The 72,089-nt window shown below is 47.9% G+C and overlaps 1 protein-coding gene across 1 annotated transcript; it reads left to right on the top strand.

Annotated features, from left to right (window-relative positions):
- Positions 1-13,449: 13,449 nt before the first annotated feature.
- KIAA0232 (KIAA0232 ortholog) lies at positions 13,450-62,555 on the top strand. Its single transcript, XM_075333313.1, has 8 exons — positions 13,450-13,885; positions 16,020-16,157; positions 36,146-36,236; positions 38,888-38,963; positions 40,617-43,770; positions 48,344-48,452; positions 48,797-48,891; positions 62,286-62,555. Exons 1-8 carry the CDS (start codon positions 13,658-13,660, stop codon positions 62,457-62,459), a joined length of 4,065 nt encoding a protein of 1,354 aa, XP_075189428.1. The 5' UTR covers positions 13,450-13,657; the 3' UTR covers positions 62,460-62,555.
- The last annotated feature ends 9,534 nt before the right edge of the window (positions 62,556-72,089 follow it).

Here is a 72,089-nt window from a genome sequence, read left to right as displayed (position 1 = left end):
ATAGCCTCCTCTTTTTCAAGGGACCAAAAGTAATTGGACAAGGAACTCTAAGGGCTGCAATTAACTCTGAAGGCGTCTCCCTCGTTAACCTGTAATCAATGAAGTAGTTAAAAGGTCTGGGGTTGATTACAGGTGTGTGGTTTTGCATTTGGAAGCTGTTGCTGTGACCAGACAACATGCGGTCTAAGGAACTCTCAATTGAGGTGAAGCAGAACATCCTGAGGCTGAAAAAAAAGAAAAAATCCATCAGAGAGATAGCAGACATGCTTGGAGTAGCAAAATCAACAGTCGGGTACATTCCGAGAAAAAAGGAATTGACTGGTGAGCTTGGGAACTCAAAAAGGCCTGGGCGTCCACGGATGACAGCAGTGGTGGATGATCGCCGCATACTTTCTTTGGTGAAGAAGAGCCCGTTCACAACATCAACTGAAGTCCAGAGCACTCTCAGTGAAGTAGGTGTATCTGTCTCTAAGTCAACAGTAAAGAGAAGACTCCATGAAAGTAAATACAAAGGGTTCACATCTAGATGCAAACCATTCATCAATTCCAAAAATAGACAGGCCAGAGTTAAATTTGCTGAAAAACACCTCATGAAGCCAGCTCAGTTCTGGAAAAGTATTCTATGGACAGATGAGACCAAGATCAACTTGTACCAGAATGATGGGAAGAAAAACGTTTGGAGAAGAAAGGGAACGGCACATGATCCAAGGCACACCCCATCCTCTGTAAAACATGGTGGAGGCAACGTGATGGCATGTGCATGCATGGCTTTCAATGGCACTGGGTCACTTGTGTTTATTGATGACATAACAGCAGACAAGAGTAGCCGGATGAATTCTGAAGTGTACCGGGATATACTTTCAGCCCAGATTCAGCCAAATGCCGCAAAGTTGATCGGACGGCGCTTCATAGTACAGATGGACAATGACCCCAAGCATACAGCCAAAGCTACCCAGGAGTTCATGAGTGCAAAAAAGTGGAACATTCTGCAATGGCCAAGTCAATCACCAGATCTTAACCCAATTGAGCATGCATTTCACTTGCTCAAATCCAGACTTAAGATGGAAAGACCCACAAACAAGCAAGACCTGAAGGCTGTGGCTGTAAAGGCCTGGCAAAGCATTAAGAAGGAGGAAACCCAGCGTTTGGTGATGTCCATGGGTTCTAGACTTAAGGCAGTGATTGCCTCCAAAGGATTCGCAACAAAATATTGAAAATAAAAATATTTTGTTTGGGTTTGGTTTATTTGTCCAATTACTTTTGACCTTCTAAAATGTGGAGTGTTTGTAAAGAAATGTGTACAATTCCTACAATTTCTATCAGATATGTTTGTTCAAACCTTCAAATTAAACGTTACAATCTGCCCTTGAATTCTGTTGTAGAGGTTTCATTTCAAATCCAATGTGGTGGCATGCAGAGCCCAACTCGCGAAAATTGTGTCACTGTCCAAATATTTCTGGACCTAACTGTATGTCTAATCTTATTGGTTACTCGTACATCTGATTATAATAATACAAAATTCCTGACTGTCTGCAAGTGTACCTAGAAGAACTGATGCTGTTTTGAAGGCAAAAGGAGGTCACATCAAATATTGATGAGTAAGATTTATTCTTTCTTCATTCATTTTTCAATTTGTTCATTGATAAAAATAAACTTCTAGTTTTGAAAGCATTCTTACTATGCAGCAATTTTTTTCCCAGCAGCTGCCTAAAACTTTTGCACACTATTGTAAAATCCAGCCCTCTACATGCTATTTGACTTTAAACTGGTGGTCTTGTAATAGGACGCCACTGTGACGCCCTGGACTAGCCAGGTAGTCACAGACATAACATCACACACACCCCTTCTCCGGACAGGTGACAACAGTCAAACAGAAACCCTTGTTGCCACCCTCCAGGGTCTGATGTCCACACCAAGTTGGGCGGAGCCAGGCAGTTGACTCCACCCACTGAGGAGTTCACAGGCCTGGAGGCGGGAAAAACAAGCAGTCAGTCAGTCAGTCAGATAGTAGTGAGTAGAGAGTGGAGGAGTGAGGAGAGAAGTCAAGGGCAAACATGGGACCAGGCCTGCCACGGACTGTCTAGGTCGGAGCCCAGGCACCTCCAGCAAGGTCGGCAGACGGTGGTGGCCATCTGCAGGAGTTGGCGCACGGTCGGTGGAACCGTAGGACCGGAGTCGGGCGGTGGTCGGGGGAGCCGACTGGAGCAAGCACCAGGCAGGGTACTCAGACCCCGACTAGGCTAGAAGCCGCCCTGATAGTCGAATTTACTGATTTCGGTCTGGACTTCAAGGGTTCATTCCCACCCAAGTCCCGATTGACGGCAACAGCCCAACTATCCAATAAGTAAGTGCCACCGCCAGAGATCCAACGAGCCAGCGCCTGCAGGCAAATGGGCTCCTATGACACTTACAAGCCGGGGAGCAGACTACCGGTGCCCAGGCATAGGAGTCATTCACAACATAACAGAGGTGCAGGGAAACGACAGCCATCACCAACCTGTCCAGGAGAACACCGAAGCCGGCTGTGGGCCCCGTCCATTTTACCGTTTGGTTTACCAGAGACTCCGTTATCTTGTGTCAGAGTGAGTACACCAGTGCCGTCAGGAACCGCACCACGCTGCACCGCGACCCTGCGCCCTGCACCCCGGCCTTCATCCTCCCCGCAGGCCCCCGGGACCATCGCCCCTGCCCACGGAGGGGTTAACACCAAGCTGCATAACACCGTCACCGGGAGGCCTAGTCAACGGCAGCGGTGGTGTCCATCCTACGATCACCACAACCCGTGGGTGGCGTCACGAACTTTACCAAACAACCACCCCAAACCCCTGCGTGCACCGCCACTACATCCTTCCAGAGCGACGTGACCCCCGGAGTCCGGAGGCGCTCGAGCCACTGACACGCGAGCCCGGACCCGAGCGGCTCGGTGGCCGCAGCCGAGGCCGCAGGGTGGTACACCACCATCTGTAATCAGCTTGGTACAACCACTGGAACATTTTTTGGATTATTTTTAAATCTCCCAAAAAATATAAACATTGAGTGAATGCAAAATACAACGAATGCCGTGAGGATACCATCCATATAGCATCCGATTTTTATGGATCCATCCCAAAGAGTACCGTATATAGGAATCAGTATTAGGGCGGATGTCAAAAATGGACCAACGTAAGGGCCAAAAAATGAAGGATAGTTCACATGCCTGGGGCTAAATTCACACTGGCGTGTTGTCAGTCCAGGTGGAAAATGGGAAAATGGACCCCACACAAACTGATGTTAATCAATGTGCTAGTTCACAACAACGGTTTTCCACACAGACCAACATTTTGTGTGGAAAAAAAAATTAGAGCAGACGATAGTCTCATCCATTTCTCCCATTTAGGCTCTTATCTTAAAGAAATAATTATATCCATTTGGACCACACTTCCTTCTGTATGCCCCAAAACTACAGGATTCAGACGTGGCCCTAAACGGGAGCCAATCGCTGTAATGAGGAAGAAGGAGTCATTTAGTACTCCATTAGGCTTCCATTTTGACGATGTCCGCCTTTATTTATTTAGGTCTTTTGTGGGCTTTTTTACACGCAATATGGAGGCCAGGCAGATTACAGTACACATCTGCCTCACTACAGCGAATGGCTTCGGAGGGGCCCGTTTTAAGCCCAACTTTTGGGTGTGATATTATGAACTTGTGTTCTAAACGTGATGTGAACAGGCCCTTGCATCGACACAGTCGTCAGAGTGCGTCATTATTACATATATACCAGGGCGAACATATCGCTGGTGCAGCCTGTGCAGCTGCACAATGGCTCGGGAGGTTAGGGAGCCCATTTCTACCTTCAAAGTAGGTGGAATTGTGCATTTTGATGAACTCTTGGGCAGCAAAGAGCCCATATTCTGTTCTTGCACAATATATACTAGCTGTAGTACCCAGCGTTGTCCGGGATAGTAACTAGGTTTCTCTCTCTCTTCCACGCTCTGTATCTCTCTCCCCCTCTTCGTATCTCTCACTCTCCCACTATCCCTCTCTCCTACTCTACCTTTCTGTTTTTCTCCCACTCTCTCTCCCACTCCCTCCATCTCCCACTTTCCCTCTCTGTCTCTCCTACTCTCCCACTATACTTCTCTGTCTCTCTCTCCCACTTTCCCTCTCTCCCACTCTCGCTCCCTGTCTCTCTTGTACTCTCCCTCTCTCTCTCCTTCCCTCTCACCCCCGAAATTATATTAACTGACACATAAGCTTCTTATACTAAAAATGTCCTTTGTTGCCTATAGAAACCAATCAGAGCTTGTATTAATGACCTGTAGCAAAATAGAAGCAGGGTTGTGATTGGTTGCTATAGGCCACATGATAAATATCCAGGCTAATTGTCAAAAAAGCCAATATATTACCTCAAACATCCAGTCTCTGTGTGTGTCTCGTTTTGTGTATCTTTCTGTGTGTATCTATCTCTGTGTGCACCTCTTTCTGTGTGTCTGTTTCTGTGTATGAGTCTGTTTCTGTGTTTCTGTCTGCGTCTTTCTGTGTGTGTCTGGGTATCTCTCTGTGTGTGTATCTTTCAGTGTGTCTGTTTCTGTGTTTCTTTCTGTCTGTGTGTCTTTGAGTATGTCTCTTTCTGTGTATCTTTCTGTGTGTATCTCTCTGTGTGTCTGTTTCTGTGTTTCTTTGTGTGTGTGTGTGTGTGTGTGTGTGTGTGCGTGTGTGTGTGTGTGTGCATGTGTGTGTGTGTGTGTGTGTGTATGTGGGTCGCTCTGTGTCTTTCTCTGTCCATAATAGTAGTCTACAATAACAGATCCGTTCCGAGCTCTATTGACTATAATGTAGCAGGTTTTTTGGAGAGTAACTGTTAGGCTATGTGTCCACGGTAGAATGTACCTGCGGATTTTTCTGCCTGAAAATCCGCGACTTTCGCGGCAAATCCGCACCCGCGGATTTGCCGCGGATTTTGATGCGGATTTTTTTTTTTTTCTTTTCCCCATTCAAAACCAAAAATCCGCACCAAATCTGCACCAAACAATTGACATGCTGCAGATTTTTCCGGATCAAAATCCGCGGCAAATCCGCAGCGGAAAAATCCGCAGCATGGGCACAGCATTTCCAAAATGCCATTGAAATGGCTTGGAAGTGCCGCTGCTGCAGATTTTCGGGAAATCCGCGGCAAATCCGCGGCAAAATCAGCGGTAAATCCGCAGCGTGGGCACATAGCCTAAAGTGCAGGGTTACATTTTCCCCTCAATAGCCTATGACGTTCCCTGAGTCAAAAGAGGTATCTGTGCAAAATTTTGTGATTGTAAATGCGACAGATTCCTTTAGCGGACATACACTCAGCTATATTACACTCAGCTATATATATATACGTACATATAGCTGAGTGTATGTATATATATACACTCAGCTATATTTCACTCAGCTATATATATATATATATATATATATATATATAGCGGAGTGTGTGTATATATATATATATATATATATATATATATATATATATATATATATATATATATATATCCATCCCAGTGTAGGTAGATATCTATGATGTGTTTCCTACATAACATAAATAATGAGGTAATTCTGTGGTAATGTTATAGAGCAGCTTCTTACAGACACAGTGAGACCAATAATGTTTGGAAGTTTATTCCTTGTTTATTTTTGGTGATATTATCACAGGCACGGTCCTTGACCCTTCCTGGACACTTTATCATCATCTCCCCCCCAGGGCAGAAGACACAATCGTGTGTGTGGAGATTACGAGCGGTTAGATAAGCGCCACCACTTCCCGCCTCTTTAGTGTCTGCAGTGCGCAGGCGCGGGAACGGCCACCCAGTCGTGAGGCGCCGAGTGACGTCAGGCCGGCGGGGGATGGGCGTGTCTTCGGAGGTAGGCGTATCTTCGGAGGTGGTATTCTCCGTCACTCCCGGAGTGTCCGCAGAGCACTGGAGGTTGCTGTACCGGGGAGGACGGGGCCGACCTGCCTTCCCTGCCTCCTCCTACATCACCTGACGGGACACTCCGTGTCGCCACGGCCGAGCTTTGCCGGGTAAGCCGCCTCTGCGTGTCACGGACCGGGCTGTGTCGCTAGTTCCTCTTTCTCTGGGGCCTGCACAACATGGCTCCCGGTACCGGCTCGTGATGGGGGCAGGGATCTCCGGAGACTTTCCCTTCTCTGCCTGTAGGACGTGACCTGTCGCCTGGCCTCCTGCATTCCTGCGGCCGCTGTCTGCCGACCCGGCGGTTGCGTTAGTAATGATCGGTCGTCGCATTTAAAGGGGAGGTGGGCCCTGCACAGAGATATAGCGTTATGTCGGGGCGAACATTAATCGGAAGGGGTGGCCCCTTTTGTACCGTGATTGGGGCCCAATAATAGATATTTAGAGGGGTATAAATATAAGGATGGTGTTTCCTGGTCCCTGCAGGATTGGGGTCGGGTATGGGTGCAGGTCATTGGGGGGGGGGGGGGGGGGGGGGGTGGGTGAGGTGTTACTGTAGCCCCCTCCCCCACCCACAGGGCATTGCGTCGACTGTTAGCGGAAGTGAGGAATCTACTGTCCAGTTCTTGTGAAATGGGCGCTTTGGCCTCGGTGTAAACCACTGGTTGCCATTGGTTACGTTGTCCATCTGTCCGCAGCTATGGAGTGTGGAGCCTATACTGCAAGATGCCTGTCTGTGATATACAGGGGTCCCTGATCATTGTGTCACCCAGATCCTCTGCTTGCTGTCAGTAAATGGAAACTTTCATTGTTTGCATGCAGAGGCTGAAGCATCATCAGAGCTACTCAGGTGCCTGGGTCTCCCCATAATCCTCTTTCGTATCACATGCGACCCATGGCTATAGTCAGAATCTGCTCCATTCACTGACAGCAAGCAGACACCAGGAGAGAGAAACTGAAAGTAACCTCCACTGTACTGTGACCCCGCCTGTTTTCCATGTAATGGAATAAATGGAGCTATAATAGAGGGCCCCTTTAAGTCTGTGTCCATCCATTCATTGTATCTGAGATGGATAGGGGGGCTTAGATTTGACTACTAGTGTTTGGCAAGTGAGGGGTTAATGGGTATACCCCCTCTGCTGTGTCTGTATATTGTGGTCACCGTAAATAAATGTGTATGTATTTATGTGAGTACCCTGACCTACCTCACCACTTAGTCAGTGCATGGAGGAGGGCGTAGATTGGAAAGTGAGGGGTTAATGTCTATACACCTCGGCTGTGTCTGATGTATATTGTGGTCACTGAGAATAAATTTATGTGTGACCATGCTGTAGAGGATCCTGTCCTGCCTCACCTTTTGCAGACCATGCATGGGTGAAGGGGGGGGTCTTAGATTTGACCAGTAGTGTTTGGCAAGTAAGGGGTTAATGGCTATACCCCCTCGGCTGTGTCTAATGTATATTGTATACATCGAGAATAAATGTGTATATATGTATTGGTGTGACCATGCTGTAGAGGATTCTGTCCTGTCTCACCTTTTTGCAGCCAGTGCACTTGCCCCCTGAAGGGTTAATGAAGGACATATCTCCCCTCCCCCCACACTGGTGTACACACATTGTTTGTGGATGGTCAGGTTTAGGCTGGTGTGTGGGGGAACTTGCTGTGCATTGATTTACTGATGGTGTCCCCTCCCCCCATAAGGACAAGGGGCTGATGCAATCTGACAGTGTGAACGGGGATCTTCATCTCATCATCATAGGAGACAGTCCGCCTCCTCCTGCATGTCATCATCGGAGACAGTCCGCCTCCTCCTATAGGGTCATCTGTGCGCTCCGCCTCCTCCTGCGGGTCACCCCCGCCCGCCCTCCTCTCCCTGTCCCTGGTGTACAGGAGGAGGGGCGGCTCTGCCATCAGACATTTTGTGTAGCATGTTGAGTTCACGTGAGGTGAGCTGCTGGGGGAAGAGGTACAGCAGAGGGGCTGATAACCCACTGCCGAGCCATCATGCTTCTCCTGACATGTAGCAGAGCTGAGTCTTTTTCCTGTCTCTCCTCGTTGCATAGGACTGCAGATAAATCCACACCATAACCTGTGTATGGCTGCAGCTTGTGAGGGGACCGTGAGAATTTCGGCTCCGCTATATCTGTAGTGGCATCACATGGTGCCAGAATAGTGTGATATACAAGGGAATAAACGCAGTATCCCAGCGATACATACGTACAGATCATCTGGATTATGGAAACGTAGATTGTCTCTATTGTGTAATGGTTTGAAGATCGATTTCCTAAAACGTTGCCCTATTGACCCAAACTGGGAACAGCAGCACTTCTTGGATTACATGATTGATATGCGGAGCATATATCCCCAGTATTATTGTGGCATGTATCCACCTCCACAAAAGATTCCAGTATGTTTCCACTAACTACTCTGACATGCTCCCGTATGTATCCACTAACCTAAGAGCAGTCAGTTTTGATCCAAATATTATGGCATGTATCCACCTCCAAGGTTGCTACTTGGAAATTGCGCCCCTCCAGCTCGCCAGAATTTTGGAAACCGCATTGTTGATCCATTGTGGTGTGGAAGCATGCAAATGGCGAGCAAGAATTGCGCATGTTTAACGTCCTTCGCCGTAACAAAGCAACGTTGAGTTGGTGTAAGGTAGTGTTCAGAGTTTGCTCCTGTGTTTTTCGTGACAGATATAAAAAAGTAAATAGAATGTGAAAACATATGTCGGAGCATCTTTTTTGAAGGTGGATACATACCACAATAATACCTTTACCTCTGGGATGCGGCGTGTGTATAGTGGTGGGATCTAGTGATGAGCAAGCACTACCATGCTCGGGTACTTGGTGATGAGTGAGCACTGCCATGATTGGTACTCGTAACTAGTGATGAGCGGGTACTACCATGCTCAGGGGCTCAGTACTTGCAACTAGTGATGAGCGACCATTGCCATTCTTGGGTGCTCTGTATTTGTAACAAGCAGTTGGATGCTCCTGATTGGCATGACTATTGTACAAAGTATAATGGAAGTCAATGGGGACTCGAGTATTTTTTGATCTCTGTATTGACTGCCATTATACTCTGTACATGAGTCGCACCCGTCCGAGTGTCCGATCTGTTAGTTTCCGATACAGCGCATGGCAGTGCTCGCTCATCACTAGTGGGATACTCAGTATATAGGTGGTAAAACACCCCCCCCCCCCCCCCAAGATGGCTTGTTTGTACTGCACTTCAATTAAAAGGTCTCTCTAGAATCCTTTGGGTGTGTTTACATTTATTTAATATGTATGCCCAGATTTAGGACCCCCTTTTGTGCTCCATTTGGCCTCTGATAGGGTGTGAATATGTCCTAAGGCTCTGGCTGTGAGAATCTTGCACATTCCTTTTGTATTTGGGGAGGTGGGGTCTTGCACTTTAGTGGTAAGTACTATGTCTATTGGACACTATGCTAACGCCTCTCTACACTATAAGGGGTTATTGTGATGTACATGGAATACCCTTTTGCACTGCCACAAAACTAGTTAAGGATGTTTTATTACCTAGAAATTTAACAGAAAAAAAAACCCCATGTCAAATTACACCCTCCTGCCACATAGCCTAAAAGATTACAATAAGGAATAAAATGGACAGATCTGTTTAAAATGCATGAAGGTATCTGATACAGAATATAAGAACCTGCAGCTGTTAATCACAAAAACATACTGTGAGGTGCAAGAATCCCACCCACATAGCAATTTTGGGGGGGGGCAGTCATAAGTATGACCATGGCAATGCTCGGATCGGCCGATCGTGGTGGTTGTATAGAAATACCTGCTGTTGAAAGAGCTGCTGGACAACGCGAGCATTGCAATGGTCGTCTGTTATACAGCCGTGTCACTGCACCCTTAAAGGGGTATCAGTATCCGATCGGGAACAGCTGCAAGTTGCCCCCAAACTGGTGCGGTTCACTGTCCTGTGGTTACAGCCAGAGCTGCAGCTCAGCTCAGGTCACGTTCAGTCAAATAAGATCTGAGCTGCAGCTCTCAGGATCTACAGTCATATTGCTGGAGCGGAGAACAGATTAGAGGAGATGCCAAGTATGGGACGATCTGAGATTAATGACCTCTTGTAGGGACAGGGTATCAGTATCAAGTCGGGTACGTGTAAATTGACGAGTGCTGCAGACGTGAATGCTCCAAGTGACACGCATGACTAAGGGTACCACATGCAATGCAAAGACCACAGATCTGACCCCATTCTCTTATGTCTGAGGGTGTTAAATTCAGGACAGGAGACCTGTGGCCGGCCCATGCCTGGTCTTTTGAAAGTGGCCTTAAAGGGATTGTCTATGACCACCTATCGCTCCCAATGCTTCATTCATTCTCTAAGGGGTAAGCGGAGAGCAGTAATTGACTATTTTTGCCACTCTCCTACTGTGAATGGAATGGCTGTCAGGTATGCACACCTTTCCTAGATCCCTAGCGTTTTTTTAGGAATTAACACTTTAAAAAAACAAAAAAAAACTCATCCAAACCTTTTGTGGAAAATCCATAATTTTGTGCACTTTTGTCACTTTGAAGTGCTGAAATAAAATGGCATGTGAATGCGGGAGCTCTATGGGGGATACTAGTCGGCAGCAGCTGCTGTGGGTGATTGTGGGGATTGGTTGCTACGTTACCTCTGATAATAATGCAGCTCCTCCTACAGGCTGAAAGGAGTCACTGCGAGACATCTGTTACTGCCATTATTCTCGCCTTGTTCCTGCTAACATAATAAGTTTCTATCCTTGTGGCAAAAAATTGGAACACTTGTGAGTAATTGATACATTTATTGTTACTGTTATAAACAAAAGAATGTCATGACTGAGTCGTCTGTTCCATTTTTAGTCCTGTGGGTTTTAATTAGCTTTTATATTGATTTTATCCTGCAGCTCGGAGTAGAGGTCACTCTCACAAGTGCCAATGCTGTGGTGTTGCATTCACTTACTATTGGGATCGATTAAACGTGTGAATTGTTTGCATGTTTTTCACTAATAATGGGATATATTAGCTTCACAAGACCTGGAAGCCGCTGAGTGCAGATCCTATTTTCTGGCAGGCAGATCTCATTGTGACCCACATACAGGTTACTTGTGCTATTTTTAAATCTATAATTACGTGTAAGCTTTCTTTAGCTTGGCCCATACCCTTGTATAGTGTCGGCTGACTGTTTTCCCACATACACTGCTTTATAGAGAGATTGCAAAGCAACAAGTGCATCGCATCAATGATCTATACTTGCAGAAGGTCATCATGTAGCTTGCTGTGTATGGAAAATAGTTTCCTAAAGTCTAATTTTGAAGTCATTCTGGACTGATTGATCGGACCTTGGGCGCACATTGTCACTGGCCGATCTAAGGGTACAGTCTCACTAAACGACGTACCAGCGATTCCGACCACGATATGACCTGGTCAGGATCGCTGGTGAGCTGTCAGTCAGGCAGATCTCACCAGTGACCAGCCCTCAGCAACTCATTTAAACAATGCTGCACTTAGTTACCCGATATTTACCTTAGTTACCAAGCAAAATGCTTTGCTTGGTTACCCGATATTTACCCTGGTTAACAGCACACACCATCTAGCGCTGGCTCCCTGCACTCGTAGCCAGGGTACATATCGGGTTACTAAGCAAAGCGCTTCACTTAGCCAGAGTACACATCAGGTAATTATGTGTGCAGGGAGCCAGCACTGGCAGCCTGAGAGCAGTGTAAGCTAGTAACCAAGCTAAATATTGGGTAACCAAGCAAAGCGCTTCGCTTAGTTACCCGATTTGTACCTTTTGTTACCAGCGTCCGCAGCTTCCAGACGCCGGCTTCCTGCACATTGAGATCGTTGCTCTCTCGCTGTCAAACACAGCGATGTGTGCGTCACAGCAGGAGAGCAACGACGAAAAAATGAACCAGCACTGTGTGTAACGATCAGCGATTTCACAGCAGTGGCCAGATCACTGTTCAGTGTCACACACAGCGAGATCGCTGATTAGGTCACTGCTGCGTCACAAAAAACGTGACTCGGCAGCGATCTTGCTAGCTATCTCGCTATGTGAGAAGTATCCCTAAGCCCCAAGCATGTGCCCTGCCTTTTGAATGAAATGGTCCCTGCTCCATCAGTGGACTGTGCCCGTACGGTCAGGCTCCTTATGATAGCTCTGCCAATGGGATGTCAATCAAGCCAGAACAAATGTTAGTGGGGAATGGTCTGACTTTTCACCTGAGCAGCTCCGCCCCTGTGACTATTGACCACTCATTTGCATGTGCATCTCAGCATGAATACAGGTACTGATTGTACATAAGGAGACTTTTGTATGCAGACATTTGTTTTGCAATGGTGGTATAAGTGCCTGAATTCTGGCAGGTTCCCTTTTCTGGAGTTGTGGCACCTGACTGATTCAACCTAGAGGCAAGGTTGAGCGGCTGGGCTTTATGCTGTAGTATGAGGCGGTGTCCGAGGAGCACAGAGGTGGATCACATCCGATGAGCTTACAAGCTCTATATCAAAGAACTTGTATGCTCATCACTCCTTGCCTAGCTGAATGGCCACTTCTAATTGCAGGGGTGGCTGGGAACCATATCAACAGGCAGTAAACTATGCAAATTGCCTCTTATTAAAAATCCTGAGTTTTCAAGAATGGAGAGATTTTTACTTTTTAAAAATTGATTGAGAATAACCTGTTAATTGTCAAAGTCCTACATCTGGGGTCCCCTTTGCTCTGGAGCATATATGGCCTGAGGTCTCTTATTTTCCATTTGCTATCTATGGCTCCTAGTAATTGCCCCAGTGATCAGTAAGTGTTAACTGTGTCCCTGTACGTTTGCTATGGTTGAGGCCATTTACACAGACCAGTGATAACAGTCTAGAACAGTGGTTTCCAAATTCCAGTCCTCACGACCCCCCAACAGGTCATGTTTTCAGGATTTCCTTAATATAGCACAGGTGATGCCTCGATAATGATTCAATCACCTGTTCAATAGTAAGGAAATCCTGAAACCATAACTTGTTGGGGGTCACGAGGACTGGAGTTTAGGAAACGCTGGTCTAGAGGCATTGCTAGATAACCGATGCTCCTCACCTGGCGGGAGGGCTCTTCTCCAGCACCAGGGATTGTCCTGATGGGACATTCATTAGATCCTATCTGCATTATAGCCCAGGGGGGCATCTTTTTTTTTTTTTTTTTTTTTTTTTTTTCTAATTCTAGATTACTGCAAAGGTACACACTATTTGTTGCAAGAAGGCATTTTCCCCATAAATCTGGACCTTCTTTATTTCCGGAGCTTTTAATGAACTGCATTCTGTCTCTGGGTCATGGCGATGTTTGGGATCCTGTTGGTCGGTGGGAGCCATTAATCGTCCATCACCTGTCCTCTGGGGGATTCTCTAGTGGAACATAACATTACTGTTGTCTATAATATGCATATTGCGCAGTTATTGTTGCCTTTTCTAATTGTCACTTCTGTTTTTCTAGGTTCTGCCGTAGAGGTAATCCCTTTTGTCAATGTGAATCCTCCTTGCAAGATGTCTTCAGTAATTCCTGAAGAATAAGAAGTCTCTTGAAGACTAAATTGAAGACTAAATGTCAGCAATGATAAATGATCTTCCTGGAATTGAAGTGTTTCACCAGATTCCTAGAATGAAGATCCCTTCCACCTTCTAAAGTAACATCCTACCAAAAAATGCTTCATGTCCTAGGAATGCCAACTACCTAGATTCATGCGCCCTATCTGTACAGTTGTGGATGGTTTACCATCGGAAGGCACCTTGAGCTCGTTTCCTGGCCCCATTTCGGTCTTTGAAATGTCGATGCTTCGTGCTCTAGACCCAGTCCAGACCTGGCTGGGGCAAGAGCTGGAGAAATGTGGTATCGATGCCATGATATACACTAGATACGTCTTAAGTCTTCTGCTGCATGACAGCTACGACTACGACCTTCAAGATCAGGTAACTGAGCAGATTTCCTATTTCTTGTATATTCGTCATTACTTACCAGTACAGTCACTGCCATTTGTAGGGGTTTTCCCGATACTGAAGGCTTAATTAGATGAGGGGATAATCGGGACTATTATCTGTAAACCTGCCGCAATCACTCGACAAAGGAGAAAAGTGCTCAGTAATTGGGTCACTAGACTGCTCATGCCAGCAATGAAATATACCGTATAAGCCGATACACTTAAGCTTACCACAAAAAAACTGGGTAAACTTACTGAGTAGGATTATAAGACGCACCAAATTTAGAGAAGGAAAACTTGGGGAGGGGGGGCGGCAATTTTTAGTGTTAAAATTTGGATCTGTCTTGTCCTAGTCTTATATTAATTAGCTCAGGAGGCTGCGTAGGCGATGCTGCAAGCTAAGGACGGGGGTGTCCGCGGCTCAGGAGGGTCACAAGAAGGAAGATCGACAATACTTGTGGCTCGGGGGTGCTGCAGCTCAGGAGGGTCGGTGATACTGGGGGATCAGGGGTGTTAGGCAGGTGCTATCGAGCCTGCAGGTGGCGTGCTCAGTTGAACTTGTAGGTGGTTGACGCGATAGACTTTAAGAAAATGGCCATGGGTATGCATGCTCCGCTTTTGCAGCCATTTTCTTGGAAGTCTATCGAGTCAACAACCGGCCAGCTCAATGGAGCCCGCCAACAGGTTCAGTGGCGTCTGCCGCGACACCCCTTAGCCCTCAGTATCTCCAACCCTCTTGAGTTGCAACAGCCCTGAGCCACTGTATCGCCGACCTAGTAAGCATTATCTGTTTTAGAAGATGCACCCCCATTTTCCGCCCAGTTATTGGGGGGGGGGGGGATGCATCTTATAACCTCGGAAATGGGACCCTCACTCGAGCATAATCCAAGCGGGACTGTTTCAGCATAAAAAAAAGTACTGAAAACTCTGGCTAGTTTCACACTTGCGTTCAGCGCAGTCCTTCACTATGGAGAATAGCGCAGTCCGTTAACGCGCTGCGCTATTCGCCATAGACTTGTATGGACGACGCACTGTAACGCAAGTGTCAGCGTTGCATCCGCTGAACGACGCAGCGTCGTTATGTTGACGCTGCGCCTGGCAGATGGAACGCTGCATGTAACTTTTTTTGAGCAGCAGAAACCTTTTTTTCACTGCGCATGCTCTTCTTCTTTTTTTTTTTTTTTTTTTTTTTTTGCTGCCGGCATGTTATGGCGATCAGCTGATCGTTCACAATAGTTGGTTGCTGGTACTGTAAAGAAGAAAAAAAATAACTCTTTCCGTTATTTTGTACGATCCGTAGCATTGCGTTGTGCCACTATATGCAACGCATCCGTTGCATCCGTCACACAACGCAAGGCTACGGAAGCCGTCCAACGCAAGTGTGAAACTAGCCTTAATATGGTAGTTCTCTGCAGCACATTGTTTTGTTAAAACAGGAGATGTGCTGCCGAAAATTATATTCTGTGCACAAAGTGTGGGATGACCACTGTTCTACAGCAGATGGCTCGTGTGTTTTATGACCTATACATGGGACAGACCAGTATCAGATCAGAGGGGACTTGGCACGGATCAGTAGTGCAATGGCTGCCATCAGATGTACTGTACCCAACCGTAGTGCCTGTGTTCCTTCTTTTTTGTGGTTTTTCTAGTGAGGTTTCCAAACCCACCCCCTATCTTTTGGGTTTTTAATTTTTCTACTGGTAAAGTGCATATCTCTATTTCAAAGCGGCTCCTGATGTATTCCGCTCCAAAATAAACAAGGCTGCAAAAAAAAACCTTCCCCACCAGTGCAGGAAAAGACCCCCACTCCCTACAAAGATTCCTGAATGTTTCCACTAGAAAAGTTTTTTTTTTTTTTTTTTTTTTTTTAAATTTGCTGCCTCAAAAATAAAAATTACAAATTGCCTTTACATTTTTAGCATGGTAGCTGCATGTAGTTAGGATTTTGCTGCACCAATCTTGTGTGTGTGTGTGTGTGTGTGTGTACATGGACCTAAAATGTTACTGGGCTAATCTGTGTTGACAGAAAGATATAGGCCGTCTACTGTATAGGATGTTGGGGGCAGGGTCATGATTATAATATATGCTTTACCATTTTTAATTTTCTCCCCCCTCCAAAATTGCAGGAAAACGACATCTTTGCGGGCTGGGAAAAGGGAGCTTGCAAGAAGTGGGGGAAAGGCAAGAAAAAGAGTTCAGATCTTTCGATGGAAGAAATGAAGAAACAGGCAGCAGTGCAGTGTCTGCTTTCAGCTTCTGATGAAGTAAGTGCTTACTGCTAATGGCTGCATTACAGGGCCTGATGTAAACTGCTCGGTTATTGTACGTTGTAAGTGCACAATTAGTGGAGCAGTGCACTGCCGATATCTGGATATACACCCTCTCCTCCTCAGTCTTGTTAGCCTTAAAGGGGTAATCCAGGTGCACTGGCTTCAGGCCTGTGATGTCGGGTCTACAGATATCAGCCCGGTTTGTGTGCAAGCTGCTGTTACCATGCATCGGTCCTATTTATTGGAATGCGATGCGGCAGTGAATGGAGCTGGATTAACTCTTTTTTAACCAAAAGTATGGGTGGAGAAAAACATGACCCTTTACCCCCCCCCCCCCCCCCCCTCCCAAGGTACAAGCAGAATTATGATTGCATTACTGCACTTATAAAGGCTTATTACACATAGGATCACTACTTATTGTTAAGGTAAATAACTAATTGGTAGAAGTGACCCACCCTCCATCTGTGACTTCCTGCTCCCTTCCAATTCCATGGTGTCTTCCAGCAGTCCTCTGCTTTCCAGAAGCTTGTACGGGAAGAAAAACAAGCCCCATGCAGAAGTAGTCCCTCATGTAGTTCACATAGGGGGAGGCAAATTTGTAAAATGCCTTTCAAAAGGAAAAGAATACTGATATCCTGCTCACTTCATGACCGCTGCAGCCAATCGCAAGCATCAGTAGGCGGGTGACTGAAAAATGGACACTATTGCTTCCTGTCTCTATACAGGCCTCTGTAGACATGGGGCTTGGAGCTGGTGGAGTAGGCCTTCTTTTTATTAACCTTATTCCTTGCATTTTGGAGAAGTGTTTCTGGGGTTCCCCTTTTATTATGAAGGTCAGTTATAGAATATTTCTCACACTTCACCTGGGCTAAATATTTTTCTGGTGGTCCGCTCTTCTGTCTATAAGAACATGGAGAAGCATATATATTTCAGTGCGGTGCTGACCTTTCCAAGAGCAGGATATTGATTCTAGACAGGGTCACTAATTTCTTATGAGAAAAATTAAGGACATTCTCTCTAAATTTGTGACCTTGCATATTGACACATGCCAAAAAACATCTGATGCTTTGTCTTTAAAATTGGATGGATACAACACAGGACAGATCACACCTTGTCATTATTTAGTGAAATAGACAAATTCAGGAGTGTGAATGAAGTGACGTGCACCCCATGAATCCAGAGCTGCAGCAGTAACAAAGTAATGGTATTCTGAATGAGTTTTGTCTGTCCCATCATTCTGGTGATACTTCAGCACACTCTTCTTTACAACATTTAAGTACATTGAGGTTTATGGATGTTCGTTATACAGTTATCTCAATGTCCTGCTACAGCATTACTGTTGGGTTGAGGACTGGGCCACTGCAACTTTTGTCTTTTTCAGCTATTCTGATATGTATTTGCTGATGCTCAGTATCCTTGTCCTGTTGTATTGCCAGATGTGCCTAACCTTGCATTGGATAGATGGCCTCACATTTGACTCTTAAAATTCTTTGGCTTACAGAAGAGTTCATAGCCAACTCAATGACTATAATATCCTAGGTTCTGTGGCTGCAAAACAAACCCAATAATCGCCCCTCTACCACCTGGCTAGACCATGGCTATAAGGCTTGTGCTGATGTTTGGTTTTCGACAAACCTTTCAACTTTGGTCTTGTCTGCCCAAAAGGCATTGGGGCTGAGTCATTAAGACCGGTGTAATGGATGACTGTCTCAATGAAAGGTTCCCGGGAGTAAAGGCCCAGTCACACACAACTTACCAGCCATCCCGAAAACGATGCGACCTGATAGGGATCGCAGGTAAGTACTGTATTTGTCGGACTATAAGACGCACCGGACTATAAGACGCACCCTGGTTTTAGAGGAGGAAAATGGGAAAAAACTTTAAGCAAAAAAATGTGGTCATGACACACTGTTATGGGGTGAGGATCTGCTGCTGACACTGTTATGGGGGTAATGTCCCCAAATTCTCTACTAAGGTACCCCATCCTGGTAATGATCCTCCTGCCTTGTATATGATCCTGCTCATATTCCCCCATCCATCCTGCTCATATTCCCCCATCCATCCTGCTCATATTCCCCCATCCATCCTGCTCATATTCCCCCATCCATCCTGCTCATATTCCCCCATCCATCCTGCTCATATTCCCCCATCCATCCTGCTCATATTCCCCCATCCATCCTGCTCATATTCCCCCATCCATCCTGCTCATATTCCCCCATCCATCCTGCTCATATTCCCCCATCCATCCTGCTCATATTCCCCCATCCATCCTGCTCATATTCCCCCATCCATCCTGCTCATATTCCCCCATATCCATCCTGCTTATATACCAGCATCCTATTGATATACCCCCCCATCCATCCTGTTCATATACCCCCCCATCCATCCTGTTCATATACCCCCCCATCCATCCTGTTCATATACCCCCCCCATCCATCCTGTTCATATACCCCCCCATCCATCCTGCTCATATACCCCCCCATCCATCCTGCTCATATTCCCCCCATCCATCCTGCTCATATTCCCCCCATCCATCCTGCTCATATTCCCCCCATCCATCCTGCTCATATTCCCCCCATCCATCCTGCTCATATTCCCCCCATCCATCCTGCTCATATTCCCCCCATCCATCCTGCTCATATTCCCCCCATCCATCCTGCTTATATACCAGCATCCTATTGATATACCCCCCCATCCATCCTGTTCATATACCCCCCCATCCATCCTGTTCATATACCCCCCCATCCATCCTGTTCATATACCCCCCCCATCCATCCTGTTCATATACCCCCCCCCATCCATCCTGTTCATATACCCCCCCATCCATCCTGTTCATATACCCCCCCATCCATCCTGTTCATATACCCCCCCCCATCCATCCTGTTCATATACCCCCCCCCAATCCATCCTGTTCATATACCCCCCCCCATCCATCCTGTTCATATACCCCCCCCATCCATCCTGTTCATATACCCCCCCCCCATCCATCCTGTTCATATACCCCCCCCCCTCCATCCTGTTCATATACCCCCCCCCCTCCATCCTGTTCATATACCCCCCCCCCTCCATCCTGTTCATATACCCCCCCCCCATCCATCCTGTTCATATACCCCCCCCCCCCCCATCCATCCTGTTCATATACCCCCCCCCCCCCCATCCATCCTGTTCATATACCCCCCCCCCCCATCCATCCTGTTCATATACCCCCCCCATCCATCCTGTTCATATACCGCCCCCCATCCATCCTGTTCATATACTGCCATCCATCCTGCTCATATACTGCCATCCATCCTGCTCATATACCCCCCCCCCCATCCATCCTGTTCATATACCCCCCCCCCATCCATCCTGTTCATATACCCCCCCCATCCATCCTGTTCATATACCGCCCCCCATCCATCCTGTTCATATACTGCCATCCATCCTGCTCATATACTGCCATCCTGTTCATATACCCCCATCCATCCATCCTGCTCATATACTCCCATCCTGCTATATGCCCCCATCGTGCTCATATACCATCCTGGTATATGGCCTGTATCCTATAGCACAGAGAAAAAAAACAAACGTTTATACTCACCTTTTCCTCCCTCCAGCACCGATCATCTTCCTCTCTGCGCCACTGACGTGTGTGTGTGTGTGTCTCCGTCCGTTCCCCTGCAGCACGCGATGTCTTCCTGTCTGTGCCGGTCAGCTGATCAGCACAGATCAGCTGACCGGCACAGACAGGAAGACATCGCGTGCTGCAGGGGGATGGCTCCACACACGGGGACGGGTGAGTGTACTGATTCACTGCGCTGATGATGCGCGGGGGGGCAGTGAATACAGCCGCACATGATCACTCCAGGCTGTAATTGCCAGAGGTGATCATGCGGACCGGCTCTTTACTATGCGCGTGTCCTCCCGCCCACCTGTCAGCGCCGGCTTCTGCGCTGAGAAATGGGCGGGTGGATGGGCGTGTATATGTAATGAACGGGCCCACGTGGTCACAGCAGGCTGCTACAGCCTGCTCGTGCCCCCGATGACCCGCAGCACCTCATTCCCCGCAGCCACAGTCAGACCATAAGACGCACCCCCAACTTTCCCCCAACATTTGGGGGGGAAAAAGTGCGTCTTATGGTCCGAAAAATACGGTAGCTGGGAGGTCGCTGGTGAGATGTCATACAGTCAAGGCCTTACCAACGATGCAGGAACAATACAGGTCGCAGTAGCGACCTGTATAACGATCTCTGCAGTCACTGTGACCCTCTCACACAGTGTCAAACACAGCGATTGGTCCTGCCCAGCAGGACATCGCCTTTGAAGAAAATGGCCTGGACCATTCTGCAACGACTAGAGATCTCACAGCAGGGGCCTGATCGCTGGTAGGTGTCACACATAACGAGATCGCTAACGGGATCACTATGGCGTCACAGAAAACCGTGACTCAGCTGCGATCTCCTTATGTGTGACGGTACCTTAAGATGAGGCATACACTTAATTCTGCTGCTTTTGCTGTACAAGAGATGCTACTCCAGTCGGCGACTAGACTAGCATTTCCAACATACAAAATGTGTTTCTTTTTCGCTCCGAATTGGGAGACCCAGACAATTGGGTGTATAGCTATTGCCTCCGGAGGCCACACAAAGTATTACACTTAAAAGTGTAAGGCCCCTCCCCTTCTGGCTATACACCCCCAGTGGGATCACTGGCTCACCAGTTTTGTGCTTTGTGCGAAGGAGGCAACACATCCACGCATAGCTCCACTTTTTAGTCAGCAGCAGCTGCTGACTATGTCGGATGGAAGAAAAGAGGGCCCATACTAAGGGCCCCCAGCATGCTCCCTTCTCACCCCACTGTATGTCGGAGGTGTTTGTAAGGTTGAGGTACCCATTGCGGGTACGGCGGCAGGAGCCCACATGCTGATTCCTTCCCCATCCCTTTTTACAGGGCTCTGGGTGAAGTGGGATTTACCGGTCTCCAGGCACTGAGACCGTGCTCCATCTACAGCCCCTGGAGAAGATGCTGGATGGAGCGGAGTACATCAGGGACATGGCCCTGCTTCCTCAAGGTACTCTGTGTCCCCGTGCATTTGGCGCTCACACCGCAGCATGCTGGGTGTTGTAGTGCGCCGGGGGACATCAGCGCTGCGGCGCTTGTGCCATGGCCTCATTCAGCTTCGCTGAAGCAGGCACACTTATGGGAATTGGTCGCGCCGGCCGCTGGGACTGCGGCGCGGCTGGCACTTGTAGTGCGCCGGGGACTTCAGCGCGGCCTGCGCTTTTACGGCGGCCGCGCTGATAACTAGAGTCCCCGGCTTTTGCGGCCTGCTTCCGTTCGTTCCCGCCCCCCAGACCTGCCAGTCAGGAGAGGGGCGGGACGCTGGCCACTTCTAGGAATCGGTCGCGCCGGCCGCTGGGACTGCGGCGCGGCTGGCACTTGTGGTGCGCCGGGGACTTCAGCGCGGCCCGCGCTTTTACGGCGGCCGCGCTGATAACTCGAGTCCCCGGCTTCTGGGCCTAGTCTCCCTTCGTTACCGCCCACAGCCCTGACAGTCAGGGTAGGGGCGTGACGCTGCATAGCACAGCAGCGCTGAGAGCTGGAGTATGTTTTGCATACTCCACCCCTCTCACATGTGTGCACTGTGAATCCGGATTCCCGCACTTTCTCAGGCACGCCCACGGCTTCCTTCTCTACACAGGACGCCGGCAGCCATTAGTGTCAGTTTCTGTACGATACAGAGACAAGTGTGGAAGACCCTGGCATTCTGATAGTCACACAATCGCTGCAACAGGCGTTAAGCAGCACCTGTGGTGCTAACCCCACTAGTGCAGAAGTGCACTTGTAGATATGCTTGTACTATATACATTGCACTGTTTGGTCGCACGTTGTATATACCCTCCTGGATTATGCGGAGGAGTTATCAGCATATTCTCTGTGTAAAACAAAGGTGCAGAACCACATGTTTTTCTATGCAGCTGGTACAGCATGTACGGCTATACGGCCGGCAGGTTACATAGACCCCCATTGTATGCAACTCAGCCGGAGTCTCTGCTAATGGCCAGGGGATGAGGACGGTGTCTGCAGTATTTACTGACAGTTTTTCTGAGACTATGGCTATGATACTAGAAGCCTAGCAGTCCGGACATGTCTCTCACAACATGGGCACTGTTGAATCATTGATCCATGGCCCCCCTCAGTGTGAACAACTAACAGCTCCGGGAATGTCACACGCATCCCAGAGTCACGGCTCTGCACGGACGTCAGTCCCAGACAGCCTAAGCGGGCTCACTATGAGCGGCCCTCGGTTTCATCAGGGTCCTACCAGAAGGACTCTCTGTGTAATGAGGCGGAAGTAGCGGCTCAGGATTCTGATCCTGAGACCGCTCTCAATCTGGATACACCTAATGGTGACGCCATAGTGAATAATCTTATAGCGTCCATCAATAGAATGTTGGTTATTTCTCCCAGCTCCTCCAGTGAAGGAGTCAGCTTCAGTATTTTTCTGGACCACTCTGCCTTCAGAGAGGCAGTCCAGGAACACCACGCTTATCCAGATATGCGCTTCTCCAAACGGCTTAGGATACACGTTATCCCTGCCCCCTGACGTGGTCAAGGACTGGACCCAGTGTCCCAAGCGGCATCCTCCAATCTCCAGGCTTGTAGCTAGATCCATAGTTGCAGTGGGAGATGGAGCTGCACTCAAAGATGCCACTGACAGACAGATGGATCTCTGGTCGAAATCCATCTATGAGGCTGTCGGCGCACCGTTGGCTCCGGCATTCTCTCCCTTGGGGCACTCCAAGCTATTTCAGCTTGTCTTACACAGATTGACACGGTTACACGTACATCTGTGCCGCAGGTGGCATCCTTAACCTCTCAAATGTCTGCATTTGTTTCTTACGCGATTCAGGTTGCCCTGGACTCTGCGAACCGTGCGGCGGTAGCCTCCGCTACTCCGTGTTTTTAAGCAGAGCCTGGTCTGCTCGTTAAGTGAATGGAAGGCAGATTCTGCTTCCAAAAAAGGGTGCTTAACCAGTTGCCTTTTTCTGCTGACCGACTGTTTGGTGAGCGTTTGGATGTAACCATTAAACAGTCCAGGGGTAAGGATTCATCCTTTCCTCAGCCCGGACACAACAAACCCCAACAGAGCAAGAGGCAGTCGGGGTTTCGGTCTTTTCGAGGCTCGGGCAGGTCCCATTTTTCCTCGTCCAATGTGGACTCAAAAGGATCAGAGGAGCTCAGATTCTTAGCGGGCTCAGTCACGCCCAAAAAAGCGACAGTCTGAAAACCCGCTTCCAAGGCGGCTTCCTCATGACTTGCGGCCTCCTCTCTCCGCATCCTCGGTCGGTAGCAGGCTCTCCCGCCTTGGCGATATTTAGCTGCCATAGGTCAATGACCGTTGGGTGTGAGACATTCTGTCTCACGGGTACAGGATAGAGCTCACTTCTCGTCCTCCAACTCGATTCTTCAGAATTTCTCCACCTCCCGGCCGAGCCGCTGCTCTTCTGCAAACAGGGTGCACTCTATAGGCAGAAAGAGTGATGACCCCCGTTCCTCTTCAGGAACAAGGTCACGGTTTTTACCCCAAATTATTTGCAGTGCCTATAAGAACGGGCCGTTCCGTCCCGTTCTGGATCTAAAACTGCTCAGCAAGCTCGTGGACACCAGGCGGTTCCGGATGGAATCCCTCCGCCATGTCATCGCCTCAAGGTCCCAAGGAGATTTCCTAGCATCATTAGGCATCAAGGATGCTTATCCACACGTGCCGATTGATCCAGAGCACTAGCGTTTCTACGCTTCGTTATAGGAGACGAACACCTTCTGTTCGTAGCTCTACCTTCCGGCTAGCGACAGTCCCACTGGTCTTCGCCAAGGTCAGGGCAGCAGTAGTCACAGTCCTGCACTCTCAGGGTCACTCTGTGATCCCGTATTTAGACGATCTACTTGTCAAGGCACTCTCTTAGGAAACATGCCAACACTGCCCGAACGTTGCGCTGGAGACTCTCTAGAGTTTTGGGTGGATCATCAACTTTTTAAAGTCAGATCCGACCCCGACCCTATCGATAACATATCTAGGCATAGAGTTTCATACTCTCTCAGCGATAGTGAAGCTTCCGCTAGACAAACAGCATTCACTACGGGCTGCAATCTCTTCTTTAAGAACCAGTCGCACACATTGAGACGCCTCATGCACTTCCTACGTAAGATGGTAGCAATGGAGGCAGTTCCTTTCGCGCAGTTTTACTGCGTCCACTACAATGGGACATTCTCCGCCAATGGGACGAGGAGTCGACGTCCCTCAACAGAGTCGTCTTTCTTTCTCAGGCGGCCAAGGAATCTCTACGGTGGTGGCTTCTTCCCACCTCATGGTCAAAAAGAAGGTCCTTCCTATCCCCATCCTGGGCGATAGTTACAACAGACGCGAGTCTATCAGGGTGGGGAGCAGTTTTTCTCCACCACAGCGCTCAGGGTACGTGGACTCAGCAAGAGTCCACCCTTCAGATCAATGTTCTTGAACACAGAGCAGTGTATCTTGCCCTACAAACCTTCCAACAGCAGCTGGAAAGCAAGCAAATCCGACTTCAGTCGGACAACTCCACAGCGGTGGCATACATCAACCACCAAGGAAGAACGCGCAACCGACAAGCCTTCCAGGAAGTCCGGCAGGTTCTGACGTGGGTGGAAGACACGGCATCCACCATATCCACAGTTCACATCCCAGGCGTGGAAAACTAGGAAGCTGACTTCCTAAGTCGCCGGGGTGTGGCCGAAAGGGTATGGTCTCCTCACCCGGACGGGTTTCAGGAGATCTGGCGCCGCTGACAGAGGCCGGACGTCGATCTAATGGCGTCACGGCACAACAACAATGTGCCAGCTTTATGGCACGGTTTCACAATCATCGAGCTCTGGCGGCAGACGCCTTAGTTCAGCATTGGTCGCAGTTCCAGCTACCTTATGTGCCACCTCTGGCATTGTTGCCCAGAGTGCTGCGCTAGATCAGGACCGACTGCGGCCATCCTCGTCGCTACAGATTGGCCGAGGATGTTGTGGTACCCGGTTCTGTGGTGCCTCACGGTAGGCTAACCGGGGGCACTACCAGACCAATCAGACTGGCTGTCTCAAGGGCCATTCTTCCATTTGAATTCTACGGCCCTCAACCTGATGGTGTGGCATTGAGTCCTGGAACCTAGTGTCGTCAGGATTACCTCAGGACGTGGTTGCCACCATGAGACAGGCTAGCATACCAACGTCCGCCAAGATTGACCACAGGACGTGGAAGATATTCTTATCTCGGTGCTCGGCGCAGGGTGTTTCTCCCTGGCCGGTTGCATCGTCTGTGTTTCCTTCCTTCCTGCAATCTAGGTGGGAAAATGGGTTGTCGCTCTGTTCCCTTTAGGGACAAGTCTCAGCGCTATCTGTATTTTTTTCAGAAACGACGACTTCCTCAGGTACGCACGTTCCTACGGGGAGTTTGTCTTCTCAGCACTCCGTACAAGCGGCCGTTAGAGCCCTGGGATCTGAACAAGGTTCTAATTGCTCTCCAGACGCCGCCTTTCGAGCCTTTGAAGGATGTCTCCCTTCCCGCTTTTCACGGGAAGTGGCCTTCTAGTAACGGTCTCGTCTCTTAGGAGAGTTCCGAGCTAGCAACGCTCTCATACAAACTCCCTTCCTGGTCCTTCACCAGGTCAGGGTAGTTCCGCGTCCGAGTCCGGAATTTCTCCCTAAGGTGGTATCCCACTTTCATATCAATCAGGATGTCACCTCACCTTCTTTCTGTCCTCGTCCAGTCCATCAATTTCAGAAGGATTTGCATCTGTTGGTTCTGGTGAGAGCACTCAGGTTCTACTTCCCGCATGGCGCTCCTGCGCCACCCGGAAGCACTCTTTGTCCTTGTCGCTGGTCGGCGTAAACAGTCGCAAGCTTCCAAATCCACCCTGGCTCGGGGGATCGAGGAACCAATTCTTGAAACCTACAGTTCTACTGGGCTTCCGGTTCTCTCAAGGCTGCAGGCCCATTCTACCAGAGCCGTGGGTGCATCCTGGGCATTACGGCACCAGGCTATGGCTCAGCAGGTGTGTCAGGCACCTACCTGATTGAGTCTGCATACTTTTACCAAGCATTTTCAGGTGCATACCTACGCTTCGGCACACGCCAGCCTAGGTAGATAAGTCCTTCAGGCGGCGATTGCCCACCTGTAGGAAAGGGCTGTTTGACGGCCCTATCACGAGGTATTCTTTTACCCACCCAGGGACTGCTTTTGGACGTCCCAATTGTCTGGGTCTCCCAATTCGGAGCGAAAAAGAAGAAGGGAATTTTGTTTACTTACCGTAAATTCCTTTTCTTCTAGCTCCAATTGGGAGACCCAGCACCCGCCCTGTTTTCTGGGGGTTTTTCTGTTTTTTCGGGTACACATGTTGTTCATGTGGTATGGTTCAGTTCTCCGATGTTTCCTCGGATTGAATTGGTCTTTAAACCAGTTATTGGCTTTCCTCCTTCTTGCTTTGGCACTAAAACTGGTGAGCCAGTGATCCCACTGGGGGTGTATAGCCAGAAGGGGAGGGGCCTTACACTTTTAAGTGTAATACTTTGTGTGGCCTCCGGAGGCAATAGCTATACACCCAATTGTCTGGGTCTCCCAATTGGAGCTAGAAGAAAAGGAATTTACGGTAAGTAAACAAAATTCCCTTCTTTGTTTTTGTTTTTGTTTTTTCTCTTGTTTTTATGCCAGTTTTCTGTTGGAAAAATTATTTTTTTTCGATTTCTGTTGCATTGTTGTGGTTTTAAGATATAACTTTGATGTTTGGAAAAAAATACTTCTGAGTACAAGCCATACTTGTTTTTAGTATTTTTCTAATTGTAGTTGTATTCTGAGTCCTTTTGGAGTCTGAACTGTAGCTCTTGGGTTTCTGAGCACTGGATGATCTGATGAATTGCCTGGGAAGACTGTCAACTGTCTTTTTAATGTTTTCCACTGAAATAATCTTTCTCCTTGTACTACGGTATGATAGACTCCAAATTGCTTAGAACTTGCCTTTGCATCCTTTCCCCGATGGATGGGCTGTACAATTGCTGTTTCTCTTAAGATCATTGCTGATGATATTTGGTCTTTTTGCTATTTTCTTGGTGATTGCCAGTCTGTTCAGACAAATTGATGATTGATTTTTTTGCATTCCTAGAAACACCAGTTCACAATTATCTATGTCCATTTGTTGTGCCCAAAGTGTGTCTGACTTGTGATCTATATAAATTCAATCTTGATGTTTGCTCAGCCCTCTTTGGTTTCTCGGCTCCTCGCACCCCCTTAGGGTATGTGCGCACTAGGCGTTTTTTTTCATGCTGCGTTTTTATGTGCGTTTTTGTCTCAAACGCACCCGCGGCTAAAAAACGCGACAAACTCATGCGTTTTTGGTGCGTTTTTTGCTGCGTTTTTGCTCACTGCGTTTTTAATCAGTGCACAATGCCATTAAAGATTGTTGATGAAAAAAAAAAAGGTCTGATGTCATTTCCTTCTTCAAAATGTTCATTGTATGCAGGAGAGCAGACAGCTGCAGAGCTAGTGTATGCAGGAGAGCAGACAGCAGCTGCAGAACTACAAGGCTCAGCATCCTCCATCCAGGACTGTATGCAGTTTTTTGCCCAAAAAGAAAAAAAATGACATGGGCTTCGCCATATTTTTGTATGCTAGCCGGGTACAGCAGGCAGGTACGGGCTGCCCCCAACCCCCAGCTGCCTATTTGTACCCGGCTGGGAGCCAAAAATATAGAGAAGCCCCTTTTTTTTTTTTTTTTTTTTTTTTTTTTTTTTTAATTATTTCATGAATTTCATGAAATAATTAAAAAAAAAAAAAATGACGTGGGCTTCGCCTAATTTTTGAGTCCAGCCGGGTACAACTAGACAGCTCGGGATTGGAATCCACAGTGCAGGGTGCCCAAGATTTCTGGGCACCCCCACTGCGAATTGCAGTCCGCAGCCACCCCAGAAAATGGTGCTTTCATAGAAGCGCCATCTTCTGGCGCTGTATCCAACTCTTCCAGCTGCCCTGATGCCGGGTGGCTAGCTGGGTAATAATGGAGTTAGGGCTAGCTGTATATTATCAGCTGGCCCTAAGCCCGAAATTCATGGTGTCACGCCAATATTAGACATGGCCACCATGAATTTCTAGTAATGATAAAAATAAAAACGCAACACAGAAAAATATTTTTATTAGAAATAAAACACAACACAATTAGTGACTCCATCTTTATTGAAATAAAGAACCCCCCCTCCGCAGTAATCCTGGGTCAAGGGTCCCGCGCCGTCCAATCCGGATCCAATATCATCTGATCGGTTTGCTGGAAGGCAAAGCGATCAAATGATGTGTCAGCTTCAAGTGCCTGAATCACATCACACATCAGCTGATTGTATAAAAGCCGATTATACAATCAGCTGATGCATCAGTAGAAAAAAAATAATAATACTCACTTATGTGCTGTGCTGATTACCGGCAGCTCCTGGAGCGATCGATTGGACAGGAGTCTGATCCCGTCCGATCGCTGCAGCAGCTGCCGGTAATCAGCTGATTAAGTCCCCTGACGGCAGGATCCGCTGATAGCCGGGCGTGAAAAAGCCGGCGAGACTACGATCAGCTGATGCGTCAGGTGACTGCATCAGGTGATCCACCGCCAGGTCCTGCAAGCAAGGTCCTGCCCCGGGGAGACTGCACACAGCCAGAGCGGCGGTACCGAGACAGGGGCTGGGAGCGGGCATGGCACCGGGACCCTGCAGACAGGTGAGTATATATGACTTTTTTTTTTTTTTTTTTTTTTTTTTTTTTTTTTCCTACTGTTCACTTTGGTTTTTGCCGCTGCCTCCACCTCCCGCCCAGACATGGCGCCGCACGGAGCTGACATGCACAGGACGGGAGGTGGACGCAGCGGTGACTGTACCGGGAGGATTCATCCTTCTGTGTTTACCAACAGAAGGAATCCTCTTCCTGTACACGTCACTGTAGTACCCACCCCTTGCGTTTATAGCTGCGTTTTTAGTCATAGAAACGCGGCTATATGCGTTTTTCATTGCGTTGTTAAACATCTCATTGAACTCAATGGGTGAAAAACGCAGTGAAAAACGCAGAAATAATTGACATGCTGCATTTTTGTGGTCACCACAAAAACGCAGCTACAAAAAAACGCTGTGTGCGGACAGCACTTATGAAAACCCATAGACATTGCTGGGGAACCAATGTCACTGCGTTTTCAGCACAAAAACGCGGTAAAAAACGCCGCTAAAAACGCCTATTGCGCACAAGGCCTTAGCTTTCTGTTGAAGCCTTCCTGTTCCATGTTAAACCAAGAGGGGCAGCCTGGCAAACACTATGCAGTTTATTAATTTTCTTTTTTTTTTTAATTTTATAGAAACTTTGATTTGCAGCTTTAATGCCAAAAGATTCTATAATGTCCAGTGTTTTCATTTTTGCCTTGTGCCAGGAAGGATCAAAAAGGAAAGGGGGGGGGGAAACACTCCATGGCCGGACATAGAGATCCTGTTTGTTTGTTTTCCTTGCCCTGTTACATGTTGGTAACGTTATCCGGACGTCATTTTCGCTTTGGAAGAGCGCCCTTGCGAGCTATTTTTAGAGTAAACCTTCAGTCAAACAAGCAGTCATATGATTCAGTCCGTGGGTTGTATGTATCCGTGCACATGTCGTGCTCTAGGCTTCTGCAACGACCGTCCCCAGAATGGACCCGTACGAGCCGGAGCTTGGGAGTCAGTGGGTACACTTTGATGTGGAGCAGACTAGCTAGTGCATGGTGTGTTACGGCTTTTAGAGGTTTGTGCTTTGCATGCTTTTGCAGCCTACTTTCTGGCATTGAGCCTACTGCAGCTTCTAAGTTGTGCTGAAGGCTTTCTCCTCTGGAGGGAGTGCATAGCCTCTGGGGTTCGTGACACTAGAATGTTTTCTATGATTCTTTTCTTATTGTACAGTGAATTATTCAGATCTGATAAACACCAAAAATTTAACAATCATTAAATTAAAGAGCTAAGGAAAAATATTTTGATGGAGAAGGATTTTTTTATTGTAGTACGTAAAGTGTCGGTGATGTTGGTATCATTGGCTGCCATTTCTTTACTCCATCTGAATAAGGGTCACTGTGTCAAGTTTAGTTGCCGACCTCATTTGACCCAATGGGAGACTGCTCTGAGGTTTGGAGACTGACACCTCCCGGTGGAGGTTGTGGTATAAGGGCTAATGTTACCTGGTGTTCTTATCTTGCGAACCTGTTGTTTTGAGCTCCTTGTCTGCACATTGGTCACTCTCGGTTATCCACTTGGCAACTGCTGCTCATGGATGATGGTCAGATGGCTAAAGAGTACCAGATAACGTTGCCCATTATAGCCAATCGCAGGTTGAATTTTTATCGCTGTCCAGGATTTGCAACTGATACTTCTTCATATCTTCATGTGCTGGAAGGAGACAAAAACAAAACTTTTGTTATGGATTATTTATCTTCAATAATTGTCTGCTGACTTCTAACTTTGGCCAGAAGCCATTCCTCCAACTCTCCGCATACATCTGACTTGGCATTGGGAGAGGGGTCTAATCTGCAAAAAAACACATTTCTGTGATTTATGGTCCCTTAAAATAAAAAACCTTGCATACTGAATTAGTAAATTCCCGATTCTTCCTCAACAGGCTTTTTTGGGGAGCTTGAGGAAACCTCCTATGCATAATATAGTTTGCAAGTTCAGCAAACTCGTAACGAGATATTGCTGTTGGGGTTTTCAGTTTTCTTGATTGCGTTTCAGAAGGTCCACCAAATGTTCCCAGTGCAGATGGGCACGACTGCTCAGTAGCTCCTGTAGACCGGCCTCATCCCCGGTTCCTCGTGTACGTGGGCATATCAAGTCAGCACCACAAGCATCCACCACAGCACTAGTCACATTAGATGGACAATCTCAGGTAGAAGGAATCCTAAGAATAGTAGGAGAAATGCGGCAGATGTCTTCATGTGAACGTCATTGTGGAGCCTGCCCTGTCTGGAGAAATAAAATAAGACAAAAAGGTGGTGATGTTATTAATGGTCAGAGTTCCTTAAGAGTCTGTCCAAAGGAAAACTGACACATTTCAATGGGATAGAGATGAGCAGTCCAATCCCGATGCGGTGGTCTGGGCCTTCATGGCAGCTGCTCTTTGCTTCTGCATATTGAGGGGCTTCTTGAACTTGCTAGGCCCTTTGACTTAATGGTATCTTGGTAAATGGGGCCACAGATGCCCAGGATGCCATGGAGGACGGACTGGGCCAGGGCCATGCAGTCAGAGCTCTGTAGGCATTTTACATCGTTGTTTAATCTCTGCCTTTGCAGCATGTGTGGTGGGTACAGGTTGTAGATGGCTGCCCTCGGTGTTCAGGGAGGGGGCGCTTTCATAGCATCTAAAGTGTAACTGTATGTGGTGAAATAATTGCGTGGAGCGAATCGCCCTGTGCCTCGGCTCACGTGGCCGGGCGGCTGACTCGCACACAACAGCTGCTTAATCCTTCACTCTGACAGCCCACATTCCAGGAAAAGCAATCCGCAGCACAGCGCCTCGATGTGCCTGCACCAGCACTGCCTGCTCCACTCTACACCCCATCACATAAGCCGGCCCATTGCTAGAAAGAAGAAATGCAGTCATGATGGCTGGAAATGGTGTTAACCCCTTCAGCCCCCGGGCACTTTCTGTTTTTGCGTTTTGTTTTTTGCTCCCCCTTCTTACGAGAGCCGTACTTTTTTTTTTTTTTTTTTTTGTTTGTTTTTTTTTGTTTTTCCGTCAATCTTGCCATATGAGGGCTTGTTTTTTGCGGGACAAGTTGTACTTTTAAATGAAACCATAAGTTTTACCATATGGTGTACTGGAAAACTGCAAAAAAAAGTGTGATGGCACAATAGTTTTTGGCATGTTTTATTCACGGTGTTCACTATATGGTAAAACTGATGTGTGGGTGTGATGACTGAGGTCTGTGCGAGTTTATAGACACCAAACATGTATAGGTTTACTTGTATCTAAGGGGTTTAAAAAATTCACAAGCTTGTCCAATAAAAGTGGCGTACGTTTTGCGCCATTTTCCGAAACCTGTAGCGTTCTCATCTTGGGATATATCTCTCACTGACGGCTTATTTTTTGCGTGTCGAGCTGATGTTTCTTATGGTACCATTTTTTGCGCAGATACGTTTTGATCGCCTGTTATTGCATTTTGCGTAAAACTTGCGGCGACCAAAAAAACGTAATTTTGGCGTTTGGTAAACGGTGTTATGGCAAAAAAATTCCAATCAGATTAATTTTTATATTTTGATCGGGCATTTCTGAACGTGGCGATACCAAATGTGTATTTATTTATTTAACCCTTTAATTGTCAATGGGGTGAACGGGGGTGATTTGAACTTTTAGGTTTTATTTTTTAAAACTTATTTTACTAGTTCCCCTAGGGGGCTATAGTGATCAGCAATCCGATTTGATCTTCCCTATCTGCTGATCACAGCTATACAGCTGTAAACAGCAGATATGGTCACTTCCTGCTTCACTGGCCACCAGGCCGAGTGAAAACGGAAGTGACCCGTCATAGCTGCAGGAGTCATCACATGACCCTGTGCTACTATGGCAACCACCAAAAGTCACGTGATCACTCACGTGACTTCCGGTGGGGGCAGCGGTAAGTAAAAATCGTGACTGCGCATATATACATCTCGCTGCCAGACTTTGGCAGCGAGATGTAACGGGTTAATGTTGCTGGTGGAATGCGATTCCACTCGTAACATGCCGGCACACATGTCAGCTGTTGAAAACAGCTGATATGTGCGCCAATCGTCGCATCCTGCCCGCAGAAGGGGGTGGGGCTTAGCAGCACACGCTCCATGACTGAAAGATCCGTCAAAGGTCGTTAAGGGGTTAAATAGAAATGATATGTAAACAAGTATTAACGAGCTGTCTGCAGTATGTAGTTCCACAGACTAAGTAGTTAGTGATGTTTGGACCATTGATGGAACCTATTAAGGTCCTTCAACATATTTCTTAATATTTAGTTGTTTTGGCTTTGCTGTAATGGCTTGATGAGTGTGAACAGAGGCGAGGGGGATCTATACCTGTACATAGTGGCTGTCTATGTAAATGTAGCTGTATGTAGTTTGTGAACAGAGCCGAAAACATGAGCAGCTTTCTCTCGAAATTGCACATGGACACCTTCTTCTCTTAACAGGTGTGTACAGACTTTTGTCAGTAGCTGGCATTGAGTGGTGTCTGCGCACTCTCCGATCTTTCTGGGCCTCTGTATTTGTGTTTTTGGCTTCTCGGGAGGCTAGTGTGAGAAACTGAACAGTCAGACTTCTCTTTATTCTCCCACCCCACTCAATGTGGAGACCCCTCTCTTTGGCACAGCTGTACAATTGATGCAGTGGCGCAATGTCGGTGCGTGCTCCGTGACCTAAGGGAAACTTTTTTTTTTTGTTGGCTCATGGTTGTTTGTGAGCACTGCCCAGATGCTGATGTTTTGGGGATTGGCACGCTGTTCTGGGAGCTGCCTCCCTCCCCCCCCCCACCCCCCCCCCCCCCCCCCTTCCTCCCATTGCATTGCCGGCTATGTATGGCTCAGCACGGCAGCATGCAGGGTGCTCGCTGCTGGATGACTGCCCTGATCCAGATACAAAGTGTCTGCTTCCGAAACTACACTCCTTGAGTCATGGTAAGCTGATGATGGGGAACCTGCAGTGTATTTGGGCGGGTGGGGGAGCTGGCCAAGACCTTTTAATTGCGGTAGCTTGTGCATCTAAAGCAGTTGTCCTCGTTTGGGCTGTAGAAAACCAGTCCGGGTGTGCTTTATGGAGTGAATTTGCAGAGTCATTCAGCAAGTATTCACTACACTGATTTTATGATGTCCGGATGCAGTTGTGAGTCAGCACAAAGGTACGGTCACCGCAGAGAAAGTATATTAAGCTGAGACTTTAAGCCAGGTATTGACTAGTCATAGTAATCTACTGCAGGTATGTGGGAATATATATTTGGGCTTCCTCAAAGACCATGCTAATGTTTACTGCCTGATTGCATTGTGTTCTTGTACCACTATATGGAGACTTGTCCAGATGCCGGCAGAGAACTGATCAGGGGACAATACACTGTTGCCGGTCACTTCTGGGCTCTTAAGGGAATGTCTTTAACCCCTTCACGACCATGGACGGATATATCCGTCATGGAGCGGGTCCCGTTAAGCCCTGCCGCGGGCAGTCGGCACACCAACCGTTTTCAACAGCTGACGTGTGCCTGCATGTTGCTAGTGGAATCTCTTCCACTCGCAACATTTAACCCCTTAAATCTCTCTGCCAAAGTCTGGCAGCAAGATCTATATGTGCGCGGCCATGACTTTTTCTTACCGCCGCCCCCACCGGAAGTCACGTGCGTGATCTCGTGACTTTCGGTGGTTGCCATCGTAGCACAGGGTCATGTGATGACGCCTGCAGCTATGAAGTTTCACTTTTGTTTTCCCTCGGCAGAGAGAAACAGGAAGTGACTGAATCTGCTGTTTACAGCTGTATAGCTGTGATCAGCAGATGGATAAGAGCGATCGGATTGCTGATCGCTATAGCCCCCTAGGAGGACTAGTAAAATTTAAAAAAAAAAAAAAGTTTTAAAAAAACCCTAAAAGTTCAAATCACCCCCCCCCTCATTGAAAATGAAAGGGTTAAAAAATAAATAAATATACAAATTTGGTATCGGCGCGTTCAGAAACGCCCGATCTATCAAAATATAAAATCAATTAATCTGATTGGAATTTTTTTGCCACTACGCCATTTACCAAACGCCAAAATTATGTTTTTTGGTCGCCGCAAGTTTTATGCAAAATGCAATAACAGGCGATCAAAATGTAGCATCTGCGCAAAAATGTTACCATTACACGTCAGCTTGAGACGCAAAAAATAAGCCATCACTGAGCCATAGATCCAGAAAAATGAAAACGCTACGTGTTTCGGAAAATGGCGCAAAACGTGCGCCACTTTTATTGGGCAAGCTTGTGAATTTTTTTTTAACCCCTTAGATACAAGTAAACCTATACATGTTTGGTGTGTACAAACTCGCACCGACCTCAGGCATCACACCCACACATCAGTTTTACCATATAGTGAACACAGTGTTTAAAACATCCCAAAAACTATTGTGCCATCACACTTATTTTTTTTTTTTTTTTTTGCAGTTTTTCCACACTTGAAATTTTTTTTGCTTTTTTCCAGTACACCATATGGTAAAACTCATGGTTTCATTTAAAAGTACAACTTGTCCCGCAAAAAAACAAGCCCTCATATGGCAAGATTGACGGAAAAATAAAGTTACGGCTCTCGGAAGAAGGGGAGCAAAAAAAAAAAATGGAAAGTGCCCCGGGGCTGAAGGGGTTAAGATAGATGTGTTTTGTCATTATTGCATCACTTTTTCTCCTATGTGTATCCAGAATAGTATAATGCAGTATAGGCTACATTGATGTAAAGTTATCTAAACATGATGTATATCGCTTCTGAATCCTGGGAACCACGTACAAAGCCTGTGCATAGTGTGATCCCTACAGTTAGGGGTGGCTTCATTATGACCCCCTCCTGCAAAATAAGGCTGAGTATACATGTTCAGTAATCATCTGTTAGAACGGATCATGTGCAGAGATCCCTTGGCAAAACTACTTGTTTTTTTTGACCACTAGTCTATAGAGTTAACAGGTTGCCATATATCTTACATTTGAAACTGATCCTGTGAGAAAAACTGATCCATAACAGATGGCTAAATGGCAATCCATGGAACAAATCGGTTTTCCAAAGACCCCCAATGTTAAGTAATGTCTGCCAGATCAGTTTTTTTTTTGTTTTGTTTTTTTTGTTTGGTGGAACTATATATCTTATTTTATATTTTTTACCCATTACTTACCTGGCTATTGTGAACTGTGGGGATATCTGTGATTCATTGTCAACATTAATCTTTTTAACTTTATTTCTATTTTTCTTCTCATCAGAGCTCTGGAATTGAGACTTTAGTGGAGGAGCTCTTCTCCAAGCTGAAAGATCTCCAGAGTAGCCAAGGTGACCAGCTGACCACAAGTAAAGGTACATTTATCTCCTTTTTCCAGCTCGTTGTGATGTCCCCTCTCCATTCATTATGTACTGCTAAATCTAACACGTGTAAACTCATAACCTGAATTAAAATCTTCACCTTTTAATGATTTAGGACGTATTAGTTATGTCCTCAGTCGTGATCACTGGCTGTTACAGTGAACCATCTGCTGATTTGTACAGCAGACCTGGATCTACAATCCACCCACGCCTGTGCGATTTTAAAGGGTTATCATAATGTGACAGCACAACTTAAAAGTGCCACAGCAGGGAACGCGCCGTTCCACCTCTGCCATCAGAGGCCCTGTGACGCGATCACAGGGAGCCGATGGTTGCTATAGTAGCACATGGTCATGTGATGATGCTTTTCGCTATCATAGTCTAGTTCCTGTTGCCATCAGAAAAGCAGCTATAACAGACGAGCATTTCTGCTGATCAAAGCGATGCTGCTCTGATCAGGAGAAATTAATCAGCAATTGGAGTGCTGATCCTTCTAGTCCTAGTAAAATAAAGAAAAAGTGGGGGAAAAAACCAAAAGTTCAAATCTATACATGTTTGGTATCATCATACCAACCTGAGGTATCACACCGCATCAGTTTTACCTATAGTGAACACTGAATAAAATATTCCAAAAACAATCATGCAATTACTTTTTTGCAATTTTGATTCCCCCCCCCCCCCCATTTTTCAGTACACTATATGGTAAAACTTATGGTTTCATTTAAAAGTACAACCAGTTCTGCAAAAAAAAGTCCTCAGATTGAGAGAAAAATAAAGTTAGGGCTCACTGAATAAGGGGAGCAAAAAATACTGAATCGCCCGGTCATGAAGGTGTTAATATATAAAATGGGGAAACTGTTGACCCATCAGGTGTCGTACTACACTTGTGATCAGTTTCTTACTGCAGGTCATGAGCATAAGGCTAGCTTCATATTTCCGTTAAAATGTATCAGTCACAATCCGCGGCTATGGTAAACTGCATCCGTCTAGCGGATTCCGTTGTGTCCCATAGGCTTGTATTAGTGGCGGATTGCGACTGATGACCTTGCGTTGCATCCGCTGCGTCACGGTCAGTCCTTTTTTTGACTGACCGCCGGGTGGGAGCAACGCAGAATGTAATGTAATGTTTTTCTTGTCGTCAAAATTAACGTGCCGCACAGGAATCCGTCGCCATCCATCAAGCTTGTAATGGATGTCTGGTGCTGGATTCCGTTGTAATCCGTCTTGCAACGGAATCCAGCGCTGGATTCCGTCATGCTCTACTGAGCATGCCCAGCATGTTTGGGACAGCCCAGTGGGCTGTCCCAAACAAACCATGACTGATCCGTCAAACGGACGCATTGCGGATGTAACGGACGCGACGGATCAGTTTTTTCACAGGATTCCTGTGAAAGGAATCCTGTGAAAAAACACATCCGTTGCGTCAGTTGAGATCTAAGGTAAGGTTGCCATTTTAATAGTGACCTTAGAAGCCGGTCATAGATTTTGTGCATATGGCCAATTCTAAGGGTACTTTCACACTTGCGTTATTTTCCTTCCGTTACAATCCGCCCTTTTGGGAAACAGCGGAATCCGTTAACGGATTCCGCTGTTTCCCATAGACTTGTATGGTTGACGGATTGTACCAAAAGGAGCTGCGTTGCTTCCGCTGGGCGACGCTCCGTTGCTTCCGCCCAGCGGGAGGAACGCAGCATGTAACGTTATTTTGAGCAGCGGAATCCTCTGGATTTCACTGCGCATGCTTTTTTTTTTTTTTTTTTTTTTTTTTTTTTAAATCAAACTTTATTTTGGCTCGCGGTGGCCGAACGTTCAGCTGAGCGCCCGGCCGTCGGCAAGCGACAGCGCTCAGCTGAATGACCGGCCACCAGCATGCCCGGCCGCCGGCAAGTCACAGCGCTCAGCTGAGCGCCCGCCCGCCGGCATGCCCGGGCGCCGGCAAGTGACAGCGATCAGCTGATCACCCGGCGGCCGGCTGCAGGGAGCGATCAGCTGATCACCCGGCAGCCGGGAGCGATCAGCTGATCACCCGGCAGCCGGCTGCAGGGAGCGATCAGCTGATCACCCGGCAGCCGGGAGCGATCAGCTGATCACCCGGCGGGCGGGAGCGATCAGCTGATCACCCGGCGGCCGGCTGCAGGGAGCGATCAGCTGATCACCCGGCGGCCGGCTGCAGGGAGCGATCAGCTGATCACCCGGCGGGCGGGAGCGATCAGCTGATCACCCGGCGGGCGGCTGCAGGGAGCGATCAGCTGATCACCCGGCGGCCGGCTGCAGGGAACGATCAGCTGATCGTTCACTATAGTCTGCCGCTGGTAAAACCGGGGAAAAAAAAAAAAAAAATCAAAACGAATTGCGTTGTTTTGCAGCATCCGTTGCATCCGTTGTGTCACTATATGCAACACATCCGTTGCATCCGTTACACAACGCAATGCAACGGATACCGTTCAACGCAAGTGTGAAAGTACCCTAAGTGACACGGATAGCCTAAATTCAAATTTTTTTTTTCAACACATGCAAAAAAAAAACTTGACCAAAAAATGCTTTCACCCCACGGTAAGTTATAATGTTGCATTACCCCATTAAGGTGGGATAAACAATTTCCGGGTTACCCCCGTCTAATGTATTGTATTCCTACATTTTCACAGAAGACAAAAACAAAGTAGATGGATCGCTGTCACCAGAAGCCACTTCATCTCCAGCAAGAAAGGATCAGGCAGAAATGTAAGTGGGGGTGTGTACTCAAAAGCCCCCATAAAAAGAAGCAGATGTTGGTCTTGCACAATATTTGTGCTGGATGAATGGGTGTAGGTGTCTGAGCGCTGGGTTATTCCACTCCCTTATAGTACAGATGCACAAATCGTGGCAGACATGATTGCACCTGTCCCAATATCCTCACTTTGTGGTGGATATAAAGCTATCAAAATCGGCAGCATGATGTAAAAAGTTTCCACAGGATAGGTGCTAACTTTCTGATCAGTCCAACTGCTGAGATCTTCAGTCGCCTTTTTTTTTTTTTTTTTTTTTTTTTTTTTTCCTCCCCCTGCTAAAATGGAGCGACAGTGCACATGCTTCACCGCCACTCCATTCATTCCTTAGAAAATGAATGCAGCGGCTTTTAGACATCTGACGTAGTTCTATTATCGTTGTATAGAGCCATTTATATTCTAGTGTTGCAGTGCTATTACTGGTTGTTCCCCCACCTCCCTGAGGGTTTCCTTCTACACTCAACACAGGGAGAATATGAAGGCTCCTTACAGATGTTGTCAATGATGGGATGTAATCCTCAGAGTTCAACACTGCACAATGCTAACCACTGACCTGCCTCCACATACTATGTTATATGTGACCTGTCTGACAAAACGGGGAATTTTTATCCCAATCTGTGATGGTCCACCCCCATTCAATCAGCACGCTATCACCTATTCTGTTCTTACTGGACTACACTTCCTTTTAATTTTCGTTTGGGTTTTTGTTTTTTTTTTATTAAATTGGGTTTTAATATATTTTCCAGTGGATCCATTTCTGCGTGACACCATTAAGATCTTGCCACCTCAGATTCACTAAGGATAAAGGGGTTGTCCACTACTTTTTACATTGTTCGAGTATCCTTAGGATAGGTCCTCAGTCAACACCCCATACCCCCGCCGATCAGCTGTTCTCTGTCCCCGTAGCAGCAGACAGCCGGAAATGGTCACTTCCGGCGCTGCTCCATCTTCCGATAGTGGCCACAGCCAGGTGCTGCATATCCGCCACCCAATCTTATCAATAGAATGTGCAGTACCTGGCCTTGGCCGCTATCAGTAGATGGACCAGCTCCAGAACTGAGCATTTCCGGCTGCTGGGACTGAGAACAGCTGATCGGCAGGGTGTTGGACCCCGACCGATTAGGCATTGATTACCTATCCTAAGGATTGGCCATCAATGTCAAAATAGTGGACAACCCCCTTTAAGGCTATGTTCACACAGTGCATCTTTTCTTAACCACAAAGATGCAGTGTTTTTGGCCCCAAAAATCGCACCCGCCGCAAAAACGCGCATGCGTTTTTACCAAATTTTGCCCAAAGCATTTGCCAATCTATTGACTGGAAGGGCTCAAACGTTGGAAAAATGCAAAAAGAATTGACATACTGAATCTTCAAAAACGCAGCAAAAAAATAAAATGCATTGTGTACACCGCAAAATAGACATGTCATAGACTTTGATGGGAGAAGGAAATGCATGCATTTAGATGCATTTTTTTTACCTCAAAAATGCACCAAAAACGCTGAAAAATATGTAGTGTGTGAACATAGCCTAATAGGCTTTTAATGAGATTGGCCCTACAGAAAGAGAACCTCCTGACTCTTGCCTGTTTTTTTTTTATGTTCCCATTAGGTACTATGAAGCTTTTCCACCTCTTTCAGAAAAGCCAATTTGCCTGCAAGAAATGATGACTGTATGGAACAAGACAAAAATCTGCTCTTATTCTAGCTCCTCCTCCTCTTCCACGGCCCCACAAACAAGCACCGAAACACCATCACCAAAGAATTGCCACAGCGAAAGTGAAGCGATAATGACCCACAAGAACAACGCAGCTTCTAACACTGTACAGGGAAAGAACCAACCGAGGAAAGGCAAGAACGAGAAAGAGAACAAGTTTAGCAATGGCGCAGCCGACGAGAAAGCGAACATTACAAAAAGTGTGAGGCATAAGTCAAACGGAAAAGCCCGCGCTCGATCCTGGTCATCCGGCTCAAGCGAAGCAGGATCAAGTTCAAGCGGTAATCGGGGCGAACTAAAAACGAGATTTATCAAAGTAAGGCATAAAGTTAGGGAGGTCCGGAACAAAAAGGGGAAAACTGGTCCAAAGGTTCCATCCAAAAACGGCGAGAGAAAGTACGTGGCGGCGGGAAGCGGAGCGGTGCCTGTGAAGCCACTCTGCAAGAAGGTAAAACGTCAAGTAAAAGAATATAAAGAAATGGATAATGAAGGAAATGATGTCTTTAAAGAAAGGAGAAATAAAACTGAATTTCGAGAGGAGCCCTTGTGGTATACGGAGCCAATAACCGAATACTTAATTCCTCTCAACAGTAAAAGTAAATTGGAAACTACGTATAGAAAGAACCGTAGCTGGTATGATGCGTCTGAAGAGATGGATGAGTTATCGGAGTTTGTTAAAGACCTTCATCTAAACCACAGTATCCATGAAACTTACCTCGCAGCGGGTACCTTCATCGAGGGCCACTTTGTAGAAATGCCTGCCATCATAACCAAGTTGAGTGATCACACAGGGACCTCAAACTGTTCTCTCCTGGAGGACAATTATTTGGATGATGTTCATCCTGCAGAACTCACACACTTCTATGAAGTCGAAATTGATCAATCCATGTTGGATCCTGGTGCCTCAGAGAAAACGAAAGGAGAAAGCCGAATCTTGAATATGATTCGTCAAAAAAGCAACCTAAAAAGCGATCTTGAGGCTGAATCTTGCAAAGCGTTAAACGACAAGGAGTCGCAAGGGGAGAGTGCAATATGGACAGAGTCAACCAGTTCTATTGGTGCTGAAGGCTTTTTCTTGCAAGATCATAGTAGACTAGCTCAATTTTGGGAGTCCTGTTCACCTTCAAGTTCAGCTGATGCAGACGGGGAGAGTTTGGGTGGGGACTCCCCAAGTACGTTCTCCCCTTTTTTCGACAGCACAAAGCTCCATACACACACGCAGGCAGGCAATCAAGATTTATTTTTTGATGGAAATAACTCTTATTTTTCAGTGTTTGAAGTGCAATGCAGTAATTCTGTATTCTCCATGCCCAGGGAGAGGGGGTTCAATGAGCAAGGTAAAGCAGAGTCTTCTTCCAGCACGAACGGGTTTGGGAAAACTCAATCGCGATTACTCATATGGACCAAAAATAGTGCCTTCGATGATAACGAACAGTGTTCGAACATTTCAACAAGAACGTGCAGTCCATGGTCGCATTCGGAGGGAACCCGCTCCGATACGGAAGCTCTCAACAGTTACTTAGAAGATTACGCTCAGTTGAACACCGACGATACCAGTTATATTATTCCCACAGTTACTTTAAGTTTCCAAGATGATCTTCCTGGTGTAAGCCCACAAAGTTCATACAGGACTTTAGGCGATGAGCCTGTGCTGGTCCTGGGCAAAAAATCCAAGTTGGAGTCACTTTGCGGCATTCAGCTAGAACAGGAAAACGAAGAAATATCCAACACTACAGAGATCGAACCCGAAGGTGGCATTCCTCAACCTGGATATGGCTCAGGAGTCCTCAAGGACTTGTGGACAAATGCTGAAGAAGATCCACTGTTTCCTCTCGACGTAAATGCATTTGGTTGTCACAACGCAAATGAGACCGAGGAAGCAAATTTTCAAGAGCCCAGGAAGGCCGTTCAGAGATCCGAATACCATCTTTGGGAAAGTCAAAGGCACCCGGCAGAAAAGCGGGCATTTCTCACCTGCGACGCGTCGAAGGTTGACAGTGGAGACTATATGACTCCCTCAAAACCCTGGGATATAAACCAAACTAAAGCAAATTCGTTCATTCTTGGAGGCGTCTACGGGGAATTCGGAAATTTTAATGGCGAAGATGAGTGGTCTGTGGTTCCACAGGGTCCAGTTAAAGCTAACTTACAGGATTGCGCTGCCTCAGATGTTGTTACAATAGCTGGTACTGATGTGTTCATGACCCCAGGGAACAGCATTGCTCCTGGGCATCGCCAACTATGGAGACCATTTGTTTCCTTTGAAGAAAATGAGCAAAATGGAGATAAAGCTAAAGGCTCAAGCAAGGGTTTTTCTTTTATATTGCACGAGAATTTGCTTGGCACATGTGAAAATTTTCAGATGCAGGAGCCAGGCATGGGCTACTCATTCTCATCTTTTGATTTGAACAGTAGATTTTCTCAAGTCCTTCACGTTGAGTGCTCCTTTGAACCCGGCAATATTGTCAGCAGTAGTCCTAATTCTAAAACTAAAGCCCTGTGCTCTGAGTCGGAGGGTGACAACGGCCACCCAAGGATTTGTGGCGTGGACAGAACGCAGTATAGATCCATAAGAATTTCTCCGCGCACTCACTTCCGCCCAATTTCTGCATCCGAGCTGTCTCCAGGTGTTGGGAGTGAGTCTGACTTTGAATCGGAGAAGGATGAGGTGGCTGTTCCTAGTCTTTCTGAAGGTGAGGTGTTTGAAGATCCACAGGACGATCTCAAACCTCTAGAAGAAGATGCGGAGAAGGAAAGTAATTTTTACGGAAAGTCTGAGCTCGAATCTGGGAAGTTTCTCCCTAGGTTACAAAAGTCCGGCATGGAAAAAAGTGCACAGACTTCTTTGGATGGTCAAGAGGAAGCCTTTGCTGTAATGCCTCAGGAGGACCAGGAGAACTTGGACTTTAGGATTATCGAGTCATGTGAAAGTGACGTGATGGCAAACTCCAAAGAAAGCTGCAAGATTGTGGAATTGAAAAGCAAAGCGGATGTTAAGGAAACCCCTAATACTGGAGGCCCTCTTGCATTAGGAGAAGAGGAGGGAGAGGTAGGTGCTTATGTTTACAAGATGTTACATATTGCTCATAAAAGGGTTATGTGAACAATGAGCGCTAGAAATCTTGAACTGACTCTGTCCACTGCGCAGATTCATGTGATGGTGGATGAAGCCATCCTGAACCCTGTGGCTAGTGTGATTATTTATCACTAGAAACAATTGATTAGAAAGTGACCAAGCCTTTTGTAAACTTGTCATTAATGGCAGTAAAAATCCACGCCATAAAACCTTAAAGGGAACCTGTCATGAGAAATGTCCCCTAAAACCTCACAGATTCCCCCTCTGCAGCTCCTGGGCTGCATTCTATAAAGGTCCCTGTTATGATTGTGGCCACTTTCTGACCTAAAAAAAGTGTTTATAAAGTTGTACCTTTTTTGCTTCTGATTCTGTAAATCCGTCACGGGGGCGGGCTGCCTGATGGCCGTTATTCTGCCCCCTGGTCCTGTATGCCGCCCCCATCGCTGATTACAATACTTCTGGACGCCGCCCCCTGCTCCATCCATCGCCGCGCATGCCCAGTGCCCATCTCTCGGGGATGAGCACTGTGCCTAGCGTCACCGCTGGTGACGTGCACGCAGGGTTAAGATTATGGGCGGTGCTGTGATGTTTATTCCTAAGCAACCGCCCATAATCGCGGGGCCGCGCTTTCCCCCTCGGCCTGCTTCGTTCTGCGCAAGCGCGCTGCTGGTAATCTGATCTCCGCATCTCCTCCTGATCGGTGTAGTCACTGCTCCGCGCTCCTCCCATCTATTTCCTGCCTCGGGGCAAGATGGGAAGGAGGTGACGTGGGGGTCAGCAGCAGCGCGCTTGCGCAGAACGAAGCAGGCCGAGGCACCGCCCATAATCTTAACCCTGCGTGCACGTCACCAGCGGTGACGCTAGGCACAGTGCTCATCCCCGAGAGATGGGCACTGGGCATGCGCGGCGATGGATGGAGCAGGGGGCGGCGTCCAGAAGTATTGTAATCAGCGATGGGGGCGGCATACAGGACCAGGGGGCAGAATAACGGCCATCAGGCAGCCCGCCCCCGTGACGGATTTACAGAATCAGAAGCAAAAAAGGTACAACTTTATAAACACTTTTTTTAGGTCAGAAAGTGGCCACAATCATAACAGGGACCTTTATAGAATGCAGCCCAGGAGCTGCAGAGGGGGAATCTGTGAGGTTTTAGGGGACATTTCTCATGACAGGTTCCCTTTTAAGGCTATGTGCGCACTAGAAAAGTGATTTTTCTCAAGAAAATTTCTTGAGAAACTTCTGGGAGTTGAAGATTACCGCACCTGCGGTAAAAAAAACTCACCAAAACCGCGGGAAAAACTCATGCGTTTTTGCCGCGGGTTTTTCCGCAGGTTGGTCCCTGCGGTATTTTTATGCTGAATTGCAATAAATATAGATAATCGATAGACAGATAATGGATAGAGGGAAAGGTGGATAGATGAAAGACCTATATAATGTCCCACCTCCCTGCATATTCTAAGCTGGCACCCTTTAGTGACTTTCATGTGGCACTAAAGGGTGCCTCGACTTGTATTTAGTCAAAAAATAAATAAAAAAAAAAAGAGGTCCCCTCCATCTTTTGTAGCCAGCTAGGGTAAAGCAGATGCCTGCAGACCACAGCTGGCAGCTTCACCTTGGCTGGTAATCCAAACAGAGGGCACCCAACGCTGTTATTTTACATTAAATAATTTAAAACAAACGTGGGGTCCCCCCCAAATTGGATCACCAGCCAAGGTAAAGTAGACAACTGGGGTCTGATATTCTCAGACTAGGTAGGTCCACTGTTATTGGACACTCCCCAGCCTAAAAATAGCAGGCTGCAGCCGCCCCAGAAGTGGCACATCCATTAGACGTGCCAATCCTGGCGCTTTGCCCCAACTCATCCCGTTGCCCTGGTGCGGTGGCAAATGGGGTAATATATGGGGTTGATGCCAGATGTGTAATGTCACCTGGCATCAAGCCCTGGGGTTAGTGATGTCACGCGTCTATCAGATACCAGACATCACCAACCCAGTCAGTAATAAATAAAAAAATAGACGACCAAAGTTTTATTTGAAAAAACACAACCCAAAACATTCCCTCTTTCACCAATTTATTGACTATAACAACCAAATCCGGGTCCGGCGTAATCCAATAAGGGGGTCCCACGGCGATCCATACCATAGTCACTGTCCCAGTCAATGAAGAACAGAATGTTCCCCATTGGCTGGGAGAGCAATGCAGTGACCTGAGCTAACATCAATAGGTCAGCCCAGGTCACTGCAGGGGATGCTGAGTGCTGTCATCAGGAGGTTAGCTGAGATCATTACCTTCAGTGACTTATCTCCTGCACTGCTGACGCCAGCGCTGTCACTGACTTCTATGCCCGCCGCGTTCTCATCAGTATCGCGAGAGCCTGTGACGTCACCGCTAGTGACAGTCTCGGGCCGCGGGCATATATGGCAGTGACAGCAGTGACGTCAGGAGGCAGGAGATCGTCACCGCAGATAATGATCTCACCTCCTGATAGCAGCGCTCTGCATCCCCGCAGCTGCACGCACTGCAGGGTGACAAGCTGCTGATACTGCGGGCAGACACTGACACTGCTGTGCTGGCAGCCGCGGGGCTGGAGCGGGACAGACTGCACCAGCACCTGGAGGTCACATGGAAGTGCTTCTGTGCGGCGTCCAGGGAGTGTGACGTGTGTGTTTACTCTGCTCCGCTTCCTCTTCCTGGCATAATGACATCACTCCCCTGCAAAACCGCAGGCAGTGATGAGCATTACCGCAGGTAAATCGCGGCTGTACCGGGGGTATACCGCACATCATTTGCTATCTGCGGTATACCCACGGTATTTCGCGATTACATTACAGTGAATGGAGTGAAATACCACAGCTACCTGCGGAAAAGAAGTGACATGCACTTTTTCTCAAGAAATTTTCTCAAATCTTCAGAATGCATTTTTTTCTCAAAAAAATTCTGTGTGCGCACAGCTGTTTTTCCCCATAGGTTTTGCTGGGAAATGTCTGCAGAAAGATCACAAGCATTTCTCAAACTTCTGCAGCAAAACCGCAGGTAAAAATGCAGTGTGCGCACAGGGCCTAATGTGGGCACATTGTAGCATCTGTATTACGCACACATATCCTGATACTATGAACATGTTTGCCTACGTCTTTAAAACCTGTGATCGGGTTGGGGCTTGGGGTCCCTAATACACAAGCTAAAATACAATCTATACGGATGCCTGGATAATACTAAGGTCTTAAAGTGAATGTCAGGCAGGGATTAACAATATGCACCCAGAACTGCTCATGGTTCTGGGTGCATATTGCACCTGACTGTCCCAGCCTATAGTAGCAGAAAGATCTTTATAAAAAGTATTTCTAAAGAGCCTTTATGATATGCTAATGAGCGCGGGGACTAGTTACAAGGGTGTTGGCTCCTGTGCTCATTCCGTCCTTTTAGCACGCCCCTGTTGGCTTGCTACCATGCTAGTCAATTCCCATTGCCCTGCGTTATCAGCGGTGATGTGCTTACCGGTTTGTCATGGCTTCAGAATGCCGGGCTTAGACTCGGTGCATGATCAGAATGCCTGGCACTTCCGCTCATGCGCACTAGACCTCTGAAGCAGAGATGCGTACACCTGGCTTGATAGTGCGAAAGAGGGTGGAATGAGCGCAGGGACTAAACTCTTGTATGACTAGTCCCTTCCCTCATTAGTATATCGTAAAGGATCGTTAAAAATACTTTTTCCTAAGATCTCAATGTATGCTGCTAGATGCTGGGACAGTTGGGGATTAGAAACCTGTACCCAGAACTGCTCGTGGTTCTCGGTGCATATTGCACCTGACAGCTTCATTTTAATCCAGACAATCATAATAAAGGAAGAATTCCCATTCCCCCAATTACCACCCCCCTTCCCCAAAAAAATCTGGCTGTGTGAAATGGGATTTGGCTCAACAGGCTAGTTTCTCGGATCCATGCTTCGTGGTTGAGGATAGGCACATTACAGCCATCCAATACATCAGACTGCGAAACTGTGTAAAACTAAAAAACAACCGTATGCATGACAACTAAAGGGAATCGGTCAGCAAGTTTTTGCTGTGTAATCTGAAAACTGCATATTGCAGGAGTTGACAAATTTCAGTAATGTCTCAACACATTTTGGGCTATTTTACCTGTAATGTGTGTGATGGAGAGAATATATTTATATATTAGAATATATTTTTATATATTAGAATATATTATATTAGAAGAATATTATATGCAGTTCATGGCCTATAGACTTTGTACATGCTGAGCCTGAGGGGGCTGGGTCAGGTTTCTCAGCTCTGCTGCATTGCTAAATCTTAAACTTGTCAGAACAGCTGCAGCCAGTAATCTAAGTGATATCGTCAAATTCAGGGACTCTGCCTACATCATGCTCCCTTTTAAGTTTGTACTATGGCCTCTTGTATACTAGCGCTTTTGCTCTACTGATTTGTGGCAGATCACCTGGTAACTTCTTTCCATTTAATGCCAGATTTTATTGGATCCCAGAGCAAATAGCCATAAAACTAATGCAACTTTTTTTATTTATTTTTTTTAGTATCCTTCTCTGAGCATCAACCTACAGGGCATAAATGCTGTTAACGAAAAGCAGTGCTGGTGGCAGAAGGCCCTGTACTCTCCATTAATCTCTGGATCCTGCTGTGACCGTAAGGAACTAGTTAAACTTGTGCTAATGATGGTTGTGACTGGTGCCTGATGGTGTCTGGCCGGCTGAATGGCTCTATTCAGTAGACACCAGCTCTTGTATGGATCCCTATACACAGACAGTAGTACTTTTATGACCTGCATCTTTGGTTTGTAGACACATCTTTCTAAGGTTTTATTGTAAACTGTCCTGAATTGATCTCTGAAGTGTCTTCAAGATCACAAGGGAATATTGGACAAGGACCTGGGAGGGCGGTGTATAAAATTTGATGTAACAGGGAGAGGGAAAAAGTGTATAATGTAAAACTTATTTTTAGACCTTTTTAATATTGTGTATTGTCCACAGCTCTCTACACTGATGCGAAGGAAGAAGGTTGTGTAGATCATAAAGGTGGGAAGGACATTCCCTGCGCTGCTTGGCATCCTCTTGAGATTGAGAAAGTAGGTAATGTGGTTTTCAGACTTGATCTTTCTATCCTACTTGCCCCATCCTATACGTGCAGTGTCCTCCTATGGGCAGGCTATCAATACAGAACACCACTATGAATTCTAGGGCTTGTCCCACATTTACAGAGGGCATAAATGTATAGAAGATGCAGGTCCTTCCAATGGGACTATCTGCCATCAGAAATGTGGTTTGTGGTCTGAAATTTTATGTAGTTAAAAGGTATTTCCCACAATGTACATCTTTTATCACTACCTCTTGTAATAATTTGATGTGGAAATGGGTCGTGTGCCTTCCTTTGATGCGGGCTCTCATGCCAAACCTGCACGTCGGCTGATCTGGTCATGGTGCTGATGGGTTATGACAGTCGGGGGTCATCTGATGACCACTGTCATGACGTAGTTACTGCGTTTATAGGAACACCAACCTTCTTTGTTCTGTACAGAGCAGTGCTGAAGCATCGCTCTATACAGCACAAGCCATCAGAGTATATCTGCTTCAAGACCCCTAAGGGGACTAGTAAGAAGTTTGTTTTGTTTTTGTGTTTTTCCCTCACCCTATGACTGCACCCTTATATTCGTGGTGCCGTCATGGGTTCGGAAAAAACACATTACCGGTAAGTAATTACGTATTTTTTTTATTCAGATTTTTGATGTGGGGTGTTTTCTTCAGCGCTCTATTGGGAGACCCAGACAATTGGGTGTATAGCTACTGCCTCCGGAGGCCACACAAAGTATTACACTAAAAAGTGTAAGGCCCCTCCCCTTCTGGCTATACACCCCCCGTGGAATCACGGGTTCTCCAGTTTTAGCTTTGTGTGTGAAGGAGGTCATACAAGTGCGCCGGGGACATAAGCAATGGGGTTGTGTCACCTTAGTTATGGCTGGGTGACGGGTTATGTGTTTGGGAACTAGCGCCGACCGCTCCTGCGGCGGGGCGCAACTGCGACATGCAGGGCGCCGGGGACAGAGCGCCGACCGCGCTTTTACGGCGGCGGCGCTCCTAACTTTACTTCCCGGCTTTTGCGGCCTAGCGCCGCTTCGTTCCCGCCTCCGCCCTGTCAATCAGGGCGGAGGAGAGACGCTGTGCAATGGCCAGCGCCGGGGGCTGGAGCTTGATTTACATGCTCCAGCCCCCTCACGAGGCACAGTGAGAGCACGCTTTCCCGCTCTTCGTTTAGGAACGCCCAGAGCCGCCCCTCTTCCTCACAGGACGCCGGCAGCCATTATTCATGCGGTCCGGCTGGGGACAGGCAGGCAGGCTCTGGGAGACTCAGACAGGGCGTCTGGCGGCCACACACCCGCTCTGAGGCGGGCGGTAAGCAGGCTGAAAGCCCCTCTTGTGCCACAGTGATTCTATTTGTGTACTTTCTTCTGGTGCCATATAGATATTGTATATATATTTGCACTGTAGGGCGCTTCTTGGCTATAGACCCCATATTGCGCTGAGGAGACAGCAACATGTCCTCCACAAAACGCGAGGGTCCCAAGGCGCGGGCTGTGTACACTGTCTGTACTGTTTGTGGGACTGATCTACCGGCAGGCTCCACTGACCACCATTGTGTGCAATGTTCCGTGCCTGTAACGCTTCGTCAGCCGGAGGTGGCAGTAGTAACCCAGGCAGAGACGCCTGTAAGTCCTGCCCCAGTAACAGGGACAGATTTTGCAGTTTTGGCTGGTCAGATGGCTGTCACTATGACAAAAATCCTTGAGGCCTTGCAAACCAGGCCAATTACTCAGGCTCCGGACACGGCTGTGTCCTTGCCCCCTGGTCTCCCTCAATTGGAGCGAGTCTGTACTTCAAGGGGCTCTCATGTATCACAGGCTGATGGCTCTGACTCAGATGACGGCCCCAGCCAGCCCAAGCAAGCTCGCTTAGACAGACCCTCCACATCATCACATTGTTCAGGGTCTCACAGGGATGAGTCTCTTTATGATGAGACTGAGGAAAGTGGTCAGGTTTCGGACCATGAGACCACTCTCAATTTGGATACCCCTGATGGTGACGCTATGGTCAATGACCTTATTTCGGCCATCAATAGTGCGTTGGATATTTCTCCCCCAGCTCCCTCAGCAGAGGAAGCTGCTGCACAGCAGGAGAAATTCCATTTCTTGTATCCCAAGCGTAAATTGAGTGCCTTTTTAGACCACTCTGACTTCAGAGAATCTATCCAGAAACACCACGCTCAGCCATACAAGCGTTTTTCCAGACGCGCTAGGGATACACGTTATCCGTTTTCCCCTGACGTGATCAAACGCTGGACCCAGTGTCCAAAAGTGGATCCCCCTATTGCCAAGCTTGCGGCAAAATCTATAGTCGCGGTAGAGGATGGCGCTTCACTTAAAGACGCCAACGACAGACAGATGGACCTTTGGTTGAAGTCTATCTATGAAACTATCGGCGCGTCGTTTGCCCCTGCATTCGCGGCCGTGTGGGCACTCCAAGCTATTTCAGCTGGGTTGGCACAGGTAGAGGCTGTCATGCAGCCAGCAGTGCCAAAGGTGTCGACCCTAACCTCACAAATGTCTGCGTTTGCGACCTACGCTATCAACGCGGTTCTGGAATCTACGAGCCGTACGTCGTTGGCGTCCGCCAACTCCGTAGTGTTGCGCAGAGCATTGTGGTTAAAGGACTGGAAAGCAGATGCTAGTTCCAAAAAATGTTTAACCAACTTGCCATTATCTGGAGATAGACTGTTTGGCGAGCAGCTCGCTGAAATCATCAAACAGTCCAAGGGTAAAGACTCGTCCTTACCCCAGCCCAGATCAAACAAACCTCAGCAGAAAAAGTGGCAGCCGAGGTCTCGGCCCTTTCGAGGCTCAGGCAAGGCCCAATTTTCCTCATTCAAAGGGACGCAGAAAGAACAAAGGAGCTCTGATTCATGGCGGGCTCACTCACGACCCAAGAAAGCAAACGGAGGAACCGTTTCCAAAGCGGCTTCCTCATGACTTTCAGCCGCCTCCCTCCGCATCCTCGGTCGGTGGCAGGCTTTCCCGTTTTTGCGGCATTTGGCTGTCACTGGTCAAAGACCGGTGGGTGACAGACATTTTGTCGCGCGGGTACAGAATCGAGTTCAGTTCCCGTCCTCCACCTCGGTTCTTCAGAACCTCCCCACATCCCGACCGAGCGGATGCCCTTCTGCAGGCGGTGAGCTCACTAAGAGCAGAAGGAGTGGTAATCCCTGTCCCCCCTCAGGAACGAGGGCGAGGGTTTTACTCCAATCTCTTTGTGGTTCCAAAAAAGGACGGCTCCTTCCGTCCTGTTCTGGACCTAAAAAGGCTCAACAAGCATGTGAACGCCAGGAGGTTCCGGATGGAATCCCTCCGGTCTGTCATTGCGTCAATGTCTCAAGGAGATTTTCTGGCATCAATAGACATCAAGGATGCGTATCTCCACGTACCAATTGCTACAGAGCACCAACGTTTTCTACGTTTGGTAATAGGAGACGAACATCTTCAGTTCGTAGCTCTGCCATTCGGTCTGGCGACAGCCCCACGGGTTTTCACCAAAGTCATGGCGGCAGTGGTAGCAGTCTTGCACTCCCAGGGACACTCCGTGATCCCTTATCTGGACGATCTACTTGTCAAGGCACCCTCTCAGGAGGCATGCCAACTCAGCCTGAATGTTACGCTGGAGACTCTCCAGTCTTTCGGGTGGATCATCAACTTTGCAAAGTCAAATCTGTCACCAACTCAGTCACTAACGTTTCTTGGCATGGAGTTCCATACTCTATCAGCGATAGTGAAGCTTCCGCTGACCAAGCAGAGGTCACTACAGATAGGGGTGCGGTCGCTTCTTCAGGGCCAGTCGCACTCCTTGAGGCGCCTCATGCACTTCCTAGGGAAGATGGTGGCAGCCATGGAAGCAGTTCCCTTTGCGCAGTTTCATCTGCGTCCTCTTCAATGGGACATTCTTCGCCAATGGGACGGGAAGTCGACATCCCTGGACAGAGAAGTCTCCCTTTCTCAGGCGGCCAAGGACTCTCTGCAATGGTGGCTTCTGCCCAACTCATTGTCACAGGGAAGATCCTTCCTACCTCCATCCTGGGCAGTGGTCACGACAGACGCGAGTCTGTCAGGGTGGGGAGCAGTCTTTCTCCACCACAGGGCTCAGGGGACGTGGACTCAGCAAGAGTCCACCCTGCAGATCAATGTTCTGGAGATCAGAGCAGTGTATCTGGCACTTCTAGCCTTCCAGCAGTGGCTGGAAGGAAGGCAGATCCGAATCCAGTCGGACAACTCCACAGCGGTGGCATACATCAACCACCAAGGAGGGACGCGCAGTCGGCAAGCCTTCCAGGAAGTCAGGCGGATTCTGACGTGGGTGGAGGACACAGCATCCACCATATCCGCGGTACACATCCCGGGCGTAGAAAACTGGGAAGCAGACTTCCTCAGTCGCCAAGGGATAGACGCAGGGGAATGGTCCCTGCACCCGGACGTGTTTCAGGAAATCTGTCGCCGGTGGGGGGTGCCGGACGTCGACCTCATGGCGTCTCGGCACAACCACAAGGTCCCGGCATTCATGGCGCGGTCGCGCGATCAAAGGGCTCTGGCGGCAGACGCCTTGGTCCAAGATTGGTCGCAGTTCCGACTCCCATATGTATTCCCGCCTCTGGCACTCTTGCCCAGAGTGTTGCGCAAGATCAGATCCGATTGCACCCGCGTCATACTCGTCGCCCCAGACTGGCCGAGGAGATCGTGGTACCCGGATCTGTGGCATCTCACGGTCGGCCGACCGTGGTCACTTCCAGACCGGCCAGACTTACTGTCCCAAGGGCCGTTTTTCCATCAGAATTCTGCTGCCCTGAACCTGACTGTGTGGCCATTGAATCCTGGATCCTAGCGTGTGCAGGATTGTCTCAAGGAGTTGTTGCTACCATGAGGCAGGCTAGGAAGCCCACGTCTGCCAAGATCTACCACAGGACGTGGAAGATTTTCTTATCATGGTGCTCTGCTCAGGGAGTGTCTCCCTGGCCATTTGCATTGCCTACTTTTCTTTCCTTCCTACAATCGGGGTTAGAAAAAGGCTTGTCGCTTGGCTCACTTAAAGGGCAAGTCTCGGCACTATCAGTGTTTTTTCAGAAGCGTCTGGCACGTCTGTCTAAGGTGCGCACGTTTCTACAGGGGGTTTGTCATATTGTACCCCCGTACAGGCGGCCGTTAGATCCATGGGATCTGAATAGGGTACTAGTTGCTCTACAGAAGCCGCCTTTCGAGCCTTTGAAAGAGGTTTCCTTTTCTCGCCTGTCACAGAAAGTGGTGTTTCTAGTGGCGATCACGTCTCTTCGGAGAGTGTCTGAGCTGGCAGCACTGTCATCCAAGGCTCCTTTCCTGGTGGTCCACCAGGACAAGGTGGTTTTGCGCCCCACTCCAGAATTTCTTCCTAAAGTAGTATCTGATTTCCATCTAAATCAGGACATTTGCTTACCTTCTTTCTGTCCTCATCCGGTTCACCGGTATGAAAAGGATTTGCATTTGTTAGATCTGGTCAGAGCAATCAGAATCTACATCTCCCGCACGGCGCCCTTGCGCCGCTCCGAGGCACTTTTTGTCCTTGTCGCTGGTCCGCGCAAGGGATTGCAGGCTTCTAAAGCCACCCTGGCTCGATGGATCAAAGAACCTATTCTGGAAGCCTACCGTTCGGCTGGACTTCCGGTTCCATCAGGGCTGAAGGCCCATTCAACCAGAGCTGTGGGTGCGTCCTGGGCATTACGCCACCAGGCTACGGCTCAACAGGTGTGCCAGGCAGCTACCTGGTCCAGTCTGCACACTTTCACCAAACATTATCAGGTGCATACCTATGCTTCGGCGGATGCCAGCCTAGGTAGAAGTGTCCTGCAGGCGGCGGTGGCTTCCCAGTAGGGGGGCGCTGTCTTGCAGCTCTGACAAGAGGTATTTCTTTACCCACCCAGGGACAGCTTTTGAACGTCCCAATTGTCTGGGTCTCCCAATAGAGCGCTGAAGAAGAAGGGAATTTTGTTACTTACCGTAAATTCCTTTTCTTCTAGCTCTTATTGGGAGACCCAGCACCCGCCCTGTTGTCCTTCGGGATTTTTGGTTTTGTTTGCGGGTACACATGTTGTTCATGTTGAACGGTTTGTCAGTTCTCCGATGTTATTCGGAGTTAATTTGTTTAAACCAGTTATTGGCTTTCCTCCTTCTTGCTTTGGCACTAAAACTGGAGAACCCGTGATTCCACGGGGGGTGTATAGCCAGAAGGGGAGGGGCCTTACACTTTTTAGTGTAATACTTTGTGTGGCCTCCGGAGGCAGTAGCTATACACCCAATTGTCTGGGTCTCCCAATAAGAGCTAGAAGAAAAGGAATTTACGGTAAGTAACAAAATTCCCTTCTTTGTGTTTTTTTTTTTTTGAGAAATATCCTGAAGCCGGAAGGCTTGAGATTTCTGTAGTGTACGTCGTTTTAATCTTGCAGATTTTGATGCAGAAACAAATCTGCAGCAGGTTACTTTTTGAAGGGTTTTTTTCTTTTCAAAAATAAGGTGCAGATTTCATATAGAATTTGTGCAGCGTGTGCACATCGCCAATTGTGGAACTTATTTTTATTCCAAAATGTAATCAAAATAAATCTTTTTGTGGGACTGTCTCTAAAGTTTGCTCTAAATGGGTCATGTATAGTGTTTCGTGAGTAATGACTATTCGTACTCCCTGTGCTGTTAGCGAGTACTGTCCACTACTCGCATATTCGTTACGAGTAGCGGGCACAATGTAAGTCAATGGGAAATACTCGCTAAGCAGTGAGTAACCCAAAAGCTGTACTTTTTGTGCGAGTAGTGAATAGTACGGCTTTCAGGTTACTCACTACTTAGCGAGTATTTCTTTAACGTTCCTTTGGGAGACCCAGACCATGGGTGTTTAGCTTCTGCCTCCGGAGGACACACAAAGTACTACACTTAAAAGTGTAGCTCCTCCCTCTGAGCTTATACACCCCCTGGTAGCCAGTCCTAGCCAGTTTATTGCTTTGTGTTCAGGAGGTCATACATCCACACATGCATTCTCATCTGATTGACTTTTGGAAAGCGTTTGAAGAAAAGTGGGTCCATGTCTGGACTCCCGGCATGTCCCTTCTCACCCCACTGTGTCGGCGGTGTTGTTAAGGTTGATTTACAAGGCTGAAGCCTTACATGCCGCGCTCCTTCACCATCCCTTCTGGGCTCTGGCTTGAAGTGGGAGCCAGCACGGTCTCCATGCCTGGCAGGAGTCCGGTCTCCACCCACAGCCCCTTGAGGATTCTGTTTTACCGGAGCACTCATCCCCAGGGACATGGCCCTGCGTCTCAGCAGCTAAGTACCTGAGACGTTTATGTTGGGGGTCCCGGTCCTTTATTGTAAGGGGAGAGTATGCTGTATGTGATTATTTTTAACTTTTCCGGCGGGTTCTCCAGCTTTTGCCTGAGAACCGCGCCGATGGTGCCTGCTTGTCGGCCTCGCCGCTTAAATTTAGGCCCCGGCTTCGCCGGAGGCCTAGTTTCGTTTTCCTGCCCTCGCATGTCACTCATGCAGAGGGACAGGTTCGGCTCCTCCCGGCGGCCGTTCTACACAGGGAAGGGACACTCCCCACTGCTGGGGCGTCCCTCCTTCCCTGCAGGTCTCTATAGCCCTCCAGTTCCCGCTCTTTTATAGGAACGCCCCTAGTCCCGCCCCCTCTCTTCGCTCCGGCGGCCATTTCTCAGGCAGAGTTCACTCTGCTCTGGGACATCCTGCATTCTGCATCTCTGCTGAGGTGCTGCGCTCTGGGGGACCGGGCTTCGGGATCTGGAGGGCACACAACACCGCCCTCAGCGGTCTGGTAAGCCACAGCCGGTCTCCGGTTGTGGACCTCTGTATATTCTCCCTGGGGTTCATTCTCTGCAAAGCCCCCACTCCAGCAGCATGTCTCACACAAGGAGCAAGGCTTCAAAGCTTTATTCTGCATGCACTGCATGTAAGCTCCTGCTGCCTGAGCCAAGCATTTATCCACACTGTGATGGTTGCTCTAACTTGGCGGTGCCACAGCCTGGAGTCTCACCCCCAGTGGTCTCTCAGGCTGCTGCTGCACCTGTGATTGAACCCCCGGCCTGGGTAGAGTCCTTTTCTAGGTCCATATCCCAGTCATTTGCTGAGTCCATGGGACTTTTGTCCAGGACTTTGATGAATATGCATCAGCCCCCCTCACAGGGTGCCTCTAATACTCTTGACAGAGGACTCCTATCCTCTGACCTCCGTCCATCAGAGCTCACGGAGGATTAATCATCTGATCCCAGACCCCGTCCTTCTAAGAGAAGGCGCAGGGTTTCCTCCCCCTCCCCATCCCACGGCTCTGTCTCAAGAGCTGACTCAAGATGAGGAGGATGCCCTCACTGGGGGCTCGGAGGCTATGTATCCCATCGATTTCTCTGAGGGTGACTCAGATCTTAGTGATTTGATTGCTTCTATTCTGTGCTGGATCTCAATCCTCCAGTGTCAGAGGAGCGACTCTTTGGCAGAAAAACATCAGTTTACCTCGTCTAAGAGTGAAGAGTGTGTTCTTTAACCATTCCAGTTTTCAGACCGCTGTGACCAAGCCCAGGGCCTGCCCTGACAAACGCTTTCCAAAGCGTGGTTCTGATGACCGGTTTCCATTTCCACCTGAGGTGGTCAAGGAGTGGTCTCACTCCCCAAAGGTAGACCCTCCGGTGTCTAGACTATCAGCCCGGACCGTTGTGTCGGTGGCTGACGTCACCTCACTTAAGGATTCCACTGACCGTCAGATTGACCTTCTGGCCAAATCTGTGTATGAAGCTGCGGGAGCCGCGTTTTCCCCGACTTTTGCAGCAGTGTGGGCTCTCAAAGCCATCTCTGCTTCTCTAGAGGAGATGCATTCCCTCACCACGGAATCAATGCCTGAGATGGTTACTTTAACTGCTCAGGCTTCAGCCTTTTCATCTTATGCCATGTCTGCCATGCTAGAGGCTGCTCACCGCACTGTGGTGGCTTCAGCTAATTCTCTTGTTATCCGCAGGATTTTGTGGCTTCGAGAGTGGAAGGCAGATGCTGCTTCCAAGAAGTTTCTTGCTGGGCTCCCTTTTGCTGGTTCACGGCTGTTTGGTGAACAGCTGGATGAAATCATTAAAGAAGCTACTGGCGGGAAGAGTACTTCCATGCCACAAACCAAGACCAGGAAACCCGCCCAGGGTAGGAATCAATCGAGGTTTCGTTCCTTTCGTTCCTCCAACTGGTCATCCTCTAAGCCTTCCGCCTCGTCCGCTAACTCAGCCAAGGATCAGAAATCCAACTGGCGCCCAAAAGCGCGTCCGCAGAAGACCGCAGGAGGTTCTGCCACTAAGGCAGCTTCCTCATGACTCTCGGCACGCTCCAGCCACGTCCTTAGTCGGTGGCAGGCTCTCCCACTTTGGCGACTCTTGGTTAAAGCAAGTCTCCGATCAGTGGGTGAGAGACATCATATCTCACGGCTACAGGATAGAATTCTCTTTCAGCCCTCCAAACAGATTTTTTTTCTCTCAACTCCCCCCTGCTCCAAGGCCGCCGCCTTCTCGCAGGCCGTGGCGTCCTTGCAGGGAAACGGAGTGATTGTCCCAGTTCCCGCTCAGGAACGGTTCAGAGGTTTTTACTCAAATCTCTTCCTAGCTCCAAAAAAGGACTGTACCTTCTGGCCCATCCTGGATCTCAAGCTTCTCAACAAGCATGTCCGGGTGCGGCATTTTCGCATGGAGTCTCTGCGATCAGTCATTGCCTCTATGACCCAAGGGGAGTTCCTGGCGTCCATCGACATCAGAGATGCCTATCTCCATGTGCCAATCGCAGTGTCACATCAGCGTTGGTTACGTTTTGCGATAGAGGATCATTTCCAATTTGTGGCTCTCCCCTTCGGGTTAGCCACGGCCCCTCGGGTTTTCACCAAGGTAATGGCGGCAGTGATTGCGGTCCTGCACCTCCAGGGGTTAGCAGTGCTTCCTTATCTGGACGACCTTCTGGTCAAGGGTCCATCCAGCGCAGACTGTCAGCAGAGTGTTTCGCTCACTCTTGCCACCCTAGCCCAATTCGGGTGGATTGTCAATCTTCCCAAATCCACTCTGACTCCGACCCAGAGTCTCACGTACCTAGGGATGCAGTTCGAGACTTTGCCGGCACTTGTGAAGTTGCCCTTAATCAAACAGCAGTCTCTCCGGCTAGCGGTGCGCTCTCTCCTGAGGCCCCGCCGTTATTCCCTCAGGCGCCTGATGCAGGTCCTGGGTCAAATGGTGGCTTCCATGGAGGCGGTTCCCTTTGCCCAGTTCCATCTGCGTCCTCTGCAGCTGGACATTCTCCGCTGTTGGGACAAGCGGCCTTCCTCCTTACAGAGGTTAGTGGCTCTGTCGCCACGGACCAGGAGCTCTCTTCAGTGGTGGCTTCGACCCCTCTCCCTGTCCCAAGGGCGCTCCTTCCTGGCTCCGTCCTGGGTGATTCTCACCACGGATGCCAGCCTATCCGGCTGGGGAGCGGTACATCTCCACCACAGAGCTCAGGGCACTTGGACTCCGTCCGAGTCAGCCCTTTCAATCAATGTGCTGGAAACCAGAGCTGTGCTTCTAGCTCTCCTAGCCTTTCACCACCTGTTGGCGGGCAGGCACATTCGAGTCCAGTCAGACAACGCGACAGCGGTTGCCTACATCAATCACCAAGGCGGGACACGCAGCCGCCTGGCAATGTTGGAGGTCCAACGCATTCTTCAATGGGCGGAGGGCTCCAATTCCACCATATCCGCAGTCCACATCCCTGGCGTAGAAAACTGGGAGGCAGATTATCTCAGCCGTCAATCCGTGGACGGTGGCGAGTGGTCCATGCACCCGGCAGTGTTTCAATCATTCTGCCGCAAGTGGGGCACTCCGGACGTGGACCTAATGGCATCCCGTAACAACAACAACAAGGTTCCGGTTTACGTGGCTCGCTCCCACGATCCTCAGGCCTTTGCCGCGGACGCTCTGGTTCAAGACTGGTCCCAGTTTCGTCTGTCCTACGGGTTTCCCCCTCTAGCTCTCTTGCCCAGAGTCCTGCGCAAGATCTGAATGGAGAGCCGTCGAGTCATCCTCATTGCACCGGACTGGCCCAGGCGAGCTTGGTATCCGGACCTGCTCCATCTGTCCGTGGAGATGCCGTGGCATCTTCCGGACCGTCCAGACCTGCTCTCGCAAGGTCCGTTTTTCCGCCCGAATTCTGCGGCACTGAAATTGACAGTGTGGCTCTTGAGTCCTGGATTTTGACGGCTTCTGGTATTCCTCCTGAAGTCATCTCCACTATGACTCGGGCCCGTAAGGCCGGTTTCACACATCCGGCTTTTAGCCAGATGCGGCACTCTCCCGTACAGTTAATACAGTACAATGACAGCGCTGTAACTTCCGGGTCACATGCGCCGGTCACATGATGGCATGTGACCGGCGCTTGTTGCGCTGTCATTGTACTGTATTAACTGTACGGGAGAGCGCCGCATCTGGCAAAACTGCAAAAAGCCGGATGTGTGAAACCGGCCTTAGTCTTCCTCCGTTAAGATCTATCACAGGACTTGGAAGATTTTCCTGTCCTGATGTCGCTCTTCCGGCCATTCTCCTTGGCCATTCTCGTTGCCGACCCTTCTGTCTTTTTTACAGTCCGGTCTGCAGCTAGGACTGTCCCTCAACTCTCTCAAGGGACAAGTCTCGGCTCTATCAGTGCTGTTCCAGCGGCGTCTCGCCCGGCTGGCTCAGGTCCGCACCTTCATGCAAGGTGCGTCTCACATCATTCCGCCTTATCGGCGGCCCTTGGATCCCTGGGACCTTAACTTGGTCCTCACGGTATTGCAGAAACCCCCCTTTGAGCCTCTTAGGGAGGTTTCTTTGTATCGTCTTTCTCAAAAGGTGGCCTTTCTAGTTGCCATAACTTCTCTCAGGAGAGTCTCTTATTTGGCTGCGCTCTCCTTGGAGTCATCTTTTTTGGTTTTTCACCAAGACAAGGTAGTTCTCCGTCCGACCCCGGACTTTCTTCCTAAGGTGGTCTCTCCCTTCCACCTTAACCAGGATATATCCTTGCCTTCCTTCTGTCCGGCCCCTGTTCATCGCTTTGAGAAAGCGCTGCATACTCTAGATCTGGTGCGTGCTCTCCGGATTTATGTGACTCGCACCGCTGCGCTTAGGCGGTGCACCTCTTTTTGTGCTAACCACAGGGCGGCGCAAGGGTCTCTCTGCTTCTAAGCCGACCTTGGCCCGTTGGATTAGATCGACCATTTCGGACGCCTACCAGAGTACTCGGGTGCCTCCCCCGCCGGGGATCAAAGCACACTCGACCAGAGCTGTCGGTGCCTCTTGGGCTTTTAGGCACCAGGCTACGGCTCAACAAGTCTGTCAGGCTGCCACTTGGACTTGCCTGCATACCTTTTCGAAGCACTACCAAGTGCATGCTCATGCTTCGGCAGATGCGAGCTTGGGCAGACTCATCCTTCAGGCGGCTGTCGCCCACTTGTGAAGTTAGGCTCCGCCTACTTAGTTTTTTCTGTTTATTCCCACCCAGGGACCGCTTTGGAACGTCCCATGGTCTGGGTCTCCCAAAGGAACGTTAAAGAAAAAGAAAATTTTGTTACTTACCGTAAATTCTTTTTCTTATAGTTCCGTATTGGGAGACCCAGCACCCTCCCTGTTGCCTGTTGGCAATTTCTTGTTCCGCGTGTTATCACCGGCTGTTGGCGTGGACAGAGTCTCCGGTTGTTCCGGTTCTTACTCGGTTCTACTTGTGGGTGGCTATTCTCCTTCAGCTTTAGCACTAAACTGGCTAGGACTGGCTACCAGGGGGTGTATAAGCTCAGAGGGAGGAGCTACACTTTTAAGTGTAGTACTTTGTGTCTCCTCCGGAGGCAGAAGCTAAACACCCATGGTCTGGGTCTCCCAATACGGAACTATAAGAAAAAGAATTTACGGTAAGTAACAAAATTCTCTTTTTCCCATTGATTTGCGTTGTGCCCACTACTCGCTCAGCACTAGTCATGTATCCAAAAACTAGCACCTTCTATGCAGAAGTGGGTGCAGCTGACCAATGTATAGACTGATATGGCCACAAAGTACTATATAGGAACCCTCCAAATAAATAGCTGGTTATGGAATGCTTTAGACCCTTTTTAGGAACGAAAATAAAACATGATTTTGTTTTGTTGCCACACCCCACCCTGACTACAATAGGAAGCCTGGGGAGGGGGGGGGCTGGCATATAAAGTAAACTTAAAGGCAGAAATGAATAAGCCAAAAAAGTGCCAAGTCCCAATCTCTGATCAGGCCCTGAGTTGCAGTACCACCCCAGATATATCAGCTCTTCCAAACCTTAATTTTCACAATATGGTATGTGAAATGCATTTATTTAATGTATTCATTTATTTATTTTTTTATTTGCAGACATCTGCATGTAACAAAGCGAAAATCACCATTGACTTCAGTGGTGCGGTAACATCCAGTTGCTTCAGGAAGATCTACTCAAGCGACAGTACAAGCTCCGACACCGCGTCTGAGGGCGGACACGAATGGGCCGATATCTGCAGAGAGGAACTTTTTTCTCGCACTCAGCTGTGAACAAGCGTCTTAAGACCGGAGTGTTGAGGAGAAGGATCTCTCCCTCGCTTGTCTGATTCCTCTGAAGCCTGTTTAGTTACCACTTTAGATGTTTGTGTGCTTCTTTTTTTTTTTTTTTCCTTTCCTTTTTTTTTTTTTTTTTTTTTTTTTATTTTATTTTTATTTTTCTCCCCTTTCTGACAAGCTGGTATACTTTGCTTAGTGTAGCTAGATTACATTGTGTTGTCAGATGAAGAATGGATGTGCTGGTGTTTGTAGAAATCCTGCATCCAGTTTGTAGACCCTCAAGTCAGATTTTATTTTTAATTTTTTTTTCCCACCCTTTATTATTTTTTTTTATTTTTTTTCCTCCCCTGTTATACTTTAGGAGCTGTAGTTAGATTTGCCACCTACAGCTACTTCTGCCATTCAGAGACTTCCAGAGTCTTTGGCGATTTATTCTCTTGAAAATCTAGGAGATAAATAACACTGTAATCAATCAGTGCCTTTCTGAATGCAGGAGAGTAGCATGAATGGACTTGCCCAATTTTATTTTTTTTTTTTTCCAATTTGAAAATGATATATTAAAAAAAAACATAAAAATAGAAAAATTAAAAAAAATTGTATCTTAAGTAGAAGCAATTAAGATTGTGCTTTAGAGACTTAAAGAATACTGTGTTTTCTATCCTATGATATTTTGCACCTGCTAACGGAGGAGAAAATTATTTCATTCTTGCTAATGGCATGAGCCCAAGGTATTTTGGAAAGTTCGTGTGCATGGGGAAGAACTGAACTTTTTTTTATTTTTTTTTTTTTTTTTTTTTAGTTATATTAATATATTAATTTTTTTTTTTTTTATTTTTTAATAAACAATTTGCTTGGTCAAATATTTTAAAACACCAAGGTCAAGTGCACCACATATAGCCACAACTAATAATTCTTGGTTGTAGCTTTCCTCTAATACCGGACTCCCAAGTATGAATAGTCCTGTATTCTAAAGGCAAGTGATGGCTGACGGTGTTTAATGTAAAACTGTAGGCCCCCGATTCATTCACTTTTCTCATTTTTTTTGACAAAACTTCTGCTATTTGGGGGCCTTGAACCTTTCCAAATGTATTTATTTTTTTTGCACAACTCATTGTGCATAAAGTTAGTGCATTAGACAGAAAGTTGGTGCAACTTTCTGCAAGTAGTGAGTATTTGCTGGCTGCTTTCAGTCCCAGCAAATACATAAACATTGATCTTGATCCATCAAATCTGGCACCCAACGGCTTAAAGTAGCACATGGCTACGGTAGCCATTTAGGGTATGGGCACACGATTAGGACCCGCCGGGTCTTGGATGCGGTGGGTCGTGACTTGCGTGGCTGTGAGTCCCCTCTGTAGGAGACTGCAGCTGCTTGTGCCTATGATCCAGGCTCGGGTAGTTGCGGTCTCTCCCTGTGGAGAACACTTGCGTTTCTGCAGCAAAGAATTGACATGCTGCGGCTCGGAAAGCCACACCGTATGTTAGTTAATGCTGCGGGCCATACATGCACAGTGGGCGTGGGATTTCTAGAAATCTCAAACACTGGGCTCGTACTGTACAATGCAGCAAAAACAAACTGCTGTGAACCCTGATTGTTGGCATGCAGCCTTAGGCTGTGCCCACGATGTGGAAAATGTGCGGATTTTGCCGCGGATTTCTCGCGGAAAAGCCGCGGATTTCCCGAAAATCTGCAGCTCAGGCACTTCCCAGCTATTTCTATGGCATTTTGGAAATGCTGTGCCCACGCTGCGGATTTTTCCGCAGCGGATTTTGTGTGCATTTTGATCTGGAAAAATCTGCAACATGTCAATTATTGTTGCGGATTTTCATCCGGATTTTGGCTTTAAAATTGGGGGGGGGGGGGGGGGGGAAATCCGCGGCAAATCCGCGGCAAATCCGCACCTTTGAAAAGGTGCGGATTTTGATGCAGAAAAATCCGCAGCTACATTCTCTCGTGGACACATAGCCTTAAGGTTCTTGCAGTTGTAGTCGTAGTCAGAGGCTGGGAGCATAATCTAAAAACATGACAGGGTACTCCTTGTATACTGGGATGGACATGCTGTTTACCAGGACGCGCAGGAAAGCTTCTCCCATGTACAACGACTTTGCCTGAAATCCTGCAGTTGATGCCATTGCCTTTTTGGGTTTTGCTTTTTTTTTTTTTTTTTTTTTTTTTTTTTTTTTCCTTGCTGCTGTTAATTAGTCCAGTGTAGAAATGTTCCATTTGAAAGGATGTAATGGGCAAGTATGTGTGTGTGATGGTGAATAACATGTTTGTTCTATGTTGTGTTTTTTGTTTCTATATTTTTAATTTTTTTTTTTTTTTTTTCTGTTTCCCACCCCCCAACATCAGTGTGGCTGAAATAACGATTTGATCTATGTATAACTTTTTTGTTAAACTCTGCACACTGTCGGCGTGATCGTTCAGATTTATCGAACTCTTTGTGCTTCTAACGCTTTTATGCAGATTGTTCAAGCACACTAAGAGCAATATTTAACAAAAAAATAAAACAATTTTACCAAAAGAAACCAATGGAAAAAAAAAGCATGTATCGAACACCAGGAAATGCAAAGAGCTTCTCATTGCTTTGGGACGATGGCGTAAGCATAACGGCAATACAAAGTGTGATGTGAACGGCACTGGAGTTTGGGACTACAAGAGTCTTGTCCCCCGAAGACCTAAAGACTTGGGTCCATCAAGTTCAATCTTTCTCCACCATGGGGTCTATTATTTAGGTTTTTTATTTTGTGGTTTTTTTGTTTTTTAAACTATTAAACAAACCCAACAACCCAGATTACCCTAAGTAAGAGGACAAATGTTCTGTAACACAAGTTTGGAATTGTGACCTCTTTGACCAGAGCAACATACAGAGGGGATGATAGAGATTGCAAAAGTGGGAAACAAAAAGCAAAGTTTCTCCTTTAAAATTTTTCTAAATGGACTTTTTTTTTTTTTTTTTCCTGGTGAAGTGGCTTGACTTGGCCTGTCTCCCTAAATTTACTTTTTTTTTTAATATGTACACCTTTCCATCTAAGCTAGAATCCTATACAATTTCCAATCCCCGTTTTAGATAATTCCTCGATTCCTTTCTCTTCCTAGTGGTACTTTAGAACCATTGGCTGAACATAATGCTTAATTACTTTTAGCATAATTTTTTCTTTTTTTCTTTTCCTTCACACTTGGAATTTCTGGAGCTTCCTGAAAGGGTTAAGTGAAACCTGCACTGAACATAGTGACACACAGCCTTGGTATCATGGTTTGTTTTTTTTTTTTTTGTTTTTTTTTGTGAGCCAGGGGCACATGTGAGCTAGTGAGCACCTGTCAGTCGAGGGCTCTGCATAAATCGGTCATCAATTGTACATTGATGCTCATCACACCTTTGTGCTACATGACATAGTACCCCTCCCCATCCCCATAGCTATTATGGCACAGTGCCGATTCAGCTCACTCCTTAGAGGGCTGAGACGTCACTTAAGACCAAGGCAATAATCCATAGTTTCTGTTTACTGACTTTTTACCTTCATAACTAGTCACGCAATAGAATTTGTTTATTTTTTCTTTCTCCTCCTTCCTGATCTGGGGTTGTTCTTTCCTTGCCCGCCCTCCACTCCTCAGACATTTTCTAGATTTCTTTCCATACAAGTTTTTCTTTGTTCAAAGTTAGCAAAACGCTGAACGCACTGTGGTATGAAGCGCGTTGCATTATCCATCGCACTGAAAAATATCAGTTTCCCGTTTCAGGGATAATTCTGTTTTTACATTTCTGTGTAAATTTCTTTTTTTTTTTTCCCCCCCCCCCCCCTCTTTCTCCCCCTTCTCCCTTTTTTCTCCCCTCAAGTGGTTGTATTGTTCTGATTTTCATGTACACCAGAGTAACTTTTTGTTTTCTTGTGAACTTATTTAACACCCAATAAAGAGACAAAAAGCCTTTGTTATCTGAGTGATTTCATGCCAATCTCCATTGTGAATTGTCTGGATGAAGGATATTGACTACTGATCCATCGGATTGGTCATCAATAACATTGGTGAGGCGCCGGTTGTCGGCCCCCATTCATGCGGCTGTTTTTATATCTGGTAATTGCCGGAGTGGAGAATAGCTGATTGGAGGAGCAGTGTACCCCCAATTTAATATTTGACCTATCATATTGGTGCCTGTGATATTGAAACTGATCGGTACGTAAGTGGGTGTTGGATTATGGACTCCCACCCATTAATGTTTTCAGTTTGGTTTTTTTTTTTTGGCCTACATGTCATAAAACCTAAACACAAGCATTTGTAAAAACGTCACCCCTCGATCTGTTCAATACCTATCACCACTACACACGCTTGGAAGTTCTTGTACAAATCCATGTACATGACTCCAACTATAAAGAAAATTTGGTAAAGAATTTAGAAATAATCATTCCCCATGCTCGCCTTACATGATCTGACGATAATAAATTATTTCCTTTTACATGAGACGTTCTCTCAATGACTAATTTGTAAAATACCTCTATCAAAAGTTACTTAATGTCAATAAAAAGAAAACATTTCCAAAAACCTTGTTACAAAACCAATCTGATCTTTACTTAAACCCCAAAAAGATGAAATTGTCTACAAACCTTTTAATATTTGTTTAAAAATTGGGGAAAAATACTGTTAGGTATCTACCTGATCAATGACAGGAAAAGATTTGAGAACTAATTAAATACTGGTGTGTTTTGTTGTTTTGTGTTTTTTTTTTTTTTTTTTTTTTTTTTTGTTTGAGACTAGTTACAAAATACCTGTTGACTAGTAACTGCTGGAGATGGGAACAAAAAGGCACAATAGGGTCTTACCCGATATGATTGGTAGTATAAAGAGGTACTCACCTGGTGTGGTTGTGCCAGTCACAACCCCTTTATGCGTATATGTGAGTGTCCGCGTGGTTCAATATAGATGACAAGATGATAGAGGGCATTGGGTTTATGCCGCGCGAAAAACTACTAATGCCGGTGTATTTAAAAAATTTCTTTTTTTTTTTTTTTTTTTTTTTACAGTCCCAACGCGTTTCAGAGACATTGTCCGTCTCCTTGAATGTTCCTTTTCCTTCCTTCAGGGAAAAATAAATACTTTTATATAAATTTCTTTTTTCCTGAAGGAGACGGACAATGTCTCTGAAACGTGTTGGACTGTAAAATAAATTACCTTTTTAAATACTCTGGCATTAGTGGTTTTTAGCGCGGCATAAACCAACAAATTACCTGTTGGTATTTTACCCCTTCAAGGCTAAATATTTCCTTTTCGGTTACCTCTATGCTGGAGAGTGTGACAATCCCAGAACATGTTACCATTTTCTTTGTCGCTCCTTATTGGGAGACCCAGACAATTGGGTGTATAGCTATGCCTCCGGAGGCCACACAAAGTATTACACTAAAAGTGTAAAGCCCCTCCCCTTCAGCCTATACACCCCCCGTGCTGCCACGGGCTCCTCAGTTTTTATGCTTTGTGCGAAGGAGGTCAGACATGCACGCATAGCTCCACAGCTTAGTCAGCAGCAGCTGCTGACTATGTCGGATGGAAGAAAAGAGGGCCCATAACAGGGCCCCCAGCATGCTCCCTTCTCACCCCACTCTTGTCGGCGGTGTTGTTAAGGTTGAGGTATCCATTGCGGGTACGGAGGCTGGAGCCCACATGCTGCTTTCCTTCCCCATCCCTCAATTAGGGCTCTGGGTGAAGTGGGATCCTTTCGGTCTCCAGGCACAGGAGACCGTGCTCCATCCACAGCTCCTGAGGACCATGCTGGATAGGAGCCGAGTATCGTTCAGGGACATGGCCCTGCTACTTTGAGGTACTCTGTGTCCCCGTGGGGACCGCGCACAGCAACACTCCAGCATTGCTGGGTGTGCTAGTGCACCGGGGACAGCAGCGCTGACTGCGTTTGTGCCATTACACACTTCAGCGTCGCTGAGTGTGTTCGTGTAGGGGGACTGCCGCGCTGACCGCCGCTGCCATGGTTATCACTGCGGCGCGGCTGGGACTGTTAGTGCGCCGGGGACTTCCGCGCCGACCGCGCTTATACGGCGCCCGCGCTTATAACTCGAGTCCCCGGCTTTTGCGGCCTAGTCTCGTTTTCTTCCCGCCCCCAGCCCTGCCAATCAGGGGAAGGGCGGGACGCTGTACAGGACGGCAGCACTGAGGGCTGGAGCATGCTTTGCATACTCCACCCCCCTCACTCTGCACAGTGGGGCACCAGTTCCCGCACTTTTCTGGGTCACGCCCACGGCTCCCTCCTCTCCTCAGGACACCGGCAGCCATTCCTCTCAGCTCTGCTAACGCTGGAGAGGAGAGACAAGCTCAGGGAGACCCAGGCAGGATTTCTGGTGCCCACACAACCGCTTTGCGCAGGCGGTAAGCAGCACCTGTGGTGCTGGCCCCACTAGTGCAGAAGTGTACTTATAGATTATATGATTATAGACTATACTTTACACTGTATGGTGCACTGCTGATTTTTGTCTATATACCCTCCTGTATTGCTCAGAGGAGACAACAGCATGTCGTCCACAAATAGCAAGGGTGCCAAAGCACAGACTTACTATGCTGCCTGTGCAGCATGTACGGCTATACTGCCGGCAGGTTCCACTGACCCTCATTGTGTGCAATGCTCGGCCCCTGTGGCACTTTCTCAGCCGGAGCCTCTGCTAAGGGTGGCCCAGGGAGAACCACCTGTTAACACTGTCCAGGTGACAGGGACGGAGTTTGCAGTTTTTACTGAAAGACTTTCTGAGACTATGGCTAAGATATTAGAAGCCTTGCAGTCCAGGCCGGCATCTCAAGCCAGGGGCACTGTGGAATCATTGCCCCCTGGTCCCCCTCAGTTGGAACAGCAATGTCCTCCTGGGGTGTCTCATGGATCCCAGGGTGAGGTCTCTGACACGGACCGCAGCCCCAGACCGATTTAAGCGAGCTCGCTATGATATCCCCTCGACATCATCACAATGTTCAGGGTCTCAGCGAGAGAACTCTCTGTATGATGAAGCGGAGGTAGCTGATCAGGATTCTGATCCTGAAGCCGCTCTCAACCTTGATACTCCTGATGGGGACGCCATAGTGAATGATCTTATTGCGTCCATCAATGAAATGTTGGATATTTCTCCCTCAGCTCCTCCAGTGGAGGAGTCAGCCTCTCAGCAGGAGAAATTCCGTTTCAGGTTTCCCAAGCGTACAAAGAGTATGTTTCTGGACCACTCTGACTTCAGAGAGGCAGTCCAGAAACACCGAGCTTGTCCAGATAAGCGTTTTTCCAAGCGCCTTAAGGATACACGTTACCCTTTCCCCCCTGACGTGGTCAAGGGCTGGACTCAGTGTCCCAAGGTGGATCCTCCAATCTCCAGACTTGCGGCTAGATCCATAGTTGCAGTGGAAGATGGAGCTTCACTCAAGGATGCCACTGACAGACAGATGGAGCTCTGGTTGAAATCCATCTATGAAGCTATCGGCGCGTCTTTTGCTCCAGCATTCGCAGCCGTATGGGCACTCCAAGCTATCTCAGCTGGTCAGGCGCAAATTGACGCACTCACACGTACGTCTGCGCCGCAGGTGGCGTCCATAACCTCTCAAACGTCGGCATTTGCGTCCTACGCTATTAATGCTGTCCTGGACTCTGCGAGCCGTACGGCGGTTGCAGCCGACAATTCGGTGGCAATACGCAGGGCCTTGTGGCTGCGGGAATGGAAAGCAGATTCGGCTTCCAAAAAGTGCTTAACTGGATTGCCATTTTCTGGCGACCGTTTGTTTGGTGAGAGATTGGATGAAATCATCAAACAATCCAAGGGAAAGGAAACATCCTTACCCCAGGCCAAACCAAAAACACCCCAACAGAGGAGGGGACAGTCGAGGTTTCGGTCCTTTCAGGGTGCGGGCAGGTCCCAATTCTCCTCGTCCAAAAGGCCGCAGAAGGATCAGAGGAACTCCGACGCATGGCGGTCTAAATCACGCCCTAAAAAGACCGCCGGAGGTGCCGCTACTAAGGCGGCTTCCTCATGACTTACGGCCTCCTCACACCGCATCCTCGGTCGGTGGCAGGCTCTCCTGCTTTTGCGACACCTGGCTGCCACAAGTAAAAGACCGTTGGGTGAGAGACATTTTGTCTCACGGTTACATGCCGACGTCCCTAGACAGGAACGTCTCCCTCTCTCAGGCAACCAAAGCTTCCCTTCGGTGGTGGCTTCTTCCCACCTCATTATCGAAGGGGAAATCCTTCCTACCCCCATCCTGGGCGGTGGTCACGACGGACGCGAGTCTGTCAGGGTGGGGAGCAGTTTTTCTCCACCACAGGGCTCAGGGTACGTGGACTCAGCAAGAGTCCTCACTTCAGATCAATGTTCTGGAGATCAGGGCAGTGTATCTTGCCCTAAAAGCGTTCCAGCAGTGGCTGGAAGGCAAGCAGATCCGAATTCAGTCGGACAACTCCACAGCGGTGGCTTACATCAACCACCAAGGTGGGACACGCAGTCGGCAAGCCTTCCAGGAAGTCCGGCGGATTCTGCTGTGGGTGGAAGCCACAGCATCCACCATATCCGCAGTTCACATCCCGGGCGTAGAAAACTGGGAAGCAGACTTTCTCAGTCGCCAGGGCATGGACGCAGGGGAATGGTCCCTTCACCCGGACGTGTTTCAGGAGATCTGTTGCCGCTGGGGGATGCCGGACGTCGACCTAATGGCGTCACGGCACAACAACAAGGTCCCAACATTCATGGCTCGATCTCAAGATCACAGAGCTCTGGCGGCAGACGCCTTAGTTCAGGATTGGTCGCAGTTTCAACTCCCTTATGTGTTTCCTCCTCTGGCACTGTTGCCCAGAGTGTTACGCAAGATCAGGGCCGACTGCCGCCGCGTCATCCTCGTCGCTCCAGACTGGCCGAGGAGGTCGTGGTACCCGGATCTGTGGCATCTCACGGTCGGCGAACCGTGGGCACTGCCAGACCGACCAGATTTGCTGTCTCAAGGGCCGTTTTTCCATCTGAATTCTGCGGCCCTCAACCTGACTGTGTGGCCATTGAGTCCTGGATCCTAGCGTCTTCAGGATTATCTCAAGAGGTCATTGCCACTATGAGACAGGCTAGGAAACCAACGTCCGCCAAGATCTACCACAGGACGTGGAAAATATTCCTGTCGTGGTGCTCTGCTCAGGGATTTTCTCCCTGGCCATTTGCCTTGCCCACTTTTCATCTCAATCAGGACATCTCCTTACCCTCGTTTTGTCCTCATCCAGTTCACCAATGTGAAAAGGATTTGCACTTGTTAGATCTGGTGAGAGCACTCAGACTCTACATTTCTCGTACGGCGCCCCTGCGCCGCTCGGATGCACTCTTTGTCCTTGTCGCTGGCCAGCGTAAAGGGACACAAGCTTCCAAGTCAACCCTGGCTCGGTGGATCAAGGAACCAATTCTCGAAGCTTACCGTTCCTCGGGGCTTCCGGTTCCCTCAGGGCTGAAGGCCCATTCTACCAGGGCCGTGGGAGCGTCCTGGGCCTTGCGACACCAGGCTACGGCTCAGCAGGTGTGTCAGGCAGCTACCTGGTCGAGCCTGCACACTTTCACGAAACACTATCAGGTGCATACCTATGCTTCGGCAGATGCCAGCCTAGGTAGGCGAGTCCTTCA

Source organism: Anomaloglossus baeobatrachus, chromosome 1 (genome assembly GCF_048569485.1).
Source record: "Anomaloglossus baeobatrachus isolate aAnoBae1 chromosome 1, aAnoBae1.hap1, whole genome shotgun sequence".
NCBI lineage: Eukaryota > Metazoa > Chordata > Amphibia > Anura > Aromobatidae > Anomaloglossus > Anomaloglossus baeobatrachus.
This window is presented reverse-complemented; position numbering and strand designations above follow the sequence as displayed.

Bases quoted from the DNA above. Each gene is read 5' to 3' on its own strand.
- KIAA0232 (XM_075333313.1), top strand. From the start codon at position 13,658: ATGCGCCCTATCTGTACAGTTGTGGATGGTTTACCATCGGAAGGCACC. The intron at 48,453-48,796 runs GTAAGGAACTAG...TATTGTCCACAG, and splicing joins CTCTGGATCCTGCTGTGACC to CTCTCTACACTGATGCGAAG. The intron at 48,892-62,285 runs GTAGGTAATGTG...TTTTATTTGCAG, and splicing joins ATCCTCTTGAGATTGAGAAA to ACATCTGCATGTAACAAAGC.